We start from the raw sequence: 72089 nt of genomic DNA, 5'->3' as shown, positions 1-72089 counted from the left end.
AATATTCGTCGTTTGTACTCACCCAATCAGCAGCTTCCATTTGCCCTGTGTCACTGCCTTCAGGCTGAGTTCAGGTAATGCTGGGCTGGTCCTTTGAAAGTTTTCCTGTTACTCTGCTCAGCTGTTCCTTGTCAGCTTTGCTCATTCTCTGACCCTCTGGTACTCTGTACTCTCAGAATTCCTTAAGGTCGATCTGTCCCCTTATGCTCCAAATTACCTAAGACCTTACTTTTATTATAAAGAGCAAAAGTATTCACCAATGAGAGAAAAGAAGGGACTGAACACTTCCTCCCTCTTTCACTAAACCCCACTTACACTCTAATGCAACAAAGCAGCTCTCCAGTGCAGGCCTCAATTTAAATTCCCTCAAATACTCCAGTGGATTTGAACCCAAGGTTCCAAGAACACTAATTACACTAATACCATTACCATTACTCATGTCATTACCATTACCATTACCAATACCATTACCATTACCAATACAATTACCAATAACAATATCATTGCCACTGCCATTACCACCACCAATATCATTACCATTACTATTACCAATATCAATACCATTACCATTACTGATATTACTACCAATAGCACTACCATTACCATTACCAATACCAATACAATTACCAATACCAATACAATTACCAATACCAATATCATTGCCACTGCCATTACCAGTACAAATATCATTACCATTACCAATCCCACTACCAATAGCACTAGCTTTACCGATACCATTACCAATACCAATGTGCCATTGCCTTTCCAGGAACTAAAGCAAGCTTTTCACATTTCCTCACTCTCTATCACAAAATTATAATATCCTCTTAGACCATAGACCATTACAGCGCAGTACAGGCCCTTCGACCTGGGTGTTGCACCATCCTGTGAAACCAATCTGAAGCCCAATAACCTACACTATTCCATTTATATCCCTATGTCTATCCAATTACCATTAAAATGCCCTTAATGTTAGCAAGTCTACTACTGTTGCGGGCAGGCTGTTCCACACCCCCACAACTCTGAGAAGAGAAACTACTTCTGACATCTGTCCATTATTATCAGCCCTCAATTTACAGCTATGTCCCCTTGTGCTCGCCGTCACCATCTGAGGAGAAAGGCTCTCACTGTCCATCCTGTAAACCTCTGATTATTTCATATGTCTCAATTAAGTCACCTCTCAATCTTTATTTGTAGAGTCAATGAGTTCTTTCTTTTAGATCCTTCTACTCTAAAAGGGCATACATTGTACATTGCTTAAATTTAAATCTTAACAACTCTTTTAACTCGATGTTATTTTACCGATCAAAAATTCTGAACACAGGCCAAAACTATGTTGTATGTTGCTTGTTTTCTCTGTTCTGTTGAAAGATAATGTAAAAACATTTATGTGCACTTGCACACCTAGATAAATGTTTTAAAAGCATTTCCACTGCCTGAAAAGCAGATATGGGAGCATGCACATTCTTGTTTCAGAATCCAAACTATTTTAGAGATTCAGCCTCTAAGTTTGATTGTTGCTCACATTCACAGGTTACTGTCACTGTGTGTGAAGACAAGTGTTCCCCAATCATTCAGAACAATCCAGATATGGACCGCAAGATAGTTCAGTGTGGCTACTGTGTGCCGAATTACACCAAATTTACCAATGTCACCTTGAGCTGTGATGATGGCAGCACCACCATCTATACAATTATTGAACCAGTTTCGTGTCAATGCAAACTGAGTGACTGCAGGGAATCTGAACCAATCAACTGATTGACTTCTCAAAGTTCCGAACCCAGTTACAAAAGACATAAAAATAAGTTTGAAAAGCTGACCATTGTGGAGACGGTGTTCCTTTGAAATGATTACTAAGATGTTTCTAGTTTGTCCATATTATTTGCATTTAACCAAAATCATAGATTCTAAATAAATTTGTTTTTCATTATCACTATTTCTTAGTTCAGAGGCAGATTTTATGTTTTGAAAGTAATTTAGTGCTGAAAATATTCACCTTTTGTTAAATTCAGCTTTTCCATAAAATAAGTATTTTAAACATACTTTTTCAAAATGTGTTTTAAAGTATGTTGTCTAACACCACAGTATGGTAAGACCCAGTCATATCTAAATCTAGATTAGAGTGGTGCTGGAAAAGCACAGCAGGGCAGGCAACATCTGGGCTCTTCGGATGCTGCCTGACCTGCTGCGCTTTTCCAGCACCACTCTAATCTGGACTCTGATCTCCAGCATCTGCAGTTCTCACTTTCACCCAGTCTTATCTAACACAGTTTGAAAGTAATACATACAGAGTACTACACCCCTTTCAGGATCACATGACTAAACCAGGGTGGACAGCTCCTTGGGCTGGACGGCCACTTAACAAGTTTTACTGAGCTGTTGAAGGTTGTATGCATAAAATGCATTATGTTAATTTTCCCCATTAAAATGTGCTACGGCACTTATCATATGCAGAATCTTCGTAGCATTTCCACATTAAAGAGAAATGATACTGACTCACACTGGAATGGACACTATACGGGTATTTCCAGACTTACCAGAATCATGGATATTATTATGCCTGTTCCAGCTGTAACACTTGTAACTTGACAACTGCTGTCAATTCGTTTTCGAAAATAAGAACTTGAAACAGGTGTAAACACTTAGATGATATTATTTGACCAATCATGCATAAGAAACAAGTCACATTCCAACAAACTCGGATTATGAAATATTTTTACATATCATAAATGTTTGTTGCCAAATCAACAAAAATATTTCATAGGCACAGTAATTGGTAAATAACCTCAAGCTACAATGCTCAATGGTACATTAAAATTGTTAAAAATTAGCACCAAGTCAACTATTCAAAAGGCTGCTTGCGTTATAACCTTGATGCAGTTTACAGTGTGTCCCTACGTGCCGACCCCTCTCTTACAGCTGTCCTTGTAAAAGAATTAAGGGCTTTTGCCCGAAACGTCGATTTCACTGCACTTTGGATTCTGCCTGAACTACTGTGCTCTTCCAGCACCACTGATCCAGAACTTGCAAAAGAATTAGCTAGCAGCTAGCACTTGGTGGCTTAGCTTGAACAATTTCATTAGTTATTCTTTAAAGGTCACTGTAGTCTGCAGATAACTGTAAGTAATTTAAATTCCTTTCATAAAATCAAAATGCTATGGATGCTGGAGAATTGAAATGAACAGAGAAAATGCTAGAGAAACTCAGCAAATCTGACAGCATCTGAGGAGAGAAACAGCATTAATGTTTTGAGTCAAGTGTGGCTTTTCTTCTGAACTCAATAATAAACAAATTAAATAATTGTTTAGCTGGAAAGCAGTTTGTCAACAATGAGAATTTGCATTGAGACTGAAGTGACATTGGGCTTCAATTTGTCTCCTCCTGATCAAGCACTCCATGACGTGCCTAATACAGCCACACGCTGTATACATTACATTGGATAGTCTCTACTATTTCAAAAGCAAATTCATCAATTCATTTTAAAGTCAGTGATCCAATTTAAAACAACAGAAAACATTTACACCTGTCTCTGCCCAAAATGAAACTTGTTGCTTTGGCTCAAATATAAATGGGCGCCCTTCAGTAGCACTGCAGAAATTCACCAAAGCTCCTTATACAGTACCTTCCAAACCTACTGCCACTTCCATCTTGAAGGACAAGGGTAGCAGATATATGGGAACACCAGCCCCCTGCAAATTTCTCTCCAAGCCCCTCCCCATCCTGACTTGGAAATATATCACCGTTCCTTCACTGTCGCTGGGACAGAATCCTGGAATTCCCTCCTTCAGGGCATTGTGGGTCACCCTACAGCACATGGACTGCAGCGGGTCAAGAAGGCAGCTCACCCCCACCTTCTCCAGGGGCAACTAGGGACAGGGAATAAATTCTGGCTCATGTCTCATGAGTGAATCTTAAGAAAAATGTCAATTAAACAGCATCAGTGGTCCAGCCCACTCAGCCTCTGCCCCTAATTGGCAGAGTACACCACCAGGATATCAAACTTGAAGATATTATAAATGGGTTCCATGCTTGTCAGGATCTGTGTGAATATTATGTACTTTTAAAATCAATTTTGACTTTTCTTAATATAAAAGGGTCACTTTTGTAAAATCAAGGACTGCAATAGAGGATGCCTTTTGTTCAATTTTATCATCTCATTTCTTGCAATAAATACAAAAGCAACAGAAAAATATTTGTACTTATTTGTTAATGCTAATTTTTCTTTCTTAATCTCTGATGTCAGCTCCTATGTGTTTAATGATTAGGGTCAGACAGCTTTGGTAGGGAGAGGCAGATATCATTTGGGATTTCAAACCATATTCAAAACCATACCTGAAAATTGAAGCTGTCAAAGAACTGTTTAAATGACAAAGCTGTCAAACAATTTAGTATAGAAATATTTGTTTTCATATTGTTTACAAGAAGCACTGCAGCAACTCACCAAGGCTGCTTTAATACACCCTGCAAATCTGAAAGTTCTGCCACTCAGCAGGAGAAGGACAGTAGATACATGGGAATACCACCCCTGTAAACTCCTCAGTGTAAACCACTGTTCCTTCACTCTCACATTGTAGAATACTCTTCATAAAAATATTGTGGATCCACCTACTTGCCAGGAACTTGCATTGGCTCATGAATGTTGCTCACTACCACCTTCTCAAGGGCAATCATGGATAAGCAACCATGATAGAGAGCTAGCAATGGGAATATCCCAGGAACAAATAATGATAAACTTCAAGCAACCAACCCATGCACATGCTGATCATGTTCAACAAACCTGCGATTGTATATCCACCATTGGATCGAATTCTGCTGGTGAGAACCGTTCATTAAATAATCCGACTGTGTGAAGAGTTATGTTGGATGCTCATCAGCTGGGTTCACAGGGTATGTGATGGTGCATGCGAGACGTTGTTCGCATAAATAGAAAAGTTACATTTTATGTAGCAAAAGGAAAATATATATTCATTGCAATTTTAAAAAAATTGGTAATGGAGACAGTCCAATTTCTACTGCACCCCTATGGTATTACCCAGCCCACACAGATCTGCATGGGTGGGCAGAGAATGAAATGTGTTGGGTAACCTGTTTGTTAATGGCCCAAAATATCAGCATGCCCTTCTCATCTGGAATAAAGCAGTCCCTCTGCTTTCACATCTGTTTCATGTGCCCTCCCTTTGATCAGTGTGATATAAAGAGCTTCAACTTCTCGTCTCTTTTTAGTAATAGTTAAATTTTCATAATCAATCAATATTTTCAAACAGTTTGGTCAAGAAAATAGCAGATGTCTGAAAATTGACTGCGTCGTGGATAGCTACAGATTGTAATCATCTCAGCTGATGTAATTGCTGGATAGGTCAGATCCCAGGCTGAAACTTAGTTTAATAAGACCATAAGAAATAGGAACGGGAGTAGACCAAGAGGCCCCTCAATCCTGCTCCCAATTCAATAGGATGATGACTGATGCAGCATTCTTCACATGCACTTTTTGCCATTTCCCTGTAACCCTTGATTCCCTGACTGATCAAAATTCTATCTCTCTCAGCCTTAAATATACACGAGGACTCTGTCCCCACAGCTCTCTCTGTGACAAGGAGTTCCAAAGACTCTCAACTCTGTGAGAGAAGGAATTCCTCCCCATCTCAGTCTGACATCGGTGCCCCTTTATTCTCCAGTGAGTAGAGTCCCAACCTGATTAACTTTTGCTTATAAGACAGTCCGTCTATTACAGGATCATTCTAGTGAACCTTTTCTGAACTGTCTCCAATAAAATGAGGGCTATCCTTAAATAAAATGACCAAAACTGCTCGCAGGACACCAGTTATTATGAAGTTGAAGTTGTGGACTGTACCTTTAAGAGAGGGCAAATACTGTTTTGCGCTGAGAGCTTACAAGCACCTGTCATAAGATGAACTAGCAGTCTCAGAGTGTACTGGAAAATTGAAAATATGTAACATTTCTCTGTGAAATAGATACCTGAGTTGGTTGCTGTTTTGACACTAATTCAAATTTAACTAGTTTAAATTATGCCTCAGGATACTAAAACCCAGTCAAATTTGAATTTATTGTTTTGCCAACATCAAACCAATGAGACGATCTGATGGGGATATTAAAAAAGGCAGGCATTTTGCAAGTCAGACAGAGTAGCTGCCATTGAAACACAGATGGAGCTTAATTCAGATAAATGCGAGGGGCTGCATTTTGGGAAAGCACATCTGGACTTATCTACTTAATGGTAAGGTGCAAGGGAGTGTTACTGAACAAAGAGACCTTGGAGTGCAGATTCATAGCTCCTTGAAAGTGGGGTCGCAGGTAGATAGGATAGTGAAGAAGGCATTTGGTATGCTTTCCTTTATTGGTCAGAGTATTGAATACAGGAGTTGGGAGGTCATGTTGCGACTGTACAGGACATTGGATAGGCCACTGTTGGAATATTGTGTGCAATTCTGGTCTCCTTCCTATCGGAAAGATGTTGTGAAACATGAAAGGGTTCAGAAAAGATTTACAAAGATGTTGCCAGGGTTGGCAGATTTGAGCTACAGGGAGAGGCTGAACAGGCTGGGGCTGTTTTCCCTGAAGCATTGGAGGCTGAGGGGTGACCTTATAGAGGTTTACAAAATTATGAGGGGCATGAATAGGATAAATAGGCAAAGTCTTTTCCCTGGGGTCGGGGAGTTCAGAACTAGAGGCATAGGTTTAGGGTGAGAGGGGAAAGATATAAAAGAGACCTAAGGGGCAACATTTTCATGCAGAATGTGATACGTGTATGGAATGAGCTGCCAGAGGAAGTGGTGGAGGTTGGTACAATTGCAACATTTAAGAGGCATTTGGATGGGTATATGAATAGGAAGGGTTTGGAGGGATATGGGCCGGGTGCTGGCAGATGGGACTAGATTGGGTTGGGATATCTGGTCGGCATGGAGGGTTGGACCAAAGGGTATGTTTCCATGCTGTACATCTCTATGACTCTAAGAAAGAAGACGACCCAGAGAGATATTCAGCTGGAAAAAAAAACACTGACAACGACAGCCACTTTATGGTTTTGAAATTAAGTTGATGTGTTTTATTGGAACAACATATTGTTACAGAATTGGAGGCAGTTAATAAGCAGCTCAGAGAGGAGGAGCTGAGAGTTGTGAATAATCATTGTTGTGAATAACCACCTCCAAACGGACCCCACCACCAAGGATATATTTCCCTCCCCTCCCCTATCAGCGTTCCGCAAGGACCACTCCCTTCGTGACTCCCTCGTCAGATCCACACCCCCCACCAACCCAACCTCCACCCCCGGCACCTTCCCCTGCAACCGCAGGAAATGTAAAACTTGCGCCCACACCTCCACACTCACTTCCCTCCAAGGCCCCAAGGGATCCTTCCATATCCGCCACAAGTTCACCTGTACCTCCACACACATCATCTATTGCATCCGCTGCACCCGATGTGGCCTCCTCTATATTGGTGAGACAGGCTGCTTACTTGCGGAACGCTTCAGAGAACACCTCCGGGCCGCCCGAACCAACCAACCCAATCACCCCGTGGCTCAACACTTTAACTCTCCCTCCCACTCCACCGAGGACATGCAGGTCCTTGGACTCCTCCACCGGCAGAACACAACTACACGACGGCTGGAGGAGGAGCGCCTCATCTTCCGCCTGGGAACCCTCCAACCACAAGGAATGAACTCAGATTTCTCCAGTTTCCTCATTTCCCCTCCCCCCACCTTGTCTCAGTCGGTTCCCTCAACTCAGCACCGCCCTCCTAACCTGCAATCCTCTTCCTGACCTCTCCGTCCCCACCCCACTCCAGCCTATCACCCTCACCTTGACCTCCTTCCACCTATCCCACCTCCATCGCCCCTCCCCCTAGTCCCTCCTCCCTACCTTTTATCTTAGCCTGCTTGGCCCTCTCTCTCTTATTCCTGATGAAGGGCTTATGCTCGAAACGTCGAATTCTCTATTCCTGAGATGCTGCCTGGCCTGCTGTGCTTTGACCAGCAACACATTTGCAGCTGTGATCTCCAGCATCTGCAGACCTCATTTTTTACTCTAATCATTGTTTAATGTTCACTTTCAGAGTTAAAATAAATTGATGTTATTTTCTTTAAAATACTGGAATTTGGGAGGTCACAGACACTCATATTTTAACAGATTATGAGGCAAGGTGAGTTTTTCTGGGTGTTTGGTTTCATTAACAAAGGGGTTCACTGCCGTATTGTAACAGTGTGGTGCTCAGACAGTTGCAATAAGACTTCCATACTGTTACACTCCCAACACTCTGAAATAAAAACTAACATTCCATGAGCCTTCCTGATTACCTGCTACCCCCCGTGTGCTGGCTTTCTGTGTTTTGTGGAGAAAGTGAGGACTGCAGATGCTGGAGATCAGAGCTGAAAATGTGTTGCTGGAAAAGCGCAGCAGGTCAGGCAGCATCCAAGGAGCAGGAGAATCGACGTTTCAGGCATGAGCCCTTCATCAGGAATGAGGAGAATGTGCCAGGCAGGTAGAGAGGAGGGACTTGGGGGAGGAGCATTGGAAATGCAATAGGTGGAAGGAGGTTAAGGTGAGGGTGAGAAGCCAGAGTGCGGGTGGGGGCGGAGAGGTCAGGAAGAAGATTACAGGTTAGGAAGGTGGTGCTGAGTTCGAGAATTGGGATTGAGACAAGGTGGGGGGAGGGGAAATGAGGAAACTGGAGAAATCTGAGTTCATCCCTTGTGGTTGGAGGGTTCCTAGGCAGAAGATGAGGCGCTCTTCCTCCAGCCGTCGTGTTGCTATGGTCTGGAGAAGTAATCCCCTCCCCCATTACTTCCCTCCAAAGCCCCAAGGGATCCTTCCATATCCGCCACAAATTCACCTACACCTCCACACACATCATTTACTGCATCTGCTGCACCCGATGTGGCCTCCTCTATATTGGGGAGAAGGGCCGACTACTTGCGGAACGTTTCAGGGAACACCTCTGGGATACCCGGACCAACCAACCCAACCACCCCGTGGCTCAACACTTTAACTCCCCCTCGCACTCCACCAAGGACATGCAGGTCCTTGGACTCCTCCATTGCCAGACCATAGCAACATGATGGCTGGAGGAAGAGCGCCTCATCTTCCGCCTGGGAACCCTCCAACCACAAGGGATGAACTCAGATTTCTCCAGTTTCCTCATTTCCCCTCCCCCCACCTTGTCTCAGTCCCAACCCTCGAACTCTGCATCACATTCCTAACCTGTAATCTTCTTCCTGACCTCTCCGCCTCCACCCGCACTCTGGCCTCTCACCCTCACCTTAACCTCCTTCCACCTATCGCATTTCCAACGCCGTTCCCCCAAGTCCCTCCTCCCTACCTTTTATCTTAGCCTGCTTGGCACACTCTCCTCATTCCTGAAGAAGGGCTCATGCCCGAAACGTCAAATCTCCTGCTCCTTGGATGCTGCTTGACCTGCTGCACCTTTCTGTGTTTTGTGCACAAGTTCAGGTAAACTCTGGTAAAGTCCTTTTAACTTCCCTGTTTAGTTTGCGTCAGTTGGGATGGCAGTTCGGACGGCTGCACCTTCACAGTGGGAGGCCTTTAAAAGTGAGATAGCTTGAGTTCAAGATCTATATGTTCCTATGAGGGTGAAGGGAAGGGTTGGCAGGAATCGGGAACCCTGGGTGACAGAGATATTGAGGCTTTGACCAGAAAAAAGGGAGGAGGCATGGCTCAGGTACAGGCAGCTGGGATCAAGGGAATCCCTGGAGGTAGACAGGGAATTCGGGAGTTTAACGAAGAAGGAAATCAGGAGGGTTTAAAGGGGTCACGAGGTCGCCTTGGCTGAGAAGATTAGGGGGAATCCAAAGAAGCACTTTAAATATATTAGAGGAAAAATAATGATTAAAGAGACAATAAGACCCCTCAAAGATCAAAGTGGATATGTAAGTGTAGAACAGCAGGAGATGGGCAGGGTCCTCAATGAATATTTCTCCACTGTGTTTACCGTGGAGAAAAACATGAAGACTTGGGAACTTGAAGAAGTTAGTGGCGATATCTTGGGGACAGTCCAAATCACAGGAGAAGTGTTGGATGTATTAGAATATATGAAGGTGGATAAATCTCCTGGTACTGACCAGGTATATCCAAGAACACTGGGGGGGCACTGGCTGATATTTTTGCATCACTGTTAGCCATGAATGAGGTCCTGGAAGACTGGAGGGTAGCGAATGCTGTGCCCTTATTCAAGAAGGGCTGCAAAGAAAATCCTGGGAACTATAGACAAGTAAGCCTAATGTCTCTGGTGGGCAAGTTACTTGAGACAATTCGGAGAAATAAGATATACATACATTTGGAAAGACAGGGTTTGATTGGGAGTAGTCAGCATGGTTTTGTGCATGGGAGATCATGCCCCACAAATTTGTTCGAGTACTCTGATGAAGTGACTGGAAGGTTGACGAGGGCAGGGTGGTAGATGTAGTCTATATGGATTTCAATAAGGCCTTTAATAAGGTGATCTCCAGCATCTGCAGACCTCATTTTTTACTCTTTAATAAGGTTCCACATGGTAGGCTGCTCTGGAAGGTTAGATCACATGGAATCCAGGGGGAGCTGGCAAATTGGATACACCATTGGCTTGATGGTAGAAAGCAGAGGGTAATAGTGGAAGGATGCTTGTCAGACTGGAGGCCTGTGACTAGTGGAGTGCCTCAGGGGTCAGTGCTGGGCCCATTGCTGTTTGTTATCTATATCAATGATTTGGATGATAATGTACAAGGCATGATTAGTAAGTTTATAGATGACACTAAAATCGGCGGTATCATGGACAGTGAGGAAGGTTATCAGAAATTGCAGTAGGACCCTGATTAGCTGGCGAAGTGGGCTGAGAAATGATAAATGGAGTTAAATATAGATAAGTATGAAGTCTTACATTTTGGAAATTCAAATCAAGGCAGGAGTTTCATGGTGAATGGTAGGGCCTTAAGAAGTGTAGTGGAACAGAGAGATCTTGGAGTTAAGGTGCAGAGTTCTCTGAAAGTGGGGTCACAGATAGACAGAGTTACAAATCACACAACACCCAGTTATAGTCAAACAGGTTTATTTGGAAGTACAAGCTTTTGGAGCGCTGCTCCTTCATCAGGTAGCGAATAAGATGCAGACTTTGGAGTAAAAGAATAAAGTATCATACACCTAATGTGATGTATTGAATAAACCTCGATTGCTGTTAAGTCTTTAATCACTTAGAATGGGGTGCAGGTTTTGATTGATTGATATGTAAATTCCAGAAGTTCTATCAAGTCACAGTCCTGAGGTAACTTAAGATTTTATAAATGTGACATCTCAACTCAGACACTGCACCAATGATGTGAGGTTAGAGTCTGTTTGTATTCCAACCTTGAGTCAGTCCAGTTCCAACATGCTACAGCAGAAACTATAATAACTTCCTCAGGAGACAGACATGGGATACGACCAATAGGAAACCCTTCATTATCCAGTCCTTCCCAGGAGCCAAAAAACTACGCTATGTTCTTTGGGCCTGCAACATATTATCGATGAGGATGAGCACTTCACCAAGACCTTCCCCACACCTCTACGTCTCACCTTTAAACAACCACCAAACCTCAAACAGACCATTGTTCACAGCAAACTGCCCGGCGATCAGGACAATACAATACAAGACATGTCAGAGTGTCGACATGGGTACCACCAATACACGTGGGGACCCCACCCACCGTGTACGCGGCAGGTACTCATGTGACTTGGCCGATGTTGTCTATCTCATACGCTGCAGGCAAGGATGCCCTGAGGAAACCGAGCATCGGCTATGGTAATGGACGAATGGACACCGCGCAACACTCAACAGACAAGAATGTTCTGGGACTTCGGCCTCGGATCTTTGGGTGACCATCCTCCAAGGTGGACTTCAGGACAGGCAGCAGTGAAAAGTGGCCAAGCAGGGGCTGATAGCTAAGTTTGAACCCCATGGGAATGGCCTCAACAGGGACCTTGGGTTCATGTCACACTACAGGTGACCCCACTACACCGTATGCATACATACATGCACACAAGCACACATGCACACACACACACTTACACACAAACATGCTCTCTCTCAGACACATACACACATCTCCACACTCACACTCACGCACACACCCTCTCACAGGTATACACTCTGTCATACTTGTGCACACGTACACATACACACTCACACACTATTTCCCTCTCTCCCACACACACATGCACTCTCATTCTCTCTCTCTCCTTCACGCGCGCACACACACGCGTCTATGTCTATGAGGTTAATTTACATTTGCAGAATTATATTTGCAGGCATGTTCTATTTTGCTTAAAAAGCATACAGTCTGTAGGCAGCCAGCCCATGTGACATTTTTTTAAATTCCTACTTTGGAAGTAGAACCAGTCTGACTCAAGACTGGGATACAGACAGACTCCAACCTCACACCTTTAATGCATTGTCTGAGCTGTGATGTCACCTTTTTGTATAAACCCTTAAGTTATAAACCCTTATTGGGCGGCACGGTGGCACAGTGGTTAGCACTGCTGCCTCACAGCGCCTGAGACCCGGGTTCAATTCCCGACTCAGGCGACTGACTGTGTGGAGTTTGCATGTTCTCCCCGTGTCTGCGTGGGTTTCCTCCGGGTGCTCCGGTTTCCTCCCACAGTCTCAAAGATGTGCGGGTCAGGTGAATTGGCCATGCTAAATTGCCCGTAGTGTTAGGTAAGGGGTAAATGTAGGGGTATGGGTGGGTTGTGCTTCGGCGGGTCGGTGTGGACTTGTTGGGCCGAAGGGCCTGTTTCCACACTATAAGTCTAATCTAATCTAATTATCTCAAGAATGTGATTTGAAAGAAGTTCTAGGACTTAGGTATTAATGAACCGAAACCTCTACCCCAGTCTAAGTGACTTAACAACAATCTAGGTTTGTTCAATGCTTTGCATCAGTTGTATAACACTTTGATATGTTACTATCAATCTGTAAGCTATGGTCTTGCCCCACCAGATGAGTGAGCAGCACTCTGAAAGCTTGTACTTCCAAAGAAACCTGTTGCATTCTAACCAAGTGTTGTGTTATTTTTGTCCAACCCAGTCCATCACTGGCACCTCCACAGTACAGGTAGACAGGGCAGTGAAGAAGGCTTTTGACACACTGGCCTTCATCAGTCAGGGCACTGAGTATAGAAGTTGGGAGGTTATGTTGCAGTTATGCAGGACAGTGGTGAGGCTGCACTTGGAGTATTGGGTTCAGTTTTGGTCACCTTGCTGTAGGAAGGATGTTATTAAACTGGGAAGAGTGCAGAAGAAATTTGCAAGGATATTGCCTGGACTCATGGGTCTGACTTATAGGAGAGGCTGGACAAACTAGGACATTTTTCTTTAGATCAGGCAGTATCCGAGGAGCAGGAGAATCAATGTTTTGGGCAAAAGCCCTTCAGCAGTAATGGAGCTGTGAGCCGAGGGGGTGGAGAGGTAAGTAGATGGGGTGGGGGAGGAGGGGGTGTGCTGGGGGGGAAGTAGCTGCAAATGCAATAGGAGGATGGAGGTGGGAGTGATAGTGATAGGTCAGAGAGGAGGGTGGAGCGGATAGTTGGGAAGGAAGATGGACAGGTCATGAGGGCGATGCTGAGCTGGAAGGTTGGAACTGGGGTAAGGTGGGGGGGAGGGGAAATGATGAAACTGGTGAAGTCCACATTGATGCCCTGGGGTTGAAGGGTCCCAAGGCAGAAGATGAGGTGTTCTTCCTCCAGGCGTTGGGTGGTAAGGGAGTGGTGATGAAGGAGGCCCACCAACCCACCCTCCCTTCCTGGCACCATCCCCTGCCACCGCAGGAATTGCAAATCCCGCACCCACACCTCCTCCCTCACCACCATCCAAGGCCCTAAAGGAGCCTTCCACATCCATCAGTGTTTTACCTGCACATCCACCAACATCATTTACTATATCCATTGCTGCTGGTGCGGTCTCCTTTACACTGGGGAGACTGGACGCCTACTCACAGAGGACTTCAGCGCACATCCCAGGACACCACACCACTCCGTGGCTGAACACTGTAACTCCCCCTCCCACTCCACCAAGGACATGCAGGTCCTGGTCCTCCTGCATTGCCACTCCCTCACCACCCGACGCCTGGAGGAAGGATATCTCATCTTCTGCCTTGGACCTTCCAACCCCAGGGCATCAATGTGGACTTCACCAGTTTCCTCATTTCCCCTCCCCCCACCTTATCCCAGTTCCAACCTTCCAACTCAACACCATCCTCATGACCTATCCTTCCTGCCAATCTTCCTTCCCACCTATCCACTCCACCTCCCCCCCAACCCATCACCTTTACCCACCAACTCCATCCACCTATCACATTCCCAGCTACCTTCCCCTCAGCCCCACCCCCCTCCCATTTATCTCTCCACTCCCTTAGCTCACAGCCCCATTCCTGATGAAGGGCTTTTGCCCGAAATGTAGATTTTCCTGCTCCTCAGATGCTGCCTGACCTGCTGCGCTTTTCCAGCAACACTCTCTTCAACTCTGATCTCCAGCGCCTGCCGACCTCACATTCGCCTTTTTTTCTCTAGAGCGGAGGAGACTGAGGGGAGATTTTATAGGTGTATAATATCATGGGATGCATGGATAGGGTGAATACACTCAGTCTTTTTCCCAGGGTTGGGGAATCGAGGACTAGAGGGCATCAGTTTAATGTTAGAGGGGAAGGAATAAAAGGGAACCTATGGAGTAACATTTTTACACAGAGGGTGGTACGCATATGGAATGAGCTGCCAGACTCATTCCATATGCGTACCATTTATGTGTAACATTTAAAAGGCATTTGGACAAATACATGGGCAGGAAAGGATTAGAAGGATTTGAGCCAAGTGCAGGGAAATGGGATTATCGTGGGTATACATTTGGTCGGGATGGACCAGTTTGGACCGAAGGGCCTGTCTCCATGCTGTAGGACTCTCTGACTCTAAGTAACCCCCAAGTTTCTCTCTGTTGCAGCTTCTTCAGTTTTTCTCCATTTAAATAATATTCTGTTCTTTTGCTCTCCCTTCCGTGGGTGGCACGGTGGCACAGTGGTTAGCACTGCTGCCTCACAGCGCCAGAGACCTGGGTTCAATTCCTGACTCAGGCGACTGACTGTGTGGAGTTTGCACGTTCTCCCCGTGTCTGCGTGGGTTTCCTCCGGGTGCTCCGGTTTCCTCCCACAGTCCAAAGATGTGCAGGTCTGGTGAATTGGCCATGCTAAATTGCCCGTAGTGTTAGGTAAGAGGTAAATGTAGGGGTATGGGTGGGTTGCGCTTCGGCGGGTCAGTGTGGACTTGTTGGGCTGAAGGGCCTGTTTCCACACTTAAGTAATCTAATCTAATCTAAAATGAACAATTCAACATTTTCCCACATTATTCTCCATTTGCCAACTTTTTGCCCACCAACTTTACCAATCAATATCTCTCAATGTATCCCTGCTCCCCATCTGCCTCTCCATCGATTTTATGTCAGTTGCTAATGTGGTTACAGTACGTTTGCCTCCTTCCTCCAAGTGGTTCGTGTGGAATGGAGACAGCACAGATTCCCGTGGGCCCCCACTGATTACAGGACACCAACCTGCACAGGAAGCCTGTACCCCCACTCGCTGTATCCTGTCCATTAACTGATTCTCTATCCACGTTGATATCCCACCTCCCACACATGGGCTCTTACACCTTCACCGTTTGTGATGTTCTTTGTCGAACGCCTTCGAGAAGTACAAATATAACGCGTTCACTGCTTTCCCCTCCCTCAAAAAACTGCAATGAATTCGACACAATTTCCTTTCATGAAGCCAGGCTGCCTCTGCATGATTAGATAACGATTTTCCAAATTTGCTGCTATTACTTCCTTAATAATGCAATGCCACATTTTTCCAACTGTAAATATTAGACTATTTGGGCTGTACTTACCAGTTTTCTACTTCCCTCTGTTTTTGATTAGGGGTTTCACAATCATAGTTTTCCTGGTAATTCCCCAGAATCCAAGGATTTCTAGAAATTTGCAATCAATGTGTCTACTACCTCTGGAGATAACTCTTTTAGGACCATGGGCTACAAGCATCAGGGCCGGGGATCCTTCTCTCTTCACTCTCACTCGTTTTTTTAAACACTATCTCTCTAGTGACGGTGATGGTTTTTTTTAGATTAGATTACTTACAGTGTGGAAACAGGCCCTTCGGCCCAACAAGTCCACACCGACCCGCCGAAGTGCACCCACCCATTCCCCTACATTTACCCCTTTACCTAACACTGTGGGCAATTTAGCTTAGCCAATTCACCTGACCCGCACATCTTTGGACTGTGGGGGGAAACCGGAGCACCCGGAGGAAACTCACGCAGACACGGGGAGAACGTGCAAACTCCACACAGTCAGTCGCCTGAGGCGGGAATTGAACCCAGGTCTCTGGCGCTGTGAGGCAGCAGTGCTAACCACTGAGCCACCGTGCTGCCCACGGTTCTTAGGAACTGCCCCATATTCCTTAGAATTATTGGAATGTTCAAAGTATCTTTCACTAAAATGTCTGTTTAATGTCTCTGCCATTTCCTTGCTTCCCATAATAAAGTCCCAGATTCATTTTCTCATGGACTTATGTTCACTTTGACCTTTGTCTAGCTTTTTATATATTTAAAGAAGCTCTTCCTGTCAGTTTTTATGTTCCTTACTCGTTTACCCTCATAGTTTATTTTTTCTCTTTTTTTAGCCCTCCTGCGCTGGATTGTAAATTTCTGAACTTATCCCAGTCTTCAGGGCTGTCACTGAGTTTACCCCTTTTTGTGTATTTCCTTTCAATTGAAGTTTAAACAAAAACTCCCGATCCGGATTGCGATAGAATTATCTATCTTGCTCGGTCACAAAATCTTAAAGTAAATTAAAAATACATTGGGCTGTCAAAAAAGCCCTCACAAACTGTTTTGAAGACGGCATTATGAATGCAGAAATATCTACAGGTTAATTATTCATTAAAGCAGCCCGTAGGCTGGCTTCTTGAGATGCAGTGGTAGTGTCCCAGTTCTGGACAAGGAGGCTCAGGTTCAAGACCCACCTGCCCTAGAGAGCTGTCACAACATTTCTGAACAGGATTCAGTAGAATATCAAGCACCTTGCAAACTTCTGTGGGTATTAAGAACTACCGAGATGGAAACCACTTACACCTCTGTTGCCTCCATACCAAAGCTAAAACGGCCACCATAATCTACACTTCAACAATGCACCCTGGTCCTTCCATGTCAATGTGACAATTCCAAAGGCACAAAAATGCCTCTTCTTCCTCAAGAGGATTAGGAAATTTGGTATGTCCATAGGGACTCTCATCATCTTTTACAGATGCATCATTGAAACCATACTCTAAATTAGAGTGGTGCTGGAAAATCACAGCAGTTCAGGCAGCATCCGAGGAGCAGGAAAATCGATGTTTCGGGCAAAAGCTCTTCATCAGGAATGAAACCATACTGTCCAGAGGCATAACAGCCTGGTGTGTCAACTGCTCTGCCCAGGACTGTAAAAAACTACAGAGTGTGATGTGTACAGCCCAGACCATCACGGAAACCAACCTCCCATCCACGGACTCCATTTACACAGCTCAGTGCTGCAGAAAGGCTGCCGACATCATCAGAGTGTCCTCCCTCCCTGGTAATGATCTCCTACAACCCCCTGCAGCAGGCAGAAGATAGAGAAACCAGAACACACACAGACACCAACAGGTTCAACAGCATCTTCCTGCTGTTACTAGGCTGATGAATGGACTCTCTAACTTTATACAAATGTTGATCTTGCTTCGTACACCTCCTGTGTCGTGTAACCCTGTATGTCTCACTCTACGCTCCCCATGATCCGTATGCTCTTGTTTGCAATGACCTGCCTGTACTGCTCACAGAATAAAGCTTTTCACTTACTTAGCTCAGTGTGACAAAAATAAATCAAGGGAAATCAAATCAAACAAATCAAATCTACACTTCACTCTCAGACATGAAGTGAAATGGTCGTGCTGCAATACCTGTTCTACACCAGATCTGTGTGACATTCCAATCTTTGCAATTCAATTTATATAAGTGCCTCAACCTGCCCTTCGAGTTCACTGTCAGGGTGGTTATGTTCGGATTTGTTTTGGAAGCGGTTTGGTTGGTGCTGTGGGTTCTCCAGTTTGCATGATCACCATAGCTCTCTGTGTCTGTATTTTAAAGCTACCGTTGTACCTGTCAGACATTATCAGTGTCTACACTTTTTTGAACTGGGGCTAGGCTGCAGAAATCATGTTGGGACAGCACGTCACAATCCCAGTTCAGCAACTGCATGACAGGGCCCAGTGGCTGGCAGCTGACCGGATGATCCCAGCAGTTAGAAGGAGACCACCCTCTACTTTTGTTCCTGTTGATGGTGCTGCTGTGTTCCTCCCTCCATTTCCAATTGCATTGACGAGTGGGTCAGAGGAGCTGCTAACATTGGCTAAATTAAGGGTAAGGTTCTGCAAATAGGTAACGCTGGAGTTCCGGTGTCAGCTGGCAGTGATTTTATTGGAAATGTTGTGACAGAATGTTCGAGGCATGCAAGGAATAAATTAGGCTCATCTTTTATAAAGCAAGACCTATATTTATTTTGCATTTTAATAACTGCCACATGCTTCCCTGTCTTACAGCAGTTATGTGATTTTGAAATGTAGGAAACACGGCGGGCTGTTTGTACACAGCAGTTACAGAGCCATAGAGTCACAGAGATGTACAGCACGGAAACAGACCCTTCGGTCCAACCTATCCATGCTGACCAGATATCCCAACCCAATCTAGTCCCACCTGCCAGCACCCGGCCCATATCCCTCCAAACCCTTCCTATTCATATACCCATCCAAATGCCTCTTAAATGTTGCAATTGTACCAGCCTCCACCACATCCTCTGGCAGCTCATTCCATACACGTACCACCCTCTGTGTGAAAAAGTTACCACTTAGGTCTCTTTTATATCTTTCCCCTCTCACCCTAAACCTATGCCCTCTAGTTCTGGACTCCCTGACCCCCGGGAAAAGACTTCGCCTATTTACCTTATCCATGCCCCTCATAATTTTGTAAACCTCTATAAGGTCACCCCTCAGCCTCCGACACTCCAGGGAAAACAGCCCCAGCCTGTTCAGCCTCTCCCTGTAGCTCAGATCCTCCAACCCTGGCAACATCTTTGTAAATCTTTTCTGAACCCTTTCCAGTTTCACAACATCTTTCCGATAGGAAGGAGACCAGAATTGCACACAATATTCCAACAGTGGCCTAACCAATGCCCTGTACAGCTGCAACATGACCTCCCAACTCCTGTACTCAATACTCTGACCAATAAAGGAAAGCATACCAAACACCTTCTTCACTATCCTATCTACCTGCGAATCTACTTTCAAGGAGTTATGAACCTGCACTCCAAGGTCTCTTTGTTCAGCAACACTCCCCAGGACCTTACCATTAAGTGTATAAGTCCTGCTAAGATTTGCTTTCCCAAAATGCAGCACCTCGCATTTATCTGAATTAAACTCCATCTGCCACTTCTCAGCCCATTGGCCCATCTGGCCCAGATCCTGTTGTAATCTGAGGTAACCCTCTTTGCTGTCCACTACACCTCCAATTTTGGTGTCATCTGCAAACTTACTAACTGTACCTCTTATGCTCGCATCCAAATCATTTATGTAAATGACAAAAAGTAGAGGGCCCAGCACCGATCCTTGTGGCACTCCACTGGTCACAGGCCTCCAGTCTGAAAAACAACCCTCCACCACCACCCTCTGTCTTCTACCTTTGAGCCAGTTCTATATCCAAATGGCTAGCTCTCCCTGTATTCCCTGAGATCTAACCTTGCTAACCAGTCTCCCATGGGGAACCTTGCCGAACGCCTTACTGAAGTCCATAAAGATCACATCTACTGCTCTGCCCTCATCAATCCTCTTTGTTACTTCATCAAAAAACTCAATCAAGTTTGTGAGACATGATTTCCCACGCACAACTCTATGTTGACTATCCCGAATCAGTCCTTACCTTTCCAAATACATGTACATCCTGTCCCTCAGGATTCCCTCCAACAACTTGCCTACCACCGAGGTCAGGCTCACTGGTCTATAGTTCCCTGGCTTGCCTTTACCGCCCTTCTTAAACAGTGGCACTATGTTAGCCAACCTCCAGTCTTCCAGCACCTCACCTGTGACTATCGATGATACAAATATCTCAGCAAGAGGCCCAGCAATCACTTCTCTAGCTTCCCACAGAGTTCTCGGGTACCCCTGATCAGGTCCTGGGGATTTATCCACCTTTAACTGTTTCAAGACATCCAGCACTTCCTCCTCTGTCAAAGCCACACACTCCAGGAGGAAGTGGATGTGATGCTGAATGAAGATATCATCGAACCGAGTCAGAGCGAGTGGAGGTTGGCAATCATGTTCGTTCCCAAACCTGACGGGACTCAACAATTCTGTGTGGACCATCAGAAGGTCAATATTGTAACAAACTCAGACTCCTATCCAATACCAAGATTGGAAGACTGTATAGAGAAGGTTGGTCAAGACACCTATATCACAAAGTTGGACTTACTGCATGGTTACTGGCAGGTTCCTTTATTAGAGAAAGCGAAAGAAGCTTCAGCGTTTGTAACCCCAATGGGTTATATCATAGAACATAGAACATAGAACAGTACAGCACAGAACAGGCCCTTCAGCCCACGATGTTGTGTCGCAGGTATCAATTCAAAGAGATGCCCTTTGGAGTGAAGAACGCACCAGCCACATTCCAAATCCTCATGAATAGAGTTGTGGCCAGATTAACAAATTGTGCAGTTTATCTGGATGATGTAGTGACCTTTAGCGAGTCATGGAAAGATCACATGGTACAGTTGCCAGAGCTGTTTGAACACTTACGACAATAAAAACTGGTAATAAATGTAAAGAAAACAGAATTCATGAAGGCAGAGGTGACATTCTTGGGACATAACATCGGTCATGGAAGGCTGACCCCATGGGACGCAAAGACGAAGGCCATTGAGGAATTTAATAGATAATAGACAATAGGAGCAGGAGTAGGCCATTCAGCCCTTCGAGCCTGCACCGCCATTCAATATGATCATGGCCGATCATTCCTAATTAGTATCCTCTTCTTGTCTTATCTCTATAACCCTTGATTCTACTATCCTCCACAATTTCCACAACCATCCTCGAAGAAAGAGGTGTTTCAATTTTTGGGACTACTTAGATTCTACCGGGAGTTTGTTCCAAGCTTCAGCAGCGTGGCAGCTCTGCTAACAGATTTACTAAAGACAAACACAAAATTTCATTAGACAGAACAATGCCAGGAGGCATTTGAGAATTTAAAAGCAGTGTTAACTACTGCAACGGTTTTAGCGTTTACTGAGACGATCCGATGTTGGGGATATAAAGGTGCAGGCGTTTGAAAATCGGAGACAGAGCAACTGCCATTGAGAGAGACCCAAGAAATTAGGGAACGCTCTCAATCAGAGGGCACCTTTTCATATGAAACATACTCGCTGTAAAAATAAAGAGGACGAGCCAGGGAGATCTTCAGCTGGAAGAAGGAAGACACAGAAGGTGATATCGGCTGCGTGGCTTTGAAATTAAGTTGATGCAATTTTAATAAGTGTCTAATTGGAACAGCATGTTGTTGTAGAGTTGGAGGCGGGTTGTAAGCGGTTAAGAGAGGAGGGGGAGCTCAGAGTTGTGGATAGTTGCTTAATGTTCACGTTTAGAGCTAAAAGATAAATTGATGTTATTTTCTTTAAATAGTGGAATTTGCCAAGTTCCCTGTCACTCATATTTTAACAGATTATGAGTAGAGATGAACTTTTCTGGGTGTTTGGATTTTAGTAACAGAGAGGTCCACCTCTATGTTGTAACAATTCTCAGGTCAATTTATACATTTCCCAGAAAACTTTCAAATTGTTCACCTCCCCAAATTACAACAGCATCAGCTATTACAATCCACTGAGTGTTCCCGGGTAAGGAATTCACATTTCAATCAGCCATACCACAAAAATTAAACATAGTTCATTACAGTTTCCTTACATGATTACAGTGCACGATAAAATACCAACAAAAAGAAGTTAAAATTTTGTTCCAAGATTCTGAACAGGTATTGGAGTTCATTGGTCAGTGATCAAAGTCACTTCAAGCTACTTTTGATTTCCCTCCACTGCGCAGCCGATCCATGGCAAACTTCACCAACTTGGTGACAATGTAAATCATCATCGAAACCATCACCAGGGAGAACAGAATGACATCGAGGAGGTAGCGCTGGTACCAGGGCTGCTGTAAGCCATATGTTCGAAGGTGACTCCCTCCATGCTCCACAATATATTCCACCCATCGCAGCAAGCGTTGGCGAGGGGGGAATGGGTGTGAGCGATGCAAGCGACTTACAGTCATTGCTGAAGCCTTGTACCTGATGGGAAGAAAAACATTATTCCATTTTCTTCCATAATAGAAACTAAAAAAAACTATCTATCTCTTTGTCTCTCTCTGTCTCTCTCTCTCTCTCTCTTCTATAAGTGCACCATCGAGAGCATTCTGTCTGGATGTATCACGACCTGGTACGGCAACTGTACCATTCAGGATCAGAGACGGTTACAGAGAGTGGGGAACTCAGCCCGGACAATCACAAAGACCAACCTCCCATCTATAGAATCCATCTCCCAGGCCCACTGCCAAGGAAAGGCCGCCAGCATTCTTAAAGATCCATCCCACCCTGGCAATGTTTTTCTATAACCTCTACCATTGGATACTGAATGGACTCACAAACTCTAAGCATTTGCCTGTACCTGTGTTTTGTTTTTGCTGCTATTTACCTATTATTTACTGTCTGTGTGACTTAACTCTGTGATCTGCCTGTATTGCTCACAAGACAAAAGCTTTTCACTGTGCATCGGTACACGGGACAATAAATTCAATTCAAATCATTCAATTCTGTCTCTCTCCGTCTCTCACACTCTCTCTGTCTCTCTCTCTGTCTCTCACTCTCTCTCTGTCCACCTGAGTCTATGGGACACTTGAATCCTGAGAGAAAACCTCATCCACATGCCCAGCTGGAGAGCAGTGATGACTAACTCCTGAGGTACAGGATGCTGACTCGACTGATTAGAGGTAGAAAAGCTTCTGAAACACAGAACTAAACACTGCCCAAATTAATCAGCTCAAAATTTGGGCATTAGAAGAGCCTCACTTGATCCACTGTGCCTAGGCCAGAAGGGATGAGTGATCCACCTTAATCTCCATGTCCCATAGTAAGTGAAGAACTGCCAGATGGAATTGTAGACCTCAACAGCACGGAAACAGGCCTTTCGGCCCAACTAGCCCATGCTGCCCAGCTTTCATCATTAAATGCCTGCATTTGGTCCATACCTTCCATACCTATCCCATCCACGTCCCTAGCAGGGGGAAGCGTTGTCAGCTATTTACCTTCTTTATATCTCTAATGCTTTTCTGTACCTCGATGAGGTCACCCCTCAGTCTCTGACACTCCCAGTCTGCCCAACCTCTCCTTATAACTCAACCCTTCCAGTCCAAGGAGCATCCTCATGGATGTGGAATACTGATACAGCAACTAAGTAACACAGAGAACACAATCCCAGAGCCTCTCTGGTTAACATCACAGCTCTCTGGGCAGACAATTACAGGAGCGATGTACACATGAAGCTTCGACTCACTCTTACAAAGTGGTACATACCTCTTGTCTCCTGTAACCTTTGCCATGGCATTGCTTAGTGCCTGCAGCTGGTTGACTTGGACGGTCAAACCAAAGCCCTTTGCTTCTACTCTCACCATGTTATCGAACTGATCTCCAAACAGTGGGATTCCAATCACTGGCACACCATGGTAGACCGCTTCTAGCAGACTGTTCAGGCCACCGTGGGTCACCAAGAGACGAACCTTAGGGTGACCTAGCAGCACACAAAGAGTGAACATCACATTGTTTGAAAGCAGTCCATTGTTAGTGTGTCACAACTCCATCGGCACATCTTTCATTCTCAACTCACTAAGGGGCAGAACTGAAAACAAACACTGCTGGAGGTCAGAACTGGTGCAATGTCACGCCAGCTCTGAAGAATAGTCATGTCGACAGGAAAGGTTAACTTGCTCTCTCTCTCTATGAAGCTCCCTGACCCACCGTGATCTCCAGAATTTGTTGTTTTCAGGACAGGTTCCAGCATCTGCAGGAATTTGTTCCTACATTCGGGAGAATTCTGTTCATGGAGCTGCAGGATACTGGTAAAGTCAAAATAAATCCTTCACATCTGGCCTTCCACACGGGACAGGATATAGATTCGGACTTTGGGAAGATGGAATGTGCAGTTCTTGAGCAGTGGGACATCAGCACTCAGGAGGTTTTGGAGGTTTCGGTGGGTTTAACAGCAGGTAAATCCTCAGGTCTGGATGTGTGTATCCCAAGCAGGTGTGAGAGATGAGGGAAGAGGTTACAGGGACCCTGACCCAAATGTTTAATTCCCCTCAGGCTGAAGGGGAGAAGCCAGAGGACTGGAGAATAGCTAATGTGGTTCCATTTTACAGAAAGGGTGGTGAAGATCAATCAAGGAATTACAGAAAAATGTTAGGGAAACTGTTGGACAAATTTCTGAAGGAAAGAATTAATGTCCCTTTGGGGAGGTAAGGTTTGATCAGGGCTAGTCAGTGTGGCTTTGTCAGAGGGAGGTCACGCCTGACAAACCTGGTGGAGTGTTTTTAAGGAGGTGACCAAGTGTGGAGGTGAGGGGAGGGCAGTTGATGTAGTTTATCTGGATCTCAGCAAGGCCTTTGACAAGGTCTCACACGGGAAACGGAGACAGAAGGTCAAAGCTGATGGGATCCAGGGTCACTTGGTAAGATGGATCCAAAGCTGGCTTCGTGTCAGGAGACAGAGGGTGGTGGCAGGAGGCTGTTGGTGGGACTGGAGCCCGGGCTGCAGTGGGGTCCCACAGGGATCACTGCTGGGGCCCTCACTGTTTGTGACCTTCATCAACAACGGAGATGGGAATGTGGGAGAGATGGGAAGTAAGTTTGTGGATGAGACAAAGATTGGCCGGGTGGTTGGCAGTGAGGAGGAAGGTGTTCGATTCCAGGAGGGTAGAAACGGATTGGTCAGATAGGCAGATCAGAGGCAGATGGAATTAAACCCTGAGAAATGGGAGGGGGTGCACTTTGGAAGAAGGAACAAGACAAGGGAGTACTCAGTGAATGACAGGACAGCAGGAAGCTCCGAGGAACAGAGGGATCTTGGGGGGGGTGTCCACAGGCCCCTGGAGGTGGTTAAGTTTCCCTCCCTTCACCCTCAGCTCTGCAGTATGTCACCCAGAGGTGAGTGTGTCAGTCTTACTGGGTCCCAGCTCCAGTGCAGCCTGAGGTGATGAGCTGAACGTCACTCCAATTTGGGAACGTTGTGTGTAAAATGCATCCTTTGACACAGAGAATGGAGAATGGAGAGATGGCCATTATTGAGGATATTGATGAATGATCCTGAGACTGTGTCTGTGATTGTCCAAGACCAACAGACATACAGAACATACAGTCACTGTGTGACCACATCATCTAACAAAGGAGTTACTGACAAAAAAAAAAGACTTGAAAAGGCCTTCAAATACATCTTGGTGGGCGACACGGTGGCACAGTGGTTAGCACTGCTGCCTCACAGCGCCTGAGACCCGGGTTCAATTCCCGACTCAGGCGACTGACTGTGTGGAGTTTGCACGTTCTCCCCGTGTCTGTGTGGGTTTCCTCCGGGTGCTCCGGTTTCCTCCCACAGTCCAAAGATGTGCGGGTCAGGTGAATTGGCCATGCTAAATTGCCCCTAGTGTTAGGAAAGGGGTAAATGTAGGGGTATGGGTGGGTTGCGCTTGCGGCGGGTCGGTGTGGACTTGTTGGGCTGAAGGGCCTGTTTCCACACTGTAAGTAATCTAATTCTGTCATCTTAAGAAAGAACCATTAGAAGAAACGTTATTTTGCCATCTCCAAGCTTCCTGGAAGCAATTTGTTCCCCAACCAAAACAATAATAATAACCTTTAGCCAAGAAGCCCTGTACGGACGGGACTCTGATTGCAATATCTCACCGAGCAGGTCATTCTGAGGAAGCCAATCCACCAGCTTGACATTAGGAGCAGGAAGGACTTCACTTGGCCAATGTTTGTGTAGATGCCTCCAGATAACCAGCTGTGGGATCCATGAGAAAGCAGCATTGAGCTCCTCCAGCACCACCCGCTGATTGACAGAGGCTAGCATTGACCCGAACGTCACCACCACAAAGCCTTCGTCACCGACTGTCGATATAATATCTTCCAGCTCCTAATGAGAGCAAAGGTCAACACGAAAAATGCCAAGTGAAAATCGAGCTTCATTAGTATGTTGTTTTATTCAGTTGTAGAATGTGGGGGGTCACTGACAGGGCCCAGTATTTATTCCCCGTCCCGAGTTGCCCCTTGAGAAGGTGGGGGTGAGCTGCCTTCCTGACCCACTGCAGTCCATGTGCTGTAGGGTGACCCACAATGTCCCTGAGGGAGGGAATTCCAGGATTCTGACCCAGTGACACTGAAGGAACGGCGATATATTTCCAAGTCAGGATGGGGAGGGGCTTGGAGGGGAATGTGCAGGGGGTGGTGTCCCCATGTACCTGCTGCCCTTGTCCTGCTAGATGGAAGTGGCCGTGGGTTTGGAAGGTGTGACCTGAGAATTCTGGTGAATTTTTGCAGGACATCTTGTAGATGGTACACACTGCTGTTACTGAGTGTGGGTGGGGGGAGGGAGGGGATGGTACACACTGTTGTTACTGAGTGTGGGTGGGGGGAGGGAGGGGATGGTACACACTGCTGTTACTGAGGGTGGGTGGGGGGGGGAGGGGATGGTACACACTGCTGTTACTGAGTGTGGGTGGGGGGAGGGAGGGGATGGTACACACTGCTGTTACTGAGTGTGGGTGGGGGGAGGGAGGGGATGGCACACACTGCTGTTACTGAGTGTCGGTGGGGGAGGGAGGGGATGGTACACACTGCTGTTACTGAGTGTCGGGGGGAGGGAGGGGATGGTACACACTGCTGTTACTGAGTGTCGGTGGGGGGAGGGAGGGGATGGTACACACTGCTGTTACTGAGCGTCGGTGGGGGGAGGGAGGGGCTGGTACACACTGCGGTTACTGAGCGTCGGTGGGGGGAGGGTGGGGATGGTACACACTGCTGTTACTGAGTGTCGGTGGGGGGAGGGAGGGGATGGTACACGCTGCTGTTACTGAGCGTCGGTGGGGGGAGGGAGGGGATGGTACACACTGCTGTTACTGAGTGTGGGTGGGGGGAGGGAGGGGATGGTACACACTGCTGTTACTGAGCGTCGGTGGGGGGAGGGAGGGGATGGTACACACTGCTGTTACTGAGTGTGGGTGGGGGGAGGGAGGGGATGGTACACACTGCTGTTATCGGGCGTCAGTGGGGGAGGGAGGGGATGGTACACACTGCTGTTACTGAGTGTGGGTGGGGGGAGGGAGGGGATGGTACACACTGCTGTTATCGGGCGTCAGTGGGGGAGGGAGGGGATGGTACACACTGCTGTTACTGAGTGTCGGTGGGGGGGGGGAGGGGATGGTACACACTGCTGTTACTGAGTGTGGGTGGGGGGTGGGTGGGGATGGTACACACTGCTGTTACTGAGTGTGGGTGGGGGGAGGGTGGGGATGGTACACACTGCTGTTACTGAGTGTGGGTGGGGGGAGGGAGGGGATGGTACACACTGCTGTTATCGGGCGTCAGTGGGGGAGGGAGGGGATGGTACACACTGCTGTTACTGAGTGTCGGTGGGGGGTGGGAGGGGATGGTACACACTGCTGTTACTGAGTGTCGGTGGGGGGAGGGAGGGGATGGTACACACTGCTGTTACTGAGTGTCGGTGGCGGGAGGGAGGGGATGGTACACACTGCTGTTACTGAGTGTGGGTGGGGGGAGGGAGGGGATGGTACACACTGCTGTTACTGAGCGTCGGTGGGGGAGGGAGGGGATGGTACACACTGCTGTTACTGAGCGTCAGTGGGGGAGGGAGGGGATGGTACACACTGCTGTTACTGAGTGTGGGTGGGGGGAGGGAGGGGATGGTACACACTGCTGTTACTGAGTGTGGGTGGGGGGAGGGAGGGGATGGTACACACTGCTGTTACTGAGTGTGGCTGGGGGGAGGGAGGGGATGGTACACACTGCTGTTACTGAGTGTCGGTGGTGGAGGGAGGGGATGGTACACACTGCTGTTACTGAGTGTGGGTGGGGGGTGGGAGGGGATGGTACACACTGCTGTTACTGAGTGTCAGTGGGGGGAGGGAGGGGATGGTACACACTGCTGTTACTGAGTGTCGGTGGGGGAGGGAGGGGATGGTACACACTGCTGTTACTGAGTGTCGGTGGGGGGAGGGAGGGGATGGTACACACTGCTGTTACTGAGTGTGGGTGGGGGGAGGGAGGGGATGGTACACACTGCTGTTACTGAGTGTCGGGGTGAGGGAGGGGATGGTACACACTGCTGTTACTGAGTTTGGGTGGGGGAGGGAGGGGATGGTACACACTGCTGTTACTGAGCGTCGGTGGGGGGAGGGAGGGGATGGTACACACTGCTGTTACTGAGCGTCAGTGGGGGAGGGAGGGGATGGTACACACTGCTGTTACTGAGTGTCGGTGGGGGAGGGAGGGGATGGTACACACTGCTGTTACTGAGGGGGGGAGGGAGGGGATGGTACACACTGCTGTTACTGAGTTTGGGTGGGGGGAGGGTGGGGATGGTACACACTGTTGTTACTGAGTGTCGTTGGGGGAAGGGAGGGGATGGTACACACTGCTGTTACTGAGTGTGGGTGGGGGGAGGGTGGGGATGGTACACACTGCTGTTACTGAGTGTGGGTGGGGGGAGGGTGGGGATGGTACACACTGCTGTTACTGAGTGTGGGTGGGGGGAGGGAGGGGATGGTACACACTGCTGTTACTGAGCGTCGGTGGGGGGAGGGTGGGGATGGTACACACTGCTGTTACTGAGCGTCGGTGGGGGAGGGAGGGGATGGTACACACTGCTGTTACTGAGTGTCGGTGGGGGGAGGGAGGGGATGGTACACACTGCTGTTACTGAGTGTGGGTGGGGGGAGGGAGGGGATGGTACACACTGCTGTTACTGAGTGTGGCTGGGGGGAGGGAGGGGATGGTACACACTGCTGTTACTGAGTGTCGGTGGCGGGAGGGAGGGGATGGTACACACTGCTGTTACTGAGTGTGGGTGGGGGGTGGGAGGGGATGGTACACACTGCTGTTACTGAGTGTGGGTGGGGGGTGGGAGGGGATGGTACACGCTGCTGTTACTGAGCGTCGGTGGGGGGAGGGAGGGGATGGTACACACTGCTGTTACTGAGTGTCGGTGGCGGGAGGGAGGGGATGGTACACACTGCTGTTACTGAGTGTGGGTGGGGGGTGGGAGGGGATGGTACACACTGCTGTTACTGAGTGTCGGTGGGGGGAGGGAGGGGATGGTACACACTGCTGTTACTGAGTGTCGGTGGCGGGAGGGAGGGGATGGTACACACTGCTGTTACTGAGTGTGGGTGGGGGGAGGGAGGGGATGGTACACAATGCTGTTACTGAGCGTCGGTGGGGGAGGGAGGGGATGGTACACACTGCTGTTACTGAGCGTCAGTGGGGGAGGGAGGGGATGGTACACACTGCTGTTACTGAGTGTGGGTGGGGGGAGGGAGGGGATGGTACACACTGCTGTTACTGAGTGTGGGTGGGGGGAGGGAGGGGATGGTACACACTGCTGTTACTGAGTGTGGCTGGGGGGAGGGAGGGGATGGTACACACTGCTGTTACTGAGTGTCGGTGGTGGAGGGAGGGGATGGTACACACTGCTGTTACTGAGTGTGGGTGGGGGGTGGGAGGGGATGGTACACACTGCTGTTACTGAGTGTCAGTGGGGGGAGGGAGGGGATGGTACACACTGCTGTTACTGAGTGTCGGGGTGAGGGAGGGGATGGTACACACTGCTGTTACTGAGTTTGGGTGGGGGAGGGAGGGGATGGTACACACTGCTGTTACTGAGCGTCGGTGGGGGGAGGGAGGGGATGGTACACACTGCTGTTACTGAGCGTCAGTGGGGGAGGGAGGGGATGGTACACACTGCTGTTACTGAGTGTCGGTGGGGGAGGGAGGGGATGGTACACACTGCTGTTACTGAGGGGGGGGAGGGAGGGGATGGTACACACTGCTGTTACTGAGTGTCGTTGGGGGAAGGGAGGGGATGGTACACACTGCTGTTACTGAGTGTGGGTGGGGGGAGGGTGGGATGGTACACACTGCTGTTACTGAGTGTGGGTGGGGGGAGGGAGGGGATGGTACACACTGCTGTTACTGAGTGTGGGTGGGGGGAGGGTGGGGATGGTACACACTGCTGTTACTGAGTGTGGGTGGGGGGAGGGTGGGGATGGTACACACTGCTGTTACTGAGTGTGGGTGGGGGGAGGGAGGGGATGGTACACACTGCTGTTACTGAGCGTCGGTGGGGGGAGGGTGGGGATGGTACACACTGCTGTTACTGAGCGTCGGTGGGGGAGGGAGGGGATGGTACACACTGCTGTTACTGAGTGTCGGTGGGGGAGGGAGGGGATGGTACACACTGCTGTTATCGGGCGTCAGTGGGGGAGGGAGGGGATGGTACACACTGCAGTTACTGAGTGTCGGTGGGGGGAGGGAGGGGATGGTACACACTGCTGTTACTGAGTGTGAGTGGGGTAGGGAGGGGATGGTACACACTGCTGTTACTGAGTGTTGGTGGGGGGAGGGAGGGGATGGTACACACTGCTGTTATCGGGCGTCAGTGGGGGAGGGAGGGGATGGTACACACTGCTGTTACTGAGTGTCGGTGGGGGGTGGGAGGGGATGGTACACACTGCTGTTACTGAGTGTCGGTGGGGGGAGGGAGGGGATGGTACACACTGCTGTTACTGAGTGTCGGTGGGGGGAGGGAGGGGCTGGTACACACTGCTGTTACTGAGCGTCGGTGGGGGGAGGGTGGGGATGGTACACACTGCTGTTACTGAGTGTCGGTGGGGGGAGGGAGGGGATGGTACACGCTGCTGTTACTGAGCGTCGGTGGGGGGAGGGAGGGGATGGTACACACTGCTGTTACTGAGTGTGGGTGGGGGAGGGAGGGGATGGTACACACTGCTGTTACTGAGCGTCGGTGGGGGGAGGGAGGGGATGGTACACACTGCTGTTACTGAGTGTGGGTGGGGGGAGGGAGGGGATGGTACACACTGCTGTTACTGAGTGTCGGTGGGGGGTGGGAGGGGATGGTACACACTGCTGTTACTGAGTGTCGGTGGGGGGAGGGAGGGGATGGTACACACTGCTGTTACTGAGTGTCGGTGGGGGGAGGGAGGGGATGGTACACACTGCTGTTACTGAGTGTCGGTGGCGGGAGGGAGGGGATGGTACACACTGCTGTTACTGAGTGTGGGTGGGGGGAGGGAGGGGATGGTACACACTGCTGTTACTGAGTGTGGGTGGGGGGAGGGAGGGGATGGTACACACTGCTGTTACTGAGTGTCGGTGGGGGGAGGGAGGGGATGGTACACACTGCTGTTACTGAGTGTGGGTGGGGGGAGGGAGGGGATGGTACACACTGCTGTTACTGAGCGTCGGTGGGGGGGAGGGGATGGTACACACTGCTGTTACTGAGTGTCGGTATGGGAGGGTGGGGATGGTACACACTGCTGTTATCGGGCGTCAGTGGGGGAGGGAGGGGATGGTACACACTGCTGTTACTGAGTGTGGGTGGCGGGGGGGAGGGGATGGTACACACTGCTGTTACTGAGTGTCGGTGGGGGGAGGGAGGGGATGGTACACACTGCTGTTACTGAGTGTCGGTGGGGGGAGGGAGGGGATGGTACACACTGCTGTTACTGAGTGTGGGTGGGGGGAGGGAGGGGATGGTACACAATGCTGTTACTGAGCGTCGGTGGGGGAGGGAGGGGATGGTACACGCTGCTGTTACTGAGTGTCGGTGGGGGGAGGGAGGGGATGGTACACACTGCTGTTACTGAGCGTCAGTGGGGGAGGGAGGGGATGGTACACACTGCTGTTACTGAGTGTGGGTGGGGGGAGGGAGGGGATGGTACACACTGCTGTTACTGAGTGTGGGTGGGGGGAGGGAGGGGATGGTACACACTGCTGTTACTGAGTGTGGCTGGGGGGAGGGAGGGGATGGTACACACTGCTGTTACTGAGTGTCGGTGGTGGAGGGAGGGGATGGTACACACTGCTGTTACTGAGTGTCGGTGGTGGAGGGAGGGGATGGTACACACTGCTGTTACTGAGTGTCAGTGGGGGGAGGGAGGGGATGGTACACACTGCTGTTACTGAGTGTCGGTGGGGGAGGGAGGGGATGGTACACACTGCTGTTACTGAGTGTCGGTGGGGGGAGGGAGGGGATGGTACACACTGCTGTTACTGAGTGTGGGTGGGGGGAGGGAGGGGATGGTACACACTGCTGTTACTGAGTGTGGGTGGGGGAGGGAGGGGATGGTACACACTGCTGTTACTGAGTGTCGGGGTGAGGGAGGGGATGGTACACACTGCTGTTACTGAGCGTCGGTGGGGGAGGGAGGGGATGGTACACACTGCTGTTACTGAGCGTCGGTGGGGGGAGGGAGGGGATGGTACACACTGCTGTTACTGAGCGTCAGTGGGGGAGGGAGGGGATGGTACACACTGCTGTTACTGAGTGTCGGTGGGGGAGGGAGGGGATGGTACACACTGCTGTTACTGAGGGGGGGGAGGGAGGGGATGGTACACACTGCTGTTACTGAGTTTGGGTGGGGGGAGGGTGGGGATGGTACACACTGCTGTTACTGAGTGTGGGTGGGGGGAGGGAGGGGATGGTACACACTGCTGTTACTGAGTTTGGGTGGGGGGAGGGAGGGGATGGTACACACTGCTGTTACTGAGTTTGGGTGGGGGGAGGGTGGGGATGGTACACACTGTTGTTACTGAGTGTCGTTGGGGGAAGGGAGGGGATGGTACACACTGCTGTTACTGAGTGTGGGTGGGGGGAGGGTGGGGATGGTACACACTGCTGTTACTGAGTGTGGGTGGGGGGAGGGAGGGGATGGTACACACTGCTGTTACTGAGTGTGGGTGGGGGGAGGGTGGGGATGGTACACACTGCTGTTACTGAGTGTGGGTGGGGGGAGGGAGGGGATGGTACACACTGCTGTTACTGAGCGTCGGTGGGGGGAGGGTGGGGATGGTACACACTGCTGTTACTGAGCGTCGGTGGGGGAGGGAGGGGATGGTACACACTGCTGTTATCGGGCGTCAGTGGGGGAGGGAGGGGATGGTACACACTGCTGTTACTGAGTGTCGGTGGGGGGAGGGAGGGGATGGTACACACTGCTGTTACTGAGTGTGAGTGGGGGAGGGAGGGGATGGTACACACTGCTGTTACTGAGTGTCGGTGGGGGGAGGGAGGGGATGGTACACACTGCTGTTACTGAGTGTCGGTGGGGGAGGGAGGGGATGGTACACACTGCTGTTACTGAGTGTTGGTGGGGGGAGGGAGGGGATGGTACACACTGCTGTTACTGAGTGTCGGTGGGGGAGGGAGGGGATGGTACACACTGCTGTTACTGAGTGTGGGTGGGGGGAGGGTGGGGATGGTACACACTGCTGTTACTGGGCGTCGGTGGGGGAGGGAGGGGATGGTACACACTGCTGTTACTGAGTGTGGGTGGGGGAGGGAGGGGATGGTACACACTGCTGTTACTGAGCCTCGGTGGGGGAGGGAGGGGATGGTACACACTGCTGTTACTGAGTGTGGGTGGGGGAGGGAGGGGATGGTACACACTGCTGTTACTGAGCCTCGGTGGGGGGAGGGAGGGGATGGTACACACTGCTGTTACTGAGTTTGGGTGGGGGGGAGGGAGGGGATGGTACACACTGCTGTTACTGAGTGTGGGTGGGGGAGGGAGGGGATGGTACACACTGCTGTTACTGAGTGTCGGTGGGGGGAGGGAGGGGATGGTACACACTGCTGTTACTGAGTTTGGGTGGGGGGGAGGGAGGGGATGGTACACACTGTTGTTACTGAGTGTCGTTGGGGGGAGGGAGGGGATGGTACACACTGCTGTTACTGAGTGTCGGTGGGGGGAGGGAGGGGATGGTACACACTGCTGTTACTGAGCCTCGGTATGGGAGGGTGGGGATGGTACACACTGCTGTTACTGAGCGTCGGTGGGGGAGGGAGGGGACGGTACACACTGCTGTTACTGAGTGTCGGTGGGGGGAGGGAGGGGATGGTACACACTGCTGTTACTGAGCGTCGGTGGGGGAGGGAGGGGATGGTACACACTACTGTTACTGAGCGTCGGTGGGGGGAGGGAGGGGATGGTACACACTGCTGTTACTGAGTGTCGGTGGGGGGAGGGAGGGGATGGTACACACTGCTGTTACTGAGTGTCGGTGGGGGAGGGAGGGGATGGTACACACTGCTGTTACTGAGTGTCGGTGGGGGAGGGAGGGGATGGTACACACTGCTGTTACTGAGTGTGGGTGGGGGGAGGGTGGGGATGGTACACACTGCTGTTACTGAGTGTCGGTGGGGGAGGGAGGGGAGGGTACACACTGCTGTTACTGAGCCTCGGTATGGGAGGGTGGGGATGGTACACACTGCTGTTACTGAGTGTCGGTGGGGGGAGGGAGGGGATGGTACACACTGCTGTTACTGAGTGTCGGTGGGGGAGGGAGGGGATGGTACACACTGCTGTTACTGAGTGTGGGTGGGGGGAGGGAGGGGATGGTACACACTGCTGTTACTGAGCGTCGGTGGGGGAGGGAGGGGATGGTACACACTACTGTTACTGAGTGTCGGTGGGGGGAGGGAGGGGATGGTACACACTGCTGTTACTGAGCGTCGGTGGGGGAGGGAGGGGATGGTACACACTGCTGTTACTGAGTGTCGGTGGGGGGAGGGAGGGGATGGTACACACTACTGTTACTGAGCGTCGGTGGGGGGAGGGAGGGGATGGTACACACTGCTGCTACTGAGCATCGGTATGGGAGGGTGGGGATGGTACACACTGCTGTTACTGAGTGTGGGTGGGGGGAGGGAGGGGATGGTACACACTGCTGTTACTGAGCGTCGGTGGGGGAGGGAGGGGATGGTACACACTGCTGTTACTGAGTGTGGGTGGGGGAGGGAGGGGATGGTACACACTGCTGTTACTGAGTGTCGGTGGGGGAGGGAGGGGATGGTACACACTGCTGTTACTGAGTTTGGGTGGGGGGGAGGGAGGGGATGGTACACACTGTTGTTACTGAGTGTCGTTGGGGGGAGGGAGGGGATGGTACACACTGCTGTTACTGAGTGTCGGTGGGGGGAGGGAGGGGATGGTACACACTGCTGTTACTGAGCCTCGGTATGGGAGGGTGGGGATGGTACACACTGCTGTTACTGAGCGTCGGTGGGGGAGGGAGGGGACGGTACACACTGCTGTTACTGAGTGTCGGTGGGGGGTGGGAGGGGATGGTACACACTGCTGTTACTGAGCGTCGGTGGGGGAGGGAGGGGATGGTACACACTACTGTTACTGAGCGTCGGTGGGGGGAGGGAGGGGATGGTACACACTGCTGTTACTGAGTGTCGGTGGGGGGAGGGAGGGATGGTACACACTGCTGTTACTGAGTGTCGGTGGGGGAGGGAGGGGATGGTACACACTGCTGTTACTGAGTGTCGGTGGGGGAGGGAGGGGATGGTACACACTGCTGTTACTGAGTGTGGGTGGGGGGAGGGTGGGGATGGTACACACTGCTGTTACTGAGTGTCGGTGGGGGAGGGAGGGGAGGGTACACACTGCTGTTACTGAGCCTCGGTATGGGAGGGTGGGGATGGTACACACTGCTGTTACTGAGTGTCGGTGGGGGGAGGGAGGGGATGGTACACACTGCTGTTACTGAGTGTCGGTGGGGGAGGGAGGGGATGGTACACACTGCTGTTACTGAGTGTGGGTGGGGGGAGGGTGGGGATGGTACACACTGCTGTTACTGAGTGTCGGTGGGGGAGGGAGGGGAGGGTACACACTGCTGTTACTGAGCCTCGGTATGGGAGGGTGGGGATGGTACACACTGCTGTTACTGAGTGTCGGTGGGGGGAGGGAGGGGATGGTACACACTGCTGTTACTGAGTGTCGGTGGGGGAGGGAGGGGATGGTACACACTGCTGTTACTGAGTGTGGGTGGGGGGAGGGAGGGGATGGTACACACTGCTGTTACTGAGCGTCGGTGGGGGAGGGAGGGGATGGTACACACTACTGTTACTGAGTGTCGGTGGGGGGAGGGAGGGGATGGTACACACTGCTGTTACTGAGCGTCGGTGGGGGAGGGAGGGGATGGTACACACTGCTGTTACTGAGTGTCGGTGGGGGGAGGGAGGGGATGGTACACACTACTGTTACTGAGCGTCGGTGGGGGGAGGGAGGGGATGGTACACACTGCTGCTACTGAGCATCGGTATGGGAGGGTGGGGATGGTACACACTGCTGTTACTGAGTGTGGGTGGGGGGAGGGAGGGGATGGTACACACTGCTGTTACTGAGCGTCGGTGGGGGAGGGAGGGGATGGTACACACTGCTGTTACTGAGTGTGGGTGGGGGAGGGAGGGGATGGTACACACTGCTGTTACTGAGTGTCGGTGGGGGAGGGAGGGGATGGTACACACTGCTGTTACTGAGTTTGGGTGGGGGGGAGGGAGGGGATGGTACACACTGTTGTTACTGAGTGTCGTTGGGGGGAGGGAGGGGATGGTACACACTGCTGTTACTGAGTGTCGGTGGGGGGAGGGAGGGGATGGTACACACTGCTGTTACTGAGCCTCGGTATGGGAGGGTGGGGATGGTACACACTGCTGTTACTGAGCGTCGGTGGGGGAGGGAGGGGACGGTACACACTGCTGTTACTGAGTGTCGGTGGGGGGTGGGAGGGGATGGTACACACTGCTGTTACTGAGCGTCGGTGGGGGAGGGAGGGGATGGTACACACTACTGTTACTGAGCGTCGGTGGGGGGAGGGAGGGGATGGTACACACTGCTGTTACTGAGTGTCGGTGGGGGGAGGGAGGGGATGGTACACACTGCTGTTACTGAGTGTCGGTGGGGGAGGGAGGGGATGGTACACACTGCTGTTACTGAGTGTCGGTGGGGGAGGGAGGGGATGGTACACACTGCTGTTACTGAGTGTGGGTGGGGGGAGGGTGGGGATGGTACACACTGCTGTTACTGAGTGTCGGTGGGGGAGGGAGGGGAGGGTACACACTGCTGTTACTGAGCCTCGGTATGGGAGGGTGGGGATGGTACACACTGCTGTTACTGAGTGTCGGTGGGGGGAGGGAGGGGATGGTACACACTGCTGTTACTGAGTGTCGGTGGGGGAGGGAGGGGATGGTACACACTGCTGTTACTGAGTGTGGGTGGGGGGAGGGAGGGGATGGTACACACTGCTGTTACTGAGCGTCGGTGGGGGAGGGAGGGGATGGTACACACTACTGTTACTGAGTGTCGGTGGGGGGAGGGAGGGGATGGTACACACTGCTGTTACTGAGCGTCGGTGGGGGAGGGAGGGGATGGTACACACTGCTGTTACTGAGTGTCGGTGGGGGGAGGGAGGGGATGGTACACACTACTGTTACTGAGCGTCGGTGGGGGGAGGGAGGGGATGGTACACACTGCTGCTACTGAGCATCGGTATGGGAGGGTGGGGATGGTACACACTGCTGTTACTGAGTGTGGGTGGGGGGAGGGAGGGGATGGTACACACTGCTGTTACTGAGCGTCGGTGGGGGAGGGAGGGGATGGTACACACTGCTGTTACTGAGTGTGGGTGGGGGAGGGAGGGGATGGTACACACTGCTGTTACTGAGTGTCGGTGGGGGGAGGGAGGGGATGGTACACACTGCTGTTACTGAGTGTGGGTGGGGGGAGGGAGGGGATGGTACACACTGCTGTTACTGAGCGTCGGTGGGGGAGGGTGGGGATGGTACACACTGCTGTTACTGAGTGTCGGTATGGGAGGGTGGGGATGGTACACACTGCTGTTACTGAGTGTCGGTGGGGGGAGGGAGGGGATGGTACACACTGCTGTTACTGAGTGTGGGTGGGGGGAGGGAGGGGATGGTACACACTGCTGTTACTGAGTGTCGGTATGGGAGGGTGGGGATGGTACACAGTGTTGTTACTGAGTGTCGGTGGGGGAGGGAGGGGATGGTACACACTGCTGTTACTGAGTGTCGGTGGGGGAGGGAGGGGATGGTACACACTGCTGTTACTGAGTGTGGGTGGGGGAGGGAGGGGATGGTACACACTGCTGTTACTGAGTGTCGGTGGGGGAGGGAGGGGATGGTACACACTGCTGTTACTGAGTGTCGGTGGGGGAGGGAGGGGATGGTACACACTGCTGTTACTGAGTGTGGGTGGGGGGAGGGAGGGGATGGTACACACTGCTGTTACTGAGTGTCGGTGGGGGGAGGGAGGGGATGGTACACACTGCTGTTACTGAGTGTCGGTGGGGGAGGGAGGGGATGGTACACACTGCTGTTACTGAGTGTCGGTGGGGGAGGGAGGGGATGGTACACACTGCTGTTACTGAGCGTCGGTGGTGGGAGGGAGGGGATGTTTGTGGATGTGGTGCCCATCAAGCGGCTGCTTTGTCCTGGATGGTGTTGAGCTTCTTGTGTGTTGTTGGAGGTGCCCCCATCCAGGGGGATGGGGGAGTGTTCCATCCCACTCCGGACTTGTGCCTAGTGGACAGGGTTTGGAGAGTCAGGGGGTGAGTTACTTGCCGCAGCGTTCCCAGCCTCTGACCTGTCTTGTAGCTGCTATTTCATCTCACAAATCATGTTCAGTTTCTTGTCAATCGGGGTCGGTCCCGAGATGTTGATAGTTGGGGATTCAGGAATGTAAGACCATTGAATATCAGGGGCAGTGATTGAGACCAAGAGAAATAGGCCCATTTCACCCAGCAGCCCGTTCCACCAGGATCACGGCTGATCTGACATGTCTGGTTCGTTTCGTTAAGTGGAGGTTCACTTGGATGATCCCTGGTATGGGGAGACTGATGAGCAACGGTTAAACAGGTTGGGACTCTACTTCCTGGGGTTTAGACGAATGAGAGGTGATCTCCTTGAAACATCCAGGATTCCTCAGGGGTTTGTCAGGGTCAATGCTGAGAACGTTTCCCCTCAGGGGAGAGTCTAGGACCAGAGGGTACAGTCTCGGAATAAACAGGCACCAATTTCAGACTGAGATGGGGATGGATCCTTTCTCTCAGAGGGTATGAGTCTTTGTAACTCTTTGTCACAGAGAACCGTGGGGCAGAGTCCTTGTGTCTGTTTAAGTTTCAGGATCGGTCAGGGTATCGGGGAAAGGATATGAAAGTGGATAAAACCAGAACACATGGCAGAGATTTTGCGATCCTGGATTAGTGGTCCTGGAAGAGCACAGCAGTTCAGGCAGCATCCAAAGTGCAGAGATTTTTGAGTCAGATTTGTGCTGCTTTTTAAGTACAGAACAAACCCGGGCAAATTTCCACATTGTCACGTCGATGTCAGTGTAGTAACTGTACTGGAACAGCTTCGCTGGGGGAGTGACAAGTTCTGGAGCAGAACGCTTCAGTACTATTGCCAGAATGTTCTTAGGGTCAGTCTTGAATTGTCGTTCAAAGCCTGTCCTGTTCAGCACAGCTCTAGGTTGAAGGCAGGAGATCTGTGTGTCCAATTTCATTTCTTTGTTCAGACTCCACAGGGATTGAAACAATGGTGTTTCACTCAGGCCATTTCAGAGTCACCCACATGACTGTGGGTCTGGAGTCACATGGAGGCCAGACCAGGTAAGGATAGCAGATTCCTTCCCTAAAGGGCATTAGAGATAACTTTTATAACAAAACCAATGGTTTTAATGATTCATTTGACTTGGAATTGGAATTCTTTTTGAAATTGGTTCGAAATTTCCGTCATCGACCACAGTGGGATTTTAACACATGACCAGGGAATTCCCCTGCTCTCTGGATAAACAGGTTCCTGATGAAGGGCTCATGCCCGAAACGTCGATTCTCCTGCTCCTTGGATGCTGCCTGACCTGCTGCGCTTTTCCAGCAACATATTTTCAGCTCTGGATTAACAATCTAGTAAAAACACTACTTGCCTCCCTCATGGATTTCAGGACGGTGTTTGGTACAGGGCCACCCGAAAGGCTTGTGAGGAAAGTTCTAGATCCCAGAGTAAAAGGGACAGCAGCAAGATGGATCCAAAACTGGCCGAGTGAAAGGGAACAGAGAGGAATGGTCAATGGATCTTGTTGAGGCTGGAGGAGGGTTTGTCCTGGAGTTCCCCAGGGGGTGGTATTGGGACCCTGGCTTTTCCTGATCAGTATTAATGATCGGGACCTTACTGTACAGGGGACAGTCTCCAGGTTTGTAGCTGGCACTGAACCTGGGCAGATTGTAAACTGTGAGGGGGGGAGGGGGGGCAGTGTGGAACTCCGAAAGGACACTGACAAGTCGGTGGAGGGGGTGGATGAGGGTCAATGCAGAGTAGTGTGAGGTGATGCTCTTTGGTTAGAAGAACATTGAAAGATAATATAAAAAAGGGGGTACAATTCTAAAGGGGGCGAGGGGAGCAGGGGGAGCTGGGGGTGTATGTGCACAGATCATTGAAGGGGGCAGGGCAGATGGAGACAGCAGGGAATAAAGCACACAGTGTCCTCAGCTTTATTAATAGGGACAGAGAGTACAAGAGCGAGGAGGTGATGGGGAACTTGTACAGGACCCTGTTTGACCCCAGCTGGAGGATTGGGGACAGTTGTGGGGGCCACGTTATAGGGAAGGTGTGAGTGTGTCGGAGAGAGTGTGGGGGTGGTTTACAGGAATGGTCCCAGGAATGAGAAACTTCAGTGATGAGGATTGATTGAAGGAGTTGGGACTGTTCCCCTTGGAGAGAGGAGGCTGAGAGGGAGATTTGCTGGAGGTTTTCAACATCATGACAGCGTTGGACAGAGCAGATCGGGAGAAGCTGATTCCACTCGGAAAAGGAACAAGAATGAGACGGCACAGATTAAGAGAGATCCACAAATGAAGCAAGGGTGAATAAGAAAAATAATTTTCTCGCAGCGAGGGGTTAGGGTCTGGGATGTACTGTCTGAGAGTGTGGGGGGAGGGGGAGGGTCACTCGAGGGGTTAGGGTCTGGGATGTACTGTCTGAGAGTGTGGGGGGAGGGAGAGGGTCACTCGAGGGGTTAGGGTCTGGGATGTACTGTCTGAGAGTGTGGGGGGAGGGGGAGGGTCTCTCGAGGGGTTAGGGTCTGGGGTGTACTGTCTGAGAGTGTGGGGGAGGGGGAGGTTCACTCGAGGGGTTAGGGTCTGGGATGTACTGTCTGAGAGTGTGGAGGAGGGGGAGGTTAACTCGAGGGGTTAGGGTCTGGGATGTACTGTCTGAGAGTGTGGGGGGAGGGGGAGGTTCACACGAGGGGATAGGGTCTGGGATGTACTGTCTGAGAGTGTGGGGGGAGGGGGAGGTTCACACGAGGGGATAGGGTCTGGGATGTACTGTCTGAGAGTGTGGGGGAGTCAGAATTTCAGGAGGAAAGTAGACAATTATTTGAAAAAGGAATAAATGCAGACTTACAAGGACAATAATATTCAGTGAGATGCTGATTTGGAGAACCACCATAAGCATTATGGGCTGAATGGACACTTGCTATGCTGTAAAATGCAGAAGAATAGACAGAAAGATTGGACAGAGAGAACAGGCAATGAGAGACCATCAATCAGATAGAGAGTAATGGCCGCACCTACCTGGGGGAGTGGTCTAGCTGGTTTTGAAAGCAAACCTCCAACATACACCATATTGGGAAGCAGTGGCCTTGGGAAATCCAGGGCGAAATCAGTGTTAAAGATTGACAGCTCAGCTTTCAGGTACAGCTCTGAGAGGGTGGGCTGTGATCCGTCTGGGAAACATGTCCTGATCACCCGATCAAACTGTGCGAACAATAGTCTCTCTACGAGCAAAGCACCCAGGAACATGGCGGAATTCTTCAGTCTCTCCCAGAATCCCATCTGATCCGAGAGCATGGAGCGTGACGCAGGGACGTACGACACAGGGCTTGGGAGATCGGCCAGATACCAATTCACAAAGTTGCCCCCGTGGACAGACACAAAGCGGACTTGGAGTTTTTCTGCCACCAGGAAGGAGCAGGGATTGAACGCATCGATCAACGCAACGTCAAACTGCTCTGCCTTTAAGGAATCCATCAGACGGGTGTCATTCAGGATCATCTCGCACTGCAGAGCGAAATGGCCCATCAGATCCCGAAAATCACGGAGAGAGTCTCTGCAAGGGAACAGTGGGAATTATTAGTTGTACTGACAGCAGAGAGGGGGGCAGAAAAACCCCCTGGAAGAGGAACGCACAACCCACAGTCTGTTCCCCGACATCTGCCTGCTCCACAAGCTCCACTCCTCCCAGGGTTCAGTGTGAATATTGCCAGAGACACAACATCACAGGTTCAAGGCCCACAGCGCCGCCTTCAACATAGTCATCTCAGGTTAACATCCCACAGCAGGACAGACATACTGTCAGTGCTGAGGGAGTGCCGCACTGTCAGAGGGTCAGTGCTGTGGGAGTGCCACACTGTCTGAGAGTCAGTGCTGAGGGAGTGCCGCACTGTCAGAGAGTCAGTGCTGAGGGAGTGCCGCACTGTCAGAGAGTCAGTGCTGAGGGAGTGCCGCACTATCGGAGGGTCAGTGCCGAGGGAGTGCCGCACTGTCAGAGGGTCAGTGCTGAGGGAGTGCCGCACTGTCGGAGGGTCAGTGCTGAGGGAGTGCCGCACTGTCGGAGGGTCAGTGCTGAGGGAGTGCCGCACTGTAAGAGGGTCAGTGCTGAGGGAGTGCCGCACTGTCAGAGGGTCAGTGCTGAGGGAATGCCGCACTGTCAGAGAATCAGTGCTGAGGGAGTGCCGCATGGTCGGAAGTCAGTGCTGAGGGAGTGCCGCACTGTCAGAGGGTCAGTGCTGAGGGAGTGGGCACTGTCAGAGGGTCAGTGCTGAGGGAGTGCCGCACTGTCGGAGGGTCAGTACTGAGGGAGTGGGCGCTGTCAGAGGGTCAGTGCTGAGGGAGTGCCGCACTGTCGGAGGGTTAGTGCTGAGGGAGTGCCGCACTGTCAGAGCGTCAGTGCTGAGGGAGTGCTGCACTGTCGGAGGGTCAGCACTGAAGGAGCACTGCACTGTCGGTGTGTCAGTGCTGAGGGAGTGCTGCATTATCAGTGTGTCAGTACTGACGGAGTGCTACACTTTCGGAGGGTCAGGGCTGAGGGAGTGCCGTACTGTCGGAGGGTCAGTACTGGGCAAGTGACGCACTGTAGTAGGATCAGTATTGAGGGAGTGCTGCACTGTCAAAGGGTCAGTACTGAGCGAATGCCGCACTGTCAGAGGGTCAGTGCTGAGGGAGTGCTGCACTGTCGGAGGGGCAGTGCTGAGGGAGTGCTGCACTGTCAGAGGGTCAGTCCTGAGGGAGTGCAGCACTGTCGGAGGGTCAGTGCTGAGGGAGTGCCGCACTGTCGGAGGGTCAGTGCTGAGGGAGTGCCGCACTGTCGGAGGGTCAGTACTGAGGGAGTGCCGCACTGTCAGAGGGTCAGTACTGAGGGAGTGCCGCACTGTCAGAGGGTCAGTGCTGAGGGAGTGCCGCACTGTCAGATGGTCAGTCCTGAGGGAGTGTCGCACTGTCGGAGGGTCAGTGCTCAGGGAGTGCCGCACTATCAGAGTGTCAGTACTGAGCGAGTGCCGCACTGTCAGAGGGTCAGTGCTGAGGGAGTGCCGCACTGTCGGAGGGTCAGTACTGAGGGAGTGCCGCACTGTCGGAGGGTCAGTACTGAGGGAGTGCCGCACTGTCGGAGGGTCAGTGCTAAGGGAGTGCCGCACTGTCAGAGGGTCAGTACTGAAGGAGTGCCGCACTGTCAGAGGGTCAATGCTGAGGGAGTACCGCACAGTCAGAGGGTCAATGCTGAGCGAGTGCCGCACTGTCAGAGGGTCAGTGCTGAGGGAGTGCCGCACTGTCGGAGGGTCAGTACTGAGGGAGTGCCGCACTGTCGGAGGGTCAGTGCTGAGGGAGTGCCGCACTGTCAGAGGGTCAATGCTGAGGGAGTGCCGCACTGTGGCAGCTGTGACTGCCATAATTGATAAATGCCAAAACTGATAAAAACTATTGTCATGAATGCTATGCTAAGTATACTATTAACCTGTCCCACCACCTCCAGGGGCCTGTGGACAAACACCCCAAGATCCCTCTGTCCCTCGGAGCTTCCTGCTGTCCTGTCATTCACTGAGTACTCCCTTGTCTTGTTCCTTCTTCCAAAGTGCACCCCCTCCCATTTCTCAGGGTTTAATTCCATCTGCCTCTGATCTGCCTGTCTGACCAATCCGTTTCTACCCTCCTGGAATCTAACACCTTCCTCCTCACTGCCAACCACCCGGCCAATCTTTGTCTCATCCACAAACCTACTTCCCATCCCTCCCACATTCCCATCTCCGTTGTTGATGAAGATCACAAACAATGAGGGCCCCAGCAGTGATCCCTGTGGGACCCCACTGCAGCCCGGGCTCCAGTCACACCAACAGCCTCCTGACACCACCCTCTGTCTCCTGACACGAAGCCAGCTTTGGATCCATCTTACCAAGTGACCCTGGATCCCATCAGCTTTGACCTTCTGTCTCCGTTTCCCGTGTGAGACCTTGTCAAAGGCCTTGCTGAGATCCAGATAAACTACATCAACCGCCCTCCCCTCACCTACACACTTGGCCACCTCCTCAAAAACCTCCACCAGATTTGTCAGGCGTGACTTCCCTCTGACAAAGCCACACTGACTATCCCTGATCAAACCTTACCTCTCTAATTGGAAGTTAATTGTCTCCTTTCGGATTTTCTCCTAGAGTTTCCCTCCCAGCTACGCTCGCCTCCCCCCTGCTGACGCTGATGTGATTAACTTTCAGGGAGCTGGATAGCTCAGGTCTGTCAACCGTGTGGGCCTCCAGAGAAGGTGTTTGTTGATGAACTGCAGTAAAAGATACCCCAAGCCTGATGCTAGCTCAGTGTGCTTCCCCTTTTTAGTTGTTGTAAGCTATAATATTTCATTGATCAGTCAGACTGTTCCAGTGGGCACCAGTCACCCTGTGCCTCCAACAAACAAGTGAAAATCTCTGGAGAAGGAAATCGAGCAGCAGTACTCTGATCTGCAGAAGAATCATCTTAATGGACCCTGTAAACAGGGATCAGTGAACAGGCTTCTCTCTGCACATCAGCCCCTGATTTTATTGTTGTCTCTATAACTGTACGTGTGCACATGTATATCATGCAGTTTAAAAAGGAATCACAGTTTTAACTGGTTCGGTTACATACCAATATAGTCTAAGAGATGTACAGCACGGAAATGGACCCTTCAGTCCAACTCGCCCATGTCGGCCAGATATACCAACCTAATCTTGGTCCATATCCCTCCAAACCCTTCCCATTCATATACCCATCCAGATGCCTTTTAAATGTTGCAATTGTACTAGCCTCCACCACATCCTCTGGCAGCTTATTCCATACACGTACCACCCTCTGTGTGAAAATGTTGCACCTTAGGTCTCTTTTATATCTTTCCTCTCTCACACTAAACATATGCCTCTAGTTCTGAACTCCCCGACCCCAGGGAAAAGACTTTGTCTATTTATCCTATCCATGCCCCTCATAATTTTGTAAACCTCTATAAGGTCACCCCTCAGCCTCCTATGCTCCAGGGAAAACAGCCCCAGCCTGTTCAGCCTCTCCCTGTAGCTCAAATCTGCCAACCCTGGCAACATCCTTGTAAATCTTTTCTGAACCCTTTCATGTTTCACAACATCTTTCCGATAGGAAGGAGACCAGAATTGCACACAATATTCCAACAGTGGCCTATCCAATGTCCTGTACAGTCGCAACATGACCTCCCAACTCCTGTACTCAATACTCTGACCAATAAAGGAAAGCATACCAAACGCCTTCTTCACTATCCTATCTACCTGCGACTCCACTTTCAAGGAGCTATGAACCTGCACCCCAAGGTCACTTTGTTCAGCAACACTCCCTAGGACCTTACCATTAAGTGTATAAGTCCTGCTAAGGTTTGCTTTCCCAAAATGCAGCACCTCGCATTTATCTGAATTAAACACCATCTGCCACTTCTCAGCCCATTGCCCACCTGGTCCAGATCCTGCTGTACTCTGAGGTAACCCTCTTCGCTGTCCACTACACCTCCAATTTTGGTGTCATCTGCAAACCTACTAACTTTGATCATCAGCATAGTTGCTAGTGAAGGGCACATTGAAACACTGACACTGAGATAACACAGAAAGACAACCAACCAGCAGGAAGGTCCGAGCATCCACGTCACACAGAGGGACAAAGATTCATTATCATGCCATGTTCTTCCAGCACAGAATACAGGCCCTTCAGCCGATCATACCTGTGCTTACCATCAAGCATCTCAATTCCAGCACATGACTTTATACGAGTGTATGAAGCGCTCATTCCGAGATACCTTCACAATTTCTGCTTCAACCAGATTTTACAGATAGCCACCACCCTCTGGGGTAACCATTTATCCTCGAGTCCCTTCCACACCTCCTGTTCCTTCTCTTATAGTCTTGCTCCCTGGTTACTGGCATCACTGCGAAGGGGGGAGCATTTCTGTGTATTTACTCTATCTGTGCTCCTCGGAACTTCGTAATATCTTGATCAGGTCCTCCCCAGCCTTCTCTGTTCTAAAGAAACCACCCTGAGCTTCTCCAGCCTGTCTTCATCACTAAGCTGCTCCATCCCAGGTGTATCCCCTCTGTACCCCCTCCCAGTACAATCACACCCTTCCTATAGTGTGGGGCAGAAACTGCACACAGTCCTCTAACTGCTGCCAAATTAATTTTATACACAGCTCCATCATAACCTCCCTGCTATTATAATCATCAAACCTCCCTGTGCATATTATATAAAATAACAGCTCTGCATGTTATAGATAATAGCACAGCGGCCCTGCATATACTACAGAAAATAGCAGTCCCTGCGTATATTATACAGAATAGCCGTCCCTGTGTGTATTGTAGACAATAGCAGTCCCTGTGTGTATTATAGGGAATAGCAGTCCTTGTGTATATTATAGAGAATAGCAGTCCCTGTGTATATTATAGAGAATAGCCGTCCCTGTGTATATTGTAGAGAATAGCAGTCCCTGTGTATATTATAGAGAACAACAGTCCCTGTGTATATTGTAGAGAATAGCAGTCCCTGTGTACATTATAGAGAACAACAGTCCCTGTGTATATTGTAGAGAATAGCAGTCCCTGTGTATATTGTAGAGAATAGCAGTCCTTGTGGATATTACAGAATAACAGTTCTTCTGAATATTATGTGGAATTGCAGTCCCAGTGTATATTATAGAGAACAGCAATCCCTGTGTGTATTATAGAGAATAGCAGCCCCTGTGCGTATTATAGAGAACAGCAGTCCCTGTGTGTATTATAGAGAATAGTAGTCCCTTTGTATATTATAGAGAATAGCAGTCCCTGTGTATTCTGTTTGCCGAGCTGGGAATTTGTGTTGCAGACGTTTCGTCCCCTGTCTAGGTGACATCCTCAGTGCTTGGGAGCCTCCTGTGAAGCGCTTCCGTGATCTTTCCTCTGGCATTTTTAGTGTTTTGAATCTGCCGTTTCCGGTTGTCAGTTCCAGCTGTCCGCTGCAGTGGCCGGTATATTGGGTCCAGGTCGATGTGGAGAAAGTGAGGACTGCAGATGCTGGAGATCAGAGCTGAAAAATGATTCCTGAAGAAGGGTTTATGCCCGAAACGTTGATTCTCCTGCTCCTTGAATGCTGCCTGATCTGCTGCGCTTTTCCACCAACACATTTTTCAGCTCCAGGTCGATGTGCTTATTGATTGAATCTGTGGATGAGTGCCATGCATCTAGGAATTCCCTGGCTGTTCTCTGTTTGGCTTGCCCTATAATAGTAGTGTTGTCCCAGTCGAACTCATGTTGCTTGTCATCTGTGTGTGTGGCTACTAAGGATAGCTGGTCGTGTCGTTTCGTGGCTAGTTGGTGTTCATGGATGCGGGTCGTTAGCTGTCTTCCTGTTTGTCCTATGTAGTGTTTTGTGCAGTCCTTGCATGGGATTTTGTATCCATGAACAACCAACTAGCCACAAAACGACATGACCAGCTATCCTTAGTAGCCACACACACAGATGACAAGCAACATGAATTCGACTGGGACAACACTACTATTATAGGGCAAGCCAAACAGAGAACAGCCAAGGAATTCCTAGAGGCATGGCACTCATCCACAGATTCAATCAATAAGCACATCGACCTGGACCCAATATACCGGCCACTGCAGCGGACAGCTGGAACTGACAACCGGAAGTGGCAGAGACAAATCACTATAAATGTCGGAGGAAAGATCACAGAAGCGCTTCACAGGAGGCTCCCAAGCACTGAGGATGTCACCTAGACAGGGGACGAAACGTCTGCAACACAAATTCCCAGCTCGGCGAACAGAACCACAACAACGAGCACCCGAGCTACAAATCTTCTCACAAACTTTAAGTCACTGTGCATATTATAGAAAATAGCAGTCCCTGTGTATAGTATAGAGAATAGCTGTCCCTGTGTACATTATAGAGAAGAGCAGTCCCTGTATATACTATAGAGATTAGCAGTCCCTGTGTATATTATAGAGAATAGCAGTCCCTGTGTATACTGTAGAGATTAGCAGTCCCTGTGTATATTATAGAGAATAGCAGTCCCTGTATGTATTATAGAGAACAGCAGTCCCTGTGTATATCATAGAGAACAGCAGTCCCCGTGTATATTATAGAGAACAGCAGTCCCTGTGTATATTATAGAGAACGGCAGTCCCTATGTATATTATAGAGAATAGCAGTCCCTGTGAATACTATAGAGAATAGCAGCCCCTGTATATACTATAGAGATTAGCAGTCCCTGTGTATATTATAGAGATTAGCAGTCCCTGTGTATATTATAGAGAATAGCAGTCCCTGTGTATACTGTAGAGATTAGCAGTCCCTGAGTATATTATAGAGAATAGCAGTCCCTGTGTATATTATAGAGAACAGCAGTCCCTGTATGTATTATAGAGAACAGCAGTCCCTGTGTATATTATAGAGAACGGCAGTCCCTATGTATATTATAGAGAATAGCAGTCCCTGTGAATACTATAGAGAATAGCAGCCCCTGTGTATACTATAGAGAATAGCAGTCCCTGTGTATATCATAGAGAACAGCCGTCCCTGTGTATATTATAGAGAACGGCAGTCCCTATGTATATTATAGAGAACAGCAGCCCCTGTGTATATTATAGAGAACAGCCGTCCCTGTGTGTATTATAGAGAACAGCCATCCCTGTGTATATTATAGAGAATAGCAGTCCCTGTGTATATTATAGAGAACAGCAGTCTCTGTGTATATTATAGAGAATAGCAGTCCCTGTGTATATTATAGAGAATAGCAGTCCCTGTGTGTATTATAGAGAACAGCCGTCCCTGTGTATATTGTAGAGAACAGCCGTCCCTATGTATATTATAGAGAATAGCAGTCCCTGTGTATATTATAGAGAACAGCAGTCTCTGTGTATATTATAGAGAATAGCAGTCCCTGTGTATATTATAGAGAATAGCTGTCCCTGTGTATATTATAGGGAAGATCAGTCCCTGTGTATATTATAGAGAATACCTGTCCCTGTATATATTTTAGGGAATAGCAGTCCCTGTATATATTATAGAGAATAGCAGTCCCTCTGTATACCATAGAGAATTACCGTCCCTGTGTATATTATTGAGAATAGCTGTCCCTGTTTATATTATAGAGAATAACAGTCCCTGTGTATATTATCGAGAATAACAGTCCCTCTGTGTCATAGGGAATAGCAGTTCCTGTGTATATTATAGAGAATAGCAGTTCTTGTGTATATCGTAAAGAATAGCAATCCCTTTGTATATCATAGAGAAAGCAGTTTTTGTGTACACTACAGAGAATAGCATTCCTACATATATTATAGAGAATAAGAGTTCTTGTGTATGTTATAGAAAATAGCAGTCCCTGTGTATATCATAAAGAACAGCAGTCCCAATGTATATTACACAGAACAGTAATCCCTGTGCATATTATAGAGAATAGCAGTCCCTCTGTGTACTATAGAGAATAGTGGTTCTTGTGTACTTTACACAGAATAGCAGTTCTTGTGTGGAACATAGAACATAGAACAATACAGCACAGAACAGGCCATTCGGCCCACGATGTTTTGCCGAACATTTGTCCTAGCAGTCCCTGTGTATATTATAGAGAACTGCAGTCCCTGTGTGTATTGTAGAGAACAGCAGTTCCTCTGTATATTATAGAGAATAGCAGTCCCTCTGTATATTATATAGAATAGCAGTCCCTGTGTATATTAGAGAGAATAGCAGTCCCTGTGTATATTATAGAGAATAGCAGTCCCTGTATATATTGTAGAGAATAGCAGTCCCTGTGTATATTATAGAGAATAGCAGCTCCTGTGTATATTATAGATAATAGCAGCCCCTGTGTATATTAAGGAGAATAGCAGTCCCTGTATATATTATAGAGAATAGCCACCCCTGTGTATATCATAGAGAATAGAGGTCCCTGTGTATATTATGGAGAATAGCAGCCCCTGTGTATATCATAGAGAATAGCAGTCCCTGTGTATATCATAGGGAATAGCAGTCCCTGTGTATATTATAGAGAACAGCAGTCCCTGTGTATATCATAGGGAATAGCAGTCCCTCTGTATATTATAGAGAACAGCAGTCCCTGTGTATATTATAGAGAACAGCAGTCCCTGTGTATATTATAGAGAATAGCAGTCCCTGTGTATATTGTAGAGAATAGCAGTCCCTGTGTATATTGTAGAGAACTGCCATCCCTGTGTACATTACAGAGAATAGCAGTCCCTGTGTATATTACAGAGAATAGCAGTCCCTGTGTATATTATAGAGAACAGCAGTCTCTGTGTATATTATAGAGAATAGCAGTCCCTGTGTATATTATAGAGAATAGCAGTCCCTGTGTGTATTATAGAGAACAGCCGTCCCTGTGTATATTATAGAGAATAGCAGTCCCTGTGTATATTGTAGAGAATAGCAGTCCCTGTGTATATTGTAGAGAACTGCCATCCCTGTGTACATTACAGAGAATAGCAGTCCCTGTGTATATTGTAGAGAACTGCAGTTCTTGCGTATCATATATAGAATAGCAGTCCCTCTATATATTATACATATTAGCAGTTCTTATGTATAAATTACAAATAACAGCCATACCTTCCCTCAAAGAACAATTTCTGCTGCTCCAGGAACCAATTGTTGAAGCTGGAAATGTATTCCTCATTTCCTGACCAGGAGGTAACTCGGTAACTGTTGTTTCTGCTTGTGTAGTTGATACCTGTTATAATGAAAACCCTGCCATTTATCCAAGTGTGTGGTGCATTAACCCATTAATACATGAGGTTTAGGAGCATTCTGCAATACAACATCTGTCTGAGGAAGATGAGGTTACCTTGAATGGATGTCTTCAGGGGAAGAGTATGAGATACCATGCTACATAACATAGTAAGGACATAAAGGGGCAGCACGGTGGCTCAGTGGTTAGCACTCTAGGCTCACAGCATCGCGGACCTGGGTTCAATCTCACTTTCTCCCTCTATCTGTGGGGCTTTCCTCCAGGTACTCCGGTATCCTCCACCAGTCCAAAGTTTCGGGGGCTGGGCAATGCTAAGTTGCCCATAGTGTTTAGGGTGGACTGGCAAACTAAATTATCCCACAGTGCCCAGGGATGTGTGGGTCAGCTATAGAGAATGCAGGGTTGCAGGGATAGGGCACAGCAGGTCATGCAGCATCCGAGGAGCAGGACAGTCAACATTTCGAGCGTAAGCTCTTCATCAGCAATGAGCAGCAGGGTGGGGGGGGGGGGGGGGTGAAGGGGGCGGAGAGATGCGGGGAGGGGAGTGGGGCTGGGGGATGCAAGGTAGCTAGGAAGGCAATAGGTAGATGAAGGTGAGGGCAGGAGGTGAAGGTCAGAGCAGAGCAGATAGGCTGGAAGGAAGATGGACAGGCCATGAGGACGGTGCCAAGTTGGAGGGTTGGATCTGGGATAAGGTGGGGGGAGCATCAGAGGAGCAAGGGAGTCAACATTTCAGGTCAGGATGCTGTTTGGAGGGGTGGCATGGACTCGATGGGCCAAATGGCCAGCTTCCACACTTTAGGGATTCTATTGTATTCATAAAAACCCTGGGCCAGTAAGTACCCACACCATGGCCGATGAGGGAATGGACTGGATTTAGGTCAATGTCCAAACAGGTGACAGCTGCATCATAGAATGTGACCTCATAGAAATCAGCCTGACATGTCCAATCCCTGAATGACAGGCAGCAGAATCACACTGAGTGGATGGTAAGTGAATGAGATGCTGAAGCCTGAGTTGGGCCTCAATAGATGCTAATTCCTATTGAAGGTTGATCAGTGAGTTATCTCAGCTCAAATTACTCAACCAGGTTCCTAGGTTACAATCTAGGCTGCTCCGGGAAGTGAGAAAGGAGGTTACTAAGCAGCTGGTGAAGATCTTTACTTCCTCACTCTCCAGGGGAGTTGGACCGGCAGATTGGAGGGTAGACAGTGTTGTTCCTCTTTTCAAGAAGAGTAACAGGGAAATCCCCGGCAATTAGAGACCAGTCAGTCTTACGTTTGTGGTCAGCAAGATTTTGAAAAGAATTCAGAAAGTAGGATTTATGACAATTTGGAAAAGCATATAGTGGTTAAAGGCAGTCAGCATGGCTTGGTGATGCCTCACAAATCTTATTGAGTTCTTTGAGGAGGTGACGAGACAGGTTGACGAAGGTCAAGCAGTGGATGTGGTGTACATGGACTTCAGCAAGGCATTTGATAGGCTGACTCATAAAGTCAGGAGGTATGGGATACTGGGAGATTTGTCTGTGCGGATTCAGGATTGGCTGGCTGACACAAGGCAGAGAGTGGTTGTAGATGGAAAGTGTTCTGTCTGGAGGACAGTGCTGAGTGGCGCCCCGCAGGGCTCTGTTGTTGGCCTTCTGCAGTTTGTAGTTTTTAGCACTTGCAGTGGTTAGCACTGCTGCCTCACAGTGCCAGAGACCCGGGTTCAATTCCCGCCTCAGGCGACTCTCTGTGTGGAGTTTGCAAATTCTCCCCGTGTCTGCGTGGGTTTCCTCCGGGTGCTCCGGTTTCCTCCCACAGTCCAAAAAAATGTGCAGGTTAGGTGAATTGGCCATGCTAAATTACCCGCAGTGTTAAGTGAAGGTATAAATGTAGGGGAATGGGTGTAGGTGGGTTGCGCTTCGGCGGGTCGGTGTGAACTTGTTGGGCCGAAGGGCCTGTTTCCGCACTGTAAGGAATCTAATCTAATCTCAATGACTTGGATGAGGAGGTTGAGGGGTGGGTTAGTGAATTTGCAGATGACACAAAGGTTGGAAGTGCTGTTTGATAGTATAGAGGACTACTGCAGGCTGCAGCGCGACATAGACAGGATGCAGAGCTGGGCTGAGAAATAGCAGATGGAGTTCAACCTGGATAAATGCAAAGTGATGCATCTTGGAAGGTCGAACTCGAATGCTGAATATAGGATTAAAGACAGGATTCCTGGCAGTGTGGAGGAACAGAGGGATCTGGGTGTGCAAGTACACAGATCCCTCAAAGATGCCACCCAAGTGGATAGGGTGTTAAGAAAGCATATGGTGTTTTGGCTTTCATTAACAGGGAGATCGAGTTTAAGAGCCGCAAGGTTTTGCTGCAGCTCTACAAGTCCCTGGTGAGACCACACTTGGAATATTGTGTCCAGTTCTGGTTGCCCTGCTGTAGGAAAGATACAGAGGCTTTGGAGAGGGTGCAAAGAAGGTTTACCAGGATGCTGCCTGGACTGGAGGGCTTAAAATCAACGAGGAGAAAGTGAGGACTGCAGATGCTGAGGATCAGAGCTTAAAAATGTGTTGCTGGAAAAGCGCAGCAGGTCAGGCAGCATCAAAGGAGAAGGAGAATTGACGTTTCGGGGATAAGTCCTTCTTCAGGACTGGACTGGACGGTTTGCCTTATGAAGAGATGATTTGGAGATGCCGGTGTTGGACAGGGGAGTACAAAGTTAAAAATCACACAACATCAGGTTATGGTCTAACAGGTTTAATTGGAAGCACACTAGCTTTCGGAGCGACGCTCCTTCATCTGGCGCTCCTTTATCACCTGATGAAGGAGCGTCGCTCTGAAAGCCAGTGCTTCCAATTAAACCTGTTGGACTATAACCTGGTGTTGTGTGAATTTTAACTTATGAAGTGAGGTTGAATAAGCTCAGACTTTTCTCTCTGGAGAGGAGGAAGAGAGGTGACCTGATCGAGGTGTACCAGATAATTAGAGGCATGGATAGAGTTGATAGCCAGAGACTTTTCCCCAGGGCAGGATTGACTGATTAGAGAGGTCATACTTTGAAGGTGCGAGGAGGAAGGTGTAGAGAACACGTCAGAGAGTTGTGAATGAGTGGAGTGCATTGCCAGCGGTAGTGGTGGATGCACAGTCGTTAGGGACATTTAAGCGACTGCTGGACATGCACATGGATAACAGTGAGTTGAGGGGTACATAGGTTAGGTTATTTTATTTTAGATTAGGATTAATCCCTGGCACAATATCGTGGGCCGAAAGACCTGTTCTATGCTGCTCTTTTCTATGTTCTAAACTGTGCATTGTCAAGAAGGAGAGATCTCATCTAGATTGAGGCACAGCCCAAGTGAGTATATAGTTCGGGGGGTTTGGAGGCAGCGTGGGAATTTGGGGAAGAGGTGCTTTTTGCTTGCCTTTTCGGTTCATTGCTTTGAAAGGTCATTCAAGAGGATAACTGCTGTTCAGGGTCGGGGGCCAGCCACAACAGAGTGACATCACCAGAAAACCAAAAGTTCTGATTCCTGATGAAGAGCTTATGCTTGAAACCTCGATTCTCCTGCTCCTCGGATGCTGCCTGACTGGCTGTGCTTTTCCAGCACCACCCTCTTCGACTACAACAACACGTTGACAGGACGTAGAGCTGGGCTGATAAGTGACAGATGGAGTTCAACCTGGATAAATGCGAAGTGATACATTTTGGAAGGTCGAATTTGAATGCAGAATACAGGGTTAAAGGCAGGATTATTGTCGGTGTGGAGGAACAGAGGGATCTTGGGGTCCATGTCCATAGATCCCTCAAAGTTGCCACCCTAGTTGACAGGGTCATTGAGAAAGTGTATGATGTGTTGGCTTTCATTAACGGGTGATTGAGTTTAAAAGCCGTGAGGTTATGCTGCAGCTCTATAAAACCCTGGTTAGACCACACTGGAATATTGTGCTCAGTCCTCATCATAGGAAGGATGTGGAAGCTTCAGCGAGGATGCAGAGGAGATTTACCAGGATGCTGCCTGGACTGGAGGGCTTGTCTTATAAAGAGAGGATGAGTGAGCTCGGGCTTTTCATACAAGAAGGAAGAGAGGTGACCCGATCGAGGTGTTCAAGGCAATGAGAGACATAGATGGAGTGGACAGCCAGAGACTATTCCCCAGGGCAGAAATGGCACAAAAAGTGTCATAACTTTAAGGTGATTGGAGGAAGATATAAGGGAGATGTCAGAGGTAGGTTCTTTACACAGACTGGTGGGTGTGTGGAATGCACTGCCAGCGGTGGTGGTAGAGTCAGGGACATTAGGGACATTTAAGCGACTGCTGGACAAGCACATGGATGGCAGTAAGTTGAGGGGGGTATAGGTTAGGTGGACCTTAGGTTAAGGTAAACGCTCGGTACAACATCGTGGGCTGAAGGGCCTGTACTGTGCTGTACTGTTCTGTGTTCTAAAAGAGATGCTGGGCCATGTGATGTGGGAGCATTGTGTTTCAGAGTGAGCACATTCTACAGCATGTGTTGGTAACTCGGGGAACTCCAGCTCAGAGCTGATGAGCTGGATTCTGAGCTTCAAAATCTTCCATACATCAGGGAGAGAGTTACCTAGACACTGTGCTCCCAACCCAATCTAGTCCCACCTGCCAGCACCCGGCCCATATCCCTCCAATCCTTTCCTGTTCACATATCCATCCAGATGCCTTTTAAATGTTATAATTGTACCAGCCTCCACCACTTCCTCTGGCAGCTCATTCCATACACACCTACTTGCCCCTTATGTCTCTTTTATATCTTTCCCCTCTCACCTTAAACCTATTCCCTCTAGTTCTGGACTACCCCACCCCAGGGAAAAGACTTTATCTATTTATCCTATCCATGCCCCTCATGATTTTATAAATCTCTATAAGGTCACCCCTCAGCCTCCGACGCTCCAGGGAAAACAGCCCCAGCCTGTTCAGCCTCTCCCTGTAGCTCAAATCCTTAAACCCTGGCAACATCTTTATAAACCTTTTCTGAACCCTTTTAAGTTTCACAACATCTTTCCGATATGAAGGAGACCAGAATTGCACGCAATATTCCAAAAGTGGCCTAACCAATGTCCCAATGTCTCTTTTAGAACACAGAACAGTACAGGCCCTTCAGCCCACGATGGTGTCCCAACCCGGACCAACCAACCCAACCACCCCGTGGCTCAACACTTCAACTCCCCCTCCCACTCCACCAAGGACATGCAGGTCCTTGGACTCCTCCATCGCCAGACCATAGCAACACGACGGCTGGAGGAAGAGCGCCTCATCTTCCGCCTAGGAACCCTCCAACCACAAGGGATGAACTCAGATTTCTCCAGTTTCCTCACTTCCCCTCCCCCCACCTTGTCTCAGTCCCAACCTTCGAACTCAGCATCACCCTCCTAACCTGCAATCTTCTTCCCGACCTCTCCGCCCCCACCCCACTCCGGCCTATCCCCCTCACCTTAACCTCCTTCCACCTATCACATCTCCATTGCCCCTCTCCCAAGTTCCTCCTCCCTACCTGCTTGGCACACTCTCCTCATTCCTGAAGAAGGGCGCATGCCCGAAATGTCGATTCTCCTGCTCCTTAGATGCTGCCTGACCTGCTGCGCTTTTCCAGCAACACATTTTCAGCTCTGATCTCCAGCATCTGCAGTCCTCACTTTCTCCTTTCCAAATACATGTACATCCTGTCCCTCAGGATTCCCTCCAACAACTTGCCCAACACTGAGGTCAGGCTCATGGTCTATAGTTCCCTGGCTTGTCTTCACCGCCCTTCTTAAACCACGTTAGCCAACCTCCAGTCTTCTGGCACCTCACCTGTGACTATCGATGATACAAATATCTCAGTAAGAGGCCCAGCAATCACTTCTCTACTTCCCACAGAGTTCTTGGGTACACCTGATCAGGTCCTGTGGATTTATCCACTTTTATGCATTTCAAGACATCCAACACTTCCTCCTCTGTAATCTGGACATTTTTCAAGGTATCCCAATCTATTTCCCTACAGTCTATATCTTCCATATCCTTTGAAACATCTAAACCCTAGAACATCAAAACAACCATTCCCGCCCCTATGATATCCAAGTCTCCATAATGGCCACAACATCGCAGCTCCAAGTACTGATCCATGCTCTAATTCCTGATACATCATGTGTTAAAATAGACAGACTTCAACCCATTACACTGACTGCAACTTGATGAGCAGAGAGATCTGGGAGTGTAGGTCCATTGTATCCTGAAGGTTGCTGCACAGGTGGATAGAGTGGTCAAGCAGGCATATAGTATGCTTGCCTTCATTGGACGGGGGTATTGAGTATAAGAGCTGGCAAGTCATGTTAATGTTGTACAGGACATTGGTTCAGCCGCATTTAGAATACTGTGTACAGTTCTGGGCGCCACATTACCAAAAGGATGTGGACGCTTTGGAGAGGGTGCAGAGAAGGTTTATGAGGATGTTGCCTGGTATGAAAGGTGCTAGCTATGATGAGAGGTTGAGTAGGTTAGGACTATTTTCATTAGAGAAAAGGAGATTGAGGGGGCACCTGATTGAGGTTTACAAAATCATGAAGGGAATAGACAGCGCAGATAGAGATAAGCTTTCTCCCAGGGTGAGGGATTCAATAATGAGAGGTCATGTGTTCAAAGTGAGCAGTGAAAAGTTTAAGGGGGATATACGCAGTAAGTACTTCACACAGAGGGTGGGGGGTGTCTGGAACACGTTGCCAGCAGGGGTGGTAGAGGCAGGCACGGTAGATTCATTTAAGATGCATCTGGACAGATGCATGAGTAGGTGGGGAGCAGGGGGATACAGATTAGATTCCCTACAGTGTGGAAGCAGGCCCTTCGGCCCAACAAGACCACACTGACCCTCCAAAGAGCACCCCACGCAGACCCATTCTCCTACATTCACCCTGACTAATGCACCTAACACTACAGGCAATTTAGCATGGCCATTTCACCTGACCTGCACATCTTTGGACTGTGGGAGGAAACCGGAGCACCCGGAGGAAACCCACGCAGACACGAGGAGAACACATCATCATAGCTCCAAGTACTGATCCGTGCAAACTCCACACAGATGGCTGCCCGAGGTGGGAATTGAACCCAGGTGCCTGGAGCTGTGAGGCAGCAGTGCTAACCACTGAGCCATCGTGTCACCCTAATGCTTAGTAATTGGGTGACAGGTTTAGACAGTGGATTTGGATCAGCTCAGGCTTGGAGGTCCAAAGGGGCCTGTTCCTTGGCTGTACATTTTCTTTGTTCTTTTAGGTGCAACCCATCCTCCTTGTACAGGTCCCACCTTCCCCAGAAGTTATTCCAATGATCCACATATCTGAAGGCCTCCCTCCTACACCAGCTCTGCAGCCACGTGTTCAGCTGCACTCGCTCTCTGTTCTGCGTCTCACTAGAATGTGGCTCTGCTTGTCCTGCCTTTTAGCTTCCAACCTAACTTCCTATATTCACTTTTCAGATCCTCCTCCCTTTCCCTGGCTATGTCATTGGTACTGATGTATACCATGACTACTGGCTGCCCACCCTTCCCCTGAAGAATCCAGAGGACTCGATCCGAGACATCCCTGACCCTGGCACCCGGGAGGCTCCATCCCATCCGGGAGTCTCACTCACAACCACAGAATCTCCTGTCTGTTCCCCAACCACAGAATCTCCTGTCTGTTCCCCTAACCACTGAATCTCCTGTCTGTTCCCCTAACCACAGAATCTCCTGTCTGTTCCCCTAACCACAGAATCTCCTGTCTGTTCCCCTAACCACTGAATCTCCTGTCTGTTCCCCTAACCACTGAATCTCCTGTCTGTTCCCCTAACCACTGAATCTCCTGTCTGTTCCCCTAACCACAGAATCTCCTGTCTGTTCCCCTAACCACAGAATCTCCTGTCTGTTCCCCTAACCACTGAATCTCCTGTCTGTTCCCCTAACCACAGAATCTCCTGTCTGTTCCCCTAACCACTGAATCTCCTGTCTGTTCCCCTAACCACTGAATCTCCTGTCTGTTCCCCTAACCACTGAATCTCCTGTCTGTTCCCCTAACCACTGAATCTCCTGTCTGTTCCCCTAACCACTGAATCTCCTGTCTGTTCCCCTAACCACTGAATCTCCTGTCTGTTCCCCTAACCACTGAATCTCCTATCACTATTGCTCCCCCCATTCTCCCCCCTTCCCTTCTGAGCCAGGTGCCAGAGACCTGGCTGCCGTGGCTTTTCCTGGTAAGCTGTCCCCGCCAACACTATCTAAAGCTGTATAGTTATTATTGAGGGGAACAGCCACAGGGGGTCCCTGCACTGTCTGCCTGTCCCCTGCTCGGACATTTTTCTTTAGAGCATAGAAGACCGAGGGGGGACCTTATTAGAGATGTATAAGATCCTGAGAAGCATGGATAGGGTCAATGCACTCAGTCACTGGCAATCGTTTTCTACATCAGGGAGAAGGTACAGAAGCCTGAACACACCCACCAGATGGTTTTGATACAGTTTCTACCCTACTGTTGCTAGAATACTGAATGGACTCTTAAACTCTTAACACTCACCTGTCCCTATGGTGTTGTTTTTGCTGCTGTTTGCCTATTATTTACTGTCTGTGCGACTTAACTCTGTGATCTGCCTGTGTTGCTCACAAGACAAAGCTTTTCACTGTGTCTCAGTACACGGGACAATAAATTCTTTTTCCCAGGGTTAGGGGAATCGAGGACTAGAGGGCATCAGTTTAAGGTTAGAGATGAAGGAATAAAAGGGAACCTGAGGGGCAACATTTTTACACAGAGGGTGGTACGCATATGGAATGAGTTGCCAGAGGAAGTGGTTGAGCTGGGTACATTAACAACATTTAAAAGGCATTTGGTTAAATACATGGATAGGCAAGGTTTAGGAGGAAGTGGCTGAAAATGTGTTGCTGGTTAAAGCACAGCAGGTTAGGCAGCATCCAAGGAACAGGAAATTCGACGTTTCGGGCATAAGCCCTTCATCAGGAAGCCCTTCATCAGGAAGGGCTTATGCCCGAAACGTCGAATTTCCTGTTCCTTGGATGCTGCCTAACCTGCTGTGCTTTTCCAGCAACACATTTTCAGCTGTGATCTCCAGCATCTGCAGACCTCATTTTTTACCCTTAGGAGGAAGTGGGCCAAGTGCAGGGAAATGGGGTTAGTGTGGATGGACATTTTGGTCAGCACGGACCAGTTTGGGCTGAAGGGCCTGTCTCCATGCTGTAGGACTCTATGACTCTGTTTTGGTGTAACGCGACATATTGTAAATCCACTCGAGGGAGATTGATAATGAAGAGGCACTTGTCGAATTGTATGTTACTGTGAGAACGCAGGTGGAGGGAGACAGAGCTACCTTTGATCCTGGGGATGCCGAGCTGCACCAGCATGTTCACACTGTGCCCACTGTCATGAAGGATTTGGGAAATTTCGTCGAAGATCAGATAGTGGCTCCCCCCTGCAGGCAAAACAAAGGAAGAATACAGAGAACATTTAATCAGACAGAGCCTTTACTCACATCTCCAAATACAGTCTATTCCCAACTGAGCAAATTGGTCCTGATCCAAGTGACTCCATCCCTGGGGACCACTGTCCTGACGTACACAGGAGCCCACATTCACACGTTTGAATGGGCCCCCTCTTTATACCCTCCCCTGACAGGACAGACAGTTGGAGCAGCAGCTTCTCGGGGCATTTGAAGGTAGCCCCTGGATTGCTGCGTTCTGAGGATGATGATTAATAATGCTAACTTCCTATTCCAGGATTTCATCTCCACAAACGCTGCGGGATCTGCTGAGTTTTTCCAGTGTTCTCCAGGTTTGTTTCAATTTCCCAAAATCCACAGCTCTGTGCTTTAGTTTTTGAATTAGAAAGGTTTGTGAAGGTGACAGGTGACTGAACTTACCGATCAGGATAACCGTCAGGATCTTGGCTGGTTCTGTCACGGTCAGATGTACAGAGATAAAAGCCAACAGCAGAAGGGGTCCTCTCTGCACCATTGTTCAGTGATCCCAGCAGCTCAGACACCATCAATCCCACACCTTCCAGTCAATAACCTGCTGCCAGGATACAGCCACAAAGATCGACAAAGAAGACAGTGACTTCAGGCAACACACACCAACCTGGGGACAAGAGAGAACATCAGGAAGGAGGATTGAAACAAAACCAGCAGCGACTCAACAACATCCTCAATCCCCAACTCACAGCTCACCCCACCCCACCCCCACCCCCACCCCCACCACCCACCCCCACCCCCACCACCCAGCTCCCCCCACCCCACCCCACCCCCACCTCCACCACCCAGCTGCCCCCAACCCCACCCTGACCCCCACCACCCAACCCCAGCCCCACCTCCACCACCCACCCCCACCACCCAGCTCACCCCACCCCTACCACCCAACCCCACCACCCAGCTGCCCCCAACCCCATCCCCACTACGCAGCTCCCTCCATCCCACCCCCACTACCCAGCTCCCTCCACCTCCACCACCCAGCTGCCCCGACCCCCACCACCCAACCCCATCCCCACCCCCGACCATCAGCTCCCCCACACCCCACCCCCAACACCGGCTTCCCCCACCCAACCCCACCCCGACCACCTGCTCCTCCCACCCCACCCCTCAGCTGCCCCCACCCCCACTACCAACATCCCCCACCCCACACTCACCCCTACCACCCAGCTGCCTCCACCCCACCTCCACCCCCATCCACATCACCCAGCTCCGGCCACCCCCATCTCCACCATCAGCTCCCCCACCCCACCCCTACCACCACCACTTCCCACCAACCCCACCACCCAACCCCACGCCCACCACCCAGCGCCCCCCACCACCAGCTCCCAACACCCCCACCCCCCCAGCTCCAACCCCACCACCCAGCTCCCCCCACCACAACCCCACCTCCACCACCAGCTCCCCCCACCCCAGCCTCACCACCCAGCTCCCACCACCACTATCACCTCCCACTTACCCCCACCCCCATCATCAGCTCCCACCACCTCATCCCCACAACCCAATCCCACCCCCACCACCCACCTCCCCCCACCCCCAGCTCCCACCACCCAACCCCACCCCCACCACCCAGCTTCCCCCACACCTCAGCTCCCCCCACCAGCTCCCACCACCCCTACCACCCAATTCCCCCACCACTCAGTTCCCCCCACCCTCCATCACCCACCCACCCCAACCCCCACCAACCAGCTCCCCCCACCCCCCACCACCCAACCCCACCCCCCAACCCCCACCATCCCCCACCACCCAGCTTCCCCCAACCCCCACCATCCAGCTCCCCCACCACCCAGCACCCCCCACTCCCCACCCCCAACTCCCTCACATCCCACCACCGAGCTCCTGCTACCCCCCCCACCACCCATCTCCCCACCTCCTAACTTCCCACATCCAATGCCCTCCCCACCCCGCCACCCCCAGCATCTGGTTTAACCCCTCCCCCCCCCAGTTTGCTGTGGGTCTGGAGTCACGTGTAGGTCAGACTGGGTAAGGATGGCAGCTTCCTTCCCTAAGGGACATTAGTGACCCAGATGGGTTTCCCTGGCAATTGGTAATAGATTGACGGTCATCATTAGACTCTTAAATTCAAATTCCACCATCTGCTGTGGTGGGATCAAAACACGAGGCCCCGGAACATTCCCTGGGTCTCTGGATTAACAATCCAGTGATAAAACCACCAGGCCAGATCCTCCTCTTTCCAATCCCAATGTAGGTCTCCTCTAGCCCTCGGACCCCAATGGCCTGGTGGATCTTAGCGGGGCGCCTTTGAGAGATGTGGGACATCAGTAATCTACTGAGCGGGAGGGGGAGGATCCAGTTGTTGTGGTCCACGTTGGTACTAACAACATAAGCAAGGCTAGGGTGGAGGACCTGTTTGGGGATTACGAAGCACTAGGCAGGAAATTGAAGTACAGGTCCTCAAGGGTCATAATCTCTGGATTACTGCCCGAGCCACGTGCCAATTGGCATAGGGACAAGAAAATTAGGCAAGTAAACTCGTGGCTAAGGGATTGGTGTGGGAAAGAGGGATTCCACTTCATGGGGCATTGGCATCAGTTTTGGAACCAGGGGGGATCTGTACCGTTGGGACGGTCTCCACCTGAACCGATCAGGTACCAATGTTCTAGCGAAGAGGATAAATAGAGTGGGCAGGAGGACTTTAAACTTCTGAGTTGGGGGGAAGGGAAAGTGAAAGCGACAGGGAGTATGGAGTTAAATGGAAAGATAAGCAGCAGGATAGCATGTGTCCAGGCGGATTTAAACTCGGGGCAGACTGGGAATGCAGCAAAAAGGAAGGATAACTTAGGACATCTTATGACTTCCAATATCTCTAATGATAAAGTTAGCATTAGGGCACTTTACCTGAATGCGCGTAGCATTCATAACAAAGCAGGTGAACTAATGGCACTGATCACTGTGAATGATTATGATGTGGTAGGCATCACAGAGACATGGTTACAGGGGGGTCAGGACTGGCAGGTAAACATCCAAGGATTTTCAACTTATCGAAAAGACAGGGAGGTGGGCAGAGGGGGTGGGGTTGCCTTGTTAGTTAAGAACAAAATTAAATCTATGGCACTGAATGACATAGCGTCGGATGATGTGGAGTCTGTGTGGGTGGAATGGAGGAACCACAAAGGCAAAAAAAAACATAATGGGAGTTATGTACAGACCTCCGAACAGTGGCCAGGGCCAGGGACGCAACATGTACCAGGAAATAGAGAAGGCATGTCAGAAAGGCAAGGTCACAGTGATCATGGGAGACTTCAATATGCAGGTGGACTGGGTAAATAATGTTGCCAGTGGATCCAAAGAAAGGGAATTCATGGAATGCTTACAGGATGGCTTTTTGGAACAGCTTGTGATGGAGCCCCACAAGGGAGCAGGCTATTCTGGACCTAGTGTTATGTAATGAACCAGACTTTATAAAAGATCTTAAAGTAAGGGAACCCTTAGGAAGCAGCGATCATAATATGGTAGAATTCAGTCTGCAGTTTGAAAGAGAGAAGGCAAAATCGGATGTAATGGTGTTACAGTTAAATAAAGGCAATTATGAGGGCATGAGAGAGGAACAGACAAAAATAGACTGGAAGCAGAGCCTAGCGGGGAAGGCAGTAGAGTAAAAATAGCAGGAGTTTGTGGGTATAATTGAGGACACTGTACAGAGGTTCATCCCCAAGAAAAGAAAGATTATCCGGGAGGGATTAGACAGCCATGGCTGACAAAAGAAGTCAGGAAAGGTATTAAAGAAAAAGAGAGATCCTATAAAGTGGCCAAGAGCAGTGGGAAATCAGAAGATTGGGAAGGCTATAAAAACAAAACGAGGGTAACAAAGAGAGAGAAATAAGGAAGGAGAGGATCAAATATGAAGGTAGGCTAGCCAGTAATATTAGAAATGATAGTAAAAGTTTCTTTCAATACATAAGAAACAAACGACTGGCAAAAGTAGACATTGGGCCACTTCAAACTGATGCAGGAAGCCTAGTGATGGGAGATAAGGAAATAGCAGGAGAACTTAAGAAATACTTTGCGTCAGTCTTCACAGTGGAAGACATGAGTAATATCCCAACCAGTAAAGGGAGTCAGGGGACTGAGTTGAGTATGTTTGCCGTTACAAAAGAGAAAGTGCAAGAAAAGCTAAACGGTCTTAAAATTGATAAATCTCCTGGCCCCGATGGGATACATCCTAGAGTTCTGAGGGAGGTGGCTGAGGAAATAGCTGAGGCATTGGTTGAGATCTTTCAAGAGTCACTGGAGTCAGGGAAAGTCCCGGATGATTGGAAGATCGCTGTTGTAACCCCCTTGTTCAAGAAAAGATCAAGACAAAAGATGGAAAATTATAGGCCAATTAACCTAACCTCGGTTGTTGGTAAAATTCTAGAATCCATCATTAAGGAAGAGGTTTCTAAATTCTTGGAAGAGCAGAGTCTGATTAGAACAAGTCAACATGGATTTAGTAAGGGGAGGTCATGCCTGATACACCTGTTGGACAAGTAGGTGACAAGTAGGTTAGACCAGGGAAACCCAGTGGATGTGGTCTATCTAGACTTCCAAAAGGCCTTTGATAAGGTGCCACACGGGAGGCTGCCGAGCAAGGTGAGGGCCCATGGTGTTCGAGGTGAGCTACTGGGATGGATTGAGGATTGGCTGTCTGACAGAAGGCAGAGAGTTGGGATGGCAGCTGGTGACCAATGGAGAAGTCAACGTTTAAGGTATTAACCGCTCTCCAGTCCTGAGGAAGGGTTACATCCGAAACATCAATTTCTCCCCCTCCTGATGCTGCCTGCCTTGCAGTGTCCCTCTCCCTCCTGATGCTGCCTGCCTTGCTGTGTCCCTCTCCCTCCTGATGCTGCCTGCCTTGCTGTGTCCCTCTCCCTCCTGATACTGCCTGCCTTGCTGTGTTCCCCTCCCTCCTGATACTGCCTGCCTTGCTGTGTCCCCCTCCCTCCTGATGCTGCCTGCCTTGCAGTGTCCCTCTCCCTCCTGATGCTGCCTGCCTTGCTGTGTCCCTCTCCCTCCTGATGCTGCCTGCCTTGCAGTGTCCCTCTCCCTCCTGATGCTGCCTGCCTTGCTGTGTCCCTCTCCCTCCTGATACTGCCTGCCTTGCAGTGTCCCTCTCCCTCCTGATGCTGCCTGCCTTGCTGTGTCCCTCTCCCTCCTGATACTGCCTGCCTTGCTGTGTCACTCTCCCTCCTGATACTGCCTGCCTTGCTGTGTCCCTCTCCCTCCTGATGCTGCCTGCCTTGCTGTGTCCCTCTCCCTCCTGATGCTGCCTGCCTTGCTGTGTCCCTCTCCCTCCTGATACTGCCTGCCTTGCTGTGTCCCTCTCCCTCCTGATGCTGCCTGCCTTGCTGTGTCCCTCTCCCTCCTGATACTGCCTGCCTTGCTGTGTCCCTCTCCCTCCTGATGTTGCCTGCCTTGCTGTGTTCCTCTCCCTCCTGATGCTGCCTGCCTTGCTGTGCCCCCTCTCCCTCCTGATGCTGCCTGCCTTGCTGTGTCCCTCTCCCTCCTGATGCTGCCTGCCTTGCTGTGTTCCCTCTCCCTCCTGATACTGCCTGCCTTGCTGTGTCCCCCTCCCTCCTGATGCTGCCTGCCTTGCTGTGTCCCCCCTCCCTCCTGATACTGCCTGCCTTGCTGTGTCCCCCTCCCTCCTGATACTGCCTGCCTTGCGGTGTCCCTCTCCCTCCTGATGCTGCCTGCCTTGCTGTGTCCCTCTCCCTCCTGATACTGCCTGCCTTGCTGTGTCCCTCTCCCTCCTGATGCTGCCTGCCTTGCTGTGTCCCTCTCCCTCCTGATACTGCCTGCCTTGCTGTGTTCCCTCTCCCTCCCTGATACTGCCTGCCTTGCTGTGTTCCCCTCCCTCCTGATGCTGCCTGCCTTGCTGTGTCCCTCTCCCTCCTGATACTGCCTGCCTTGCTGTGTTCCCCTCCCTCCTGATGCTGCCTGCCTTGCTGTGTCCCTCTCCCTCCTGATGCTGCCTGCCTTGCTGTGTCCCTCTCCCTCCTGATACTGCCTGCCTTGCTGTGTTCCCCTCCCTCCTGATGCTGCCTGCCTTGGTGTGTTCCTCTCCCTCCTGATGCTGCCTGCCTTGCTGTGTTCCTCTCCCTCCTGATACTGCCTGCCTTGCTGTGTTCCTCTCCCTCCTGATACTGCCTGCCTTGGTGTGTTCCTCTCCCTCCTGATACTGCCTGCCCTGCTATGTCCCTCTCCCTCCTGATAGTGCCTGCCTTGCTGTGTTCCTCTCCCTCCTGATACTGCCTGCCTTGCTGTGTTCCCCCTCCCTCCTGATACTGCCTGCCTTGCTGTGTCCCTCTCCCTCCTGATGCTGCCTGCCTTGCTGTGTCCCTCTCCCTCCTGATACTGCCTGCCTTGCTGTGTCCCTCTCCCTCCTGATGCTGCCTGCCTTGCTGTGTCCCCCTCCCTCCTGATGCTGCCTGCCTTGTTGTGTCCCCCTCCCTCCTGATACTGCCTGCCTTGCTGTGTTCCCCTCCCTCCTGATGCTGCCTGCCTTGCTGTGTCCCTCTCCCTCCTGATACTGCCTGCCTTGCTGTGTCCCTCTCCCTCCTGATGCTGCCTGCCTTGCTGTGTCCCCCTCCCTCCTGATGCTGCCTGCCTTGTTGTGTCCCCCTCCCTCCTGATACTGCCTGCCTTGCTGTGTTCCCCTCCCTCCTGATGCTGCCTGCCTTGCTGTGTCCCTCTCCCTCCTGATACTGCCTGCCTTGCTGTGTCCCTCTCCCTCCTGATACTGCCTGCCTTGCTGTGTCCCTCTCCCTCCTGATACTGCCTGCCTTGCTGTGTCCCCCTCCCTCCTGATACTGCCTGCCTTGCTGTGTCCCCCTCCCTCCTGATGCTGCCTGCCTTGCTGTGTTCCTCTCCCTCCTGATACTGCCTGCCTTGCTGTGTCCCTCTCCCTCCTGATGCTGCCTGCCTTGCTGTGTTCCCTCTCCCTCCTGATGCTGCCTGCCTTGCTGTGTCCCCCTCCCTCCTGATGCTGCCTGCCTTGCTGTGTTCCCTCTCCCTCCTGATGCTGCCTGCCTTGCTGTGTCCCTCTCCCCCTTGATGCTGCCTGCCTTGCTGTGTCCCCCTCACTCCTGATACTGCCTGCCTTGCTGTGTTCCCTCTCCCTCCTGATACTGCCTGCCTTGCTGTGTCCCTCTCCCTCCTGATGCTGCCTGCCTTGCTGTGTCCCTCGCCCTCCTGATACTGCCTGCCTTGCTGTGCTCTTCCAGCCTTCTGCTTGTCTACATTAGTCAGATCCCAGCTGGAATACTGTCCTGGTCTCTTATCTAAGATATACTGGCATTAGAGGCAGTCCGGAGAAGATTCACTCGGCTAATCCCAGGTTTAGGGGACTGTACTGAGTTGAGGTTGAGTAGGTTGGGCTATTGGAGGTTAGACGAATGAGAGGCGACGTTATCAAATCATTCAAGATTCTGAGGGGGTTTGACAGGGGAGATGTGGAAATGTTATTTTCCCTGGGGGAGAATCTAGGAGCAGAGGGTGTCACCTCAGGGGTAGGGGTTGTCTGTTTAAGACAGGACTGTGGAGAAATTTCTTTTCCCATAGCAGAGTGACTGTGGGAAATTCTTTACCCACGTACGGCTGTTGAAGTAGGATGATTGAGTATTTTCAAGGCTGACAGGGACAGATATTGAATTTGTGAGGAAAAGGCAGGAATCTGGAGTCAGGAATGAGGAGATCAGCCATGATCCCATTGAATGGCTGAGGAGACTGGATGGGCTGAAGAGCCTACTCCTCAATCTGACAGTGTGACCCTGAGGATAATGCAGGGATTACTCCTGGTCAGCTCGGATCATTCAATTCCTGCAGAAACTCAACAGCTGCCTCTTTCTGTTACTGGTGACTACAACTTGTGGCTCACTCCCTTCCTCCTGCCCAACACCTCCACTGTCTCCAGAATGTTCTCTGAGCCTGGCACTGGGCTGGCACTTCCGGCTGAGTCACTCGAATGAACAATCCCTCCTTCAATGGGGGAATTTCCTGGAACGGTGATGTTACTCTATCCTGGTCCAGCTGGTCCCAGTGGTGCCTCGGTTTCACTGGGCAGCCCCGTCAGGTATTGTCTCTGCCATCTCTGTCTGATCCCAACTGCTCTGCAGTCCTCTCATGTCTTTAAATATTCATTCAAGGGAAAATGAGTGATTTCTGGCTGGGCTAATACTTATTTCCCACGCCTAACTCTACTGGAAAATTTGGTAGTGAGCTGCCTTCTTGAATTGCTGCTGTCCTTAGGGAGTAGAAAATCTACAATCGTGGGCGGCATGGTGGCACAGTGGTTAGCACTGCTGCCTCACAGCGCCAGAGACCCGGGTTCAATTCCCGCCTCAGGTGACTGACTGTGTGGAGTTTGCACGTTCTCCCCGTGTCTGCGTGGGTTTCCTCCGGGTGCTCTGGTTTCCTCCCACAGTCTCAAAGATGTGCAGGTTAGGTGAATTGGCCTTGCTAAATTGCCTGTAGTGTTAGGTAAGGGGTAAATGTAGGGGTATGGGTGGGTTGCGCTTCGGCGGGTCGGTGTGGACTTGTTGGGCCGAAGGGCCTGTTTCCACATTGTAAGTAATCTAATCTAATCTAATCACTCAAACAGTCCGGTGCTTCGTGCCCGTTTCTGATGGCTGAGGTGATGACCCAGGAAGGTGCTCAGGATCTGCAGGCGGCAGCTCTCCGGCTCTCAACCAGGGTCTAGAAATGTCTCTAAAATAAAACTGCAAATGCTGGGGATCAGAGACAAACACAGGAATTCCCGGCAGTTTCTGCGGGAGACAGAAACAGTCTGCATTGCCACTGTGGTGTGACTATAGTTCTGAAGAGGGTTAAAAATCACACAACACCGGGTTATAGTCCAACAGGTTTCTCTGGAAGTTCCAAAGATGTCGGAGTGAACTTTAAACTCTGCTTTTCTCTCCCAGATGCTGCCAAAGGTGCCGAGCTCCTCCAGCGTTTTCTGTTTCGTTCGAGAAATAGCTAAATTCCTCTCTAAGAATCTGGCTTCCCCAGTTTAAACAATTTACTTTCAGGACTGCCTTCAGGGGCTGCTGCTGGTTCTACACTGTTCGTGCTGAGAGTCTCTGTCGCTGGTTATTTGGTCATTATTTAACCCTCTCGATATTGATTAACCAGCAGACCCCTCAGATTCCACCCCACCCTCACACACAACATGCTAACACTGTCCCTGGGCAAAATCTATCGCCTGATGAAGGAGCGTCGCTCCGAAAGCTAGTGCTTCCAATTAAACCTGTTGGACTATACCCTGGTGTTGTGTGATTTTTAACTGTGTATATGAGTGTGCGGCTGGTCGGGGGCGGAGGTTTAAACTACAGCAGTGGCTGCAAAATCCTCTCCTCTGTTTTCCACAAATTCCAGTATTCCCTTTTGCACAAAAACACACACTCCCCTGGGATCTGAGCGGAATTCTGTCCGACTTTCTCCATTTTCAAAACAAAAAAATCACGACTCGTTTCTCTGAAGGAAGCTGCCGCAGAGTTTGGGGGACTGGGGGTTGCAGGAAAATGAGTGAGGGGTTGTTGCAAACAGGGGGAACGACCACAGAAGCAGGAGGGGAGGGGAGGGGAGGGGGGAGGAACAAGGGTCTGCAAGTGCTCGGTACTCACTCAGGAACAGGTCGCGGCTCAGCCCCAGAGGCAGGGAACTGCTGGGCTCAGCGACTTCCTCTGAGGAATCCCAAACAGAACCGGGTTACACGCGAAACCAAAACTTAACTCCAGGAAATGAGAGGGTGCTGCAGGAGCACACTCCCAAACACATCAGTGATCCCAAATTTCAGGTCACACCGCATCCGACTGGCAAGGGGCAGGAGTCAGCTCCCCACCCCGTCCGTCAGGAGGCTCACAGGGTCAGAAACAGGCCACTCAGCCCCACAGGGTCTGCAAGCCCCCTTCACCAGCAGGAACTCTCTGGGCGCACACTCTACAACTTTGTTCCTTTCCATGATTTGGAGGTGCTGGTGTTGGAGTGGGGGGGCCACAGATAAAATATCACACAACACCAGGTTATAGTCCAACAGGTTTCACTGGAAACTCCGACAGCTAGTGCTTCCAGTTACACTATAACCTGGTGAGATGTGAGTTTAACTTGGTTCATTCTCACCTTATGGTCTGATGGCGTTCAGACACTCTCTTCTCACCCTCCCCCCACACTCTCAGACAGTACATCCCAGACCCTAACCCCTCGAGTGACCCTCCCTCCCCCCCACACTCTCAGACAGTACATCCCAGACCCTAACCCCTCGAGTGACCCTCCCCCTCCCCCCACACTCTCAGACAGTACATCCCAGACCCTAACCCCTCGAGTGACCCTCCCCCTCCCCCCACACTCTCAGACAGTACATCCCAGACCCTAACCCCTCGAGTGACCCTCCCCCTCCCCCCCACTCTCAGACAGTACACCCCAGACCCTAACCCCTCGAGTGAACCTCCCCCTCCCCCCACACTCTCAGACAGTACACCCCAGACCCTAACCCCTCGAGTGAACCTCCCCCTCCCCCACACTCTCAGACAGTACACCCCAGACCCTAACCCCTCGAGTGAACCTCCCCCTCCCCCCACACTCTCAGACAGTACATCCCAGACCCTAACCCCTCCCCCTCCCCCCACACTCTCAGACAGTACATCCCAGACCCTAACCCCTCGAGTGACCCTCCCTCCCTCCACACTCTCAGACAGTACATCCCAGACCCTAACCCCTCGAGTGACCCTCCCCCTCCCCCTCCACCCACACTCTCAGACAGTACATCCCAGACCCTAACCCCTCGAGTGACCCTCCCCCTCCCCCCACACTCTCAGACAGTACATCCCAGACCCTAACCCCTCGAGTGACCCTCCCCCTCCCCCCCACTCTCAGACAGTACACCCCAGACCCTAACCCCTCGAGTGAACCTCCCCCTCCCCCCACACTCTCAGACAGTACACCCCAGACCCTAACCCCTCGAGTGAACCTCCCCCTCCCCCACACTCTCAGACAGTACACCCCAGACCCTAACCCCTCGAGTGAACCTCCCCCTCCCCC

General features: G+C 50.2%; 1 protein-coding gene across 1 annotated transcript; it reads right to left on the bottom strand.

Moving 5' to 3' along the window:
* Nucleotides 1-20564: 20564 nt before the first annotated feature.
* Nucleotides 20565-70915, bottom strand: LOC132821529 (UDP-glucuronosyltransferase 3A1-like). Its single transcript, XM_060834139.1, has 8 exons — nt 70676-70915; nt 61446-61662; nt 60897-60998; nt 51421-51541; nt 41863-42397; nt 26071-26302; nt 23696-23909; nt 20565-22414 (listed from the first exon to the last, which is right to left on the bottom strand). Exons 2-8 carry the CDS (start codon nt 61537-61539, stop codon nt 22141-22143), a joined length of 1572 nt encoding a protein of 523 aa, XP_060690122.1. The 5' UTR covers nt 61540-61662; nt 70676-70915; the 3' UTR covers nt 20565-22140.
* Nucleotides 70916-72089: the final 1174 nt, after the last annotated feature.

The sequence above is a fragment of the Hemiscyllium ocellatum genome, chromosome 2, assembly GCF_020745735.1.
Source record: "Hemiscyllium ocellatum isolate sHemOce1 chromosome 2, sHemOce1.pat.X.cur, whole genome shotgun sequence".
NCBI classification, from domain to species: Eukaryota; Metazoa; Chordata; class Chondrichthyes; order Orectolobiformes; family Hemiscylliidae; genus Hemiscyllium; species Hemiscyllium ocellatum.
This window is presented reverse-complemented; position numbering and strand designations above follow the sequence as displayed.

Excerpts from the sequence above, each read along its gene's own strand:
- LOC132821529 (XM_060834139.1), bottom strand. The coding sequence starts at position 61,539 with ATGGTGCAGAGAGGACCCCTTCTGCTGTTGGCTTTTATCTCTGTACAT. Across the intron at positions 51,542-60,896 it reads CGGCATCCCCAGGATCAAAG|GTATCAACTACACAAGCAGA; the intron begins GTAGCTCTGTCT and ends TCATTATAACAG. Across the intron at positions 23,910-26,070 it reads TCCTCAGAATGACCTGCTCG|GTCACCCTAAGGTTCGTCTC; the intron begins GTGAGATATTGC and ends GTGTGCTGCTAG.